We start from the raw sequence: 72,089 nt of genomic DNA, 5'->3' as shown, positions 1-72,089 counted from the left end.
TATCCGATTGGCTAAGGTACAGGCAGGGAATAGGCAAAAGGCGTCATTAGTGGGAAAGACAAAAACTATCATACATTTAGGATTAAATTACGGTAAAAGCAGCGCTCCAAAGTGTGCCGTAAAACAAACAATACCTTACAATGATGGGGTGCAAAGAACTGAACTAAATAGTGTATGATAATGACATGTAGGTGTGTGACCAGGTGATCAGAATTCACGTGATTGGGATCTGGAGAGTGAATTCAGGTGATCTACATGTTTGAGAGTGAGTTGGAAACAGACGTTACGATAGCCTGTATTGCAGCCCCTGAGTGCCATAGAGAATAAGCTAAGTTCAGATTCGTGACCATTATGATTTTAGCTACCAATACTTGAAAATTGGATGTTTATAGCAGTTCAAAAGATATTACCCGCGCAATGTTTTTTGGGGGGCTTCACGGGCCGCATATTAAACATAAACCACGTCGCTGCGAGCTGCTAAATCCGATAATGCGAATGACAACACTGATTTTTATTGAGATGCCTGCCGATTTAAGAAGGTACAGTTCCACTGGGCAGCTGTAGCCTATTCACACTCAGTGTCGCCGGCATAGCTAGTAATGTGGCCAGTTATTAAGTAGAATAGCATCCTACACAAGAAATAACTAATATTGGTAGTTATCTAGATGTCACTGTGATATAGTCTACTCAATGGGGAGAGCATGAACTGCAAAACACTGGGACACAGTGTCCTCCTTAAAGGTGTCTGCATGCTTCCCTGCCCAAACAGTTTGGCTGAGTTCGTGCATATAAACTCAGCAGAAAAAAAGTCCCTTTTTCAGGACCCTGTCTTTCAAAGATAATTAGAAAAAAATCCAAATAACTTCACAGATCTTCATTATAAAGGGGTTAAACACTGTTTCACGTGCTTGTTCAATGAACCATAAACAATTAAATGAATATGCACCTGTGGAACGGTCGTTAAGACACTAACAGCTTACATGCGGAAGGCAATTAAGGTCACAGTTATGAAAACTTAGGACACTAAAGAGGCTTTTCTACTGACTCTGAAAAAGAACAAAATAAAGATGCCCAGGATCCCTGCTCATCTGCGTGAACGTGCCTTAGGCATGCTGCAAGGAGGCATGACTGCAGATGTGGCCAGGGCAATAAATTGCAATGTCCGTACAGTGAGACGCCTAAGACAGCGCTACAGGGAGACAGGACGGACAGCTGATCATCCTCGCAGTGGCAGACCACATGTAACAACATCTGAACATCACACCTGCGGGACAGGTACAGGATGGAAACAACTGCCCGAGTTATACCAGCAATTCACAATCCCTCCATCAGTGCTCAGACTGTCCGCAATAGGCTGAGAGAGGCCGGCAATAACGGCAATAACGTCGCCAATGGGCGACCCACCGTCGCTGAGCCAGACAGGACTGGCAAAAAGTGCTCTTCACTGACTAGTTGCGGTTTTGTCTCACCAGGGGTGATGATCGGATTTGCGTTCATCATCGAAGGAATGTGCGTTACACCGAGGCCTGTACTCTGGAGCGGGATCTATTTGGAGGTGGGGAGTCCGTCATGGTCTGGGGTGGTGTGTCACAGCATCATCGGACTGAGCTTGTTGTCATTGCAGGCAATCTCAACACTGTGTGTTACAGGGAAGACATCCTCCCTCATGTGGTACCCTTCCTGCAGGCTCATCCTGACATGACCCTCCAGCATAACAATTCCACCAGCCATACTGCTCGTTCTGTGCATGATTTCCTGCAAGACAGGAATGCCAGTGTTCTGCCATGGCCAACGAAGAGCCCGGATCTCAATCCCATTGAGCACGTCTGGGACCTGTTGGATCAGAGGGTGAGGGCTAGGGCCATTCCCCCCAGAAATGTCTGGGAACTTGTAGGTGTCTTGTTGGAAGAGTGGGGTAACATCTCACTGCAAGAACAAGCATGAGGAGATGCACTGCAGTACTTAATGCAGTTGGTGGCCACACCAGATACTGACTGTTTGTTCAGGGACACATTATTCCCTTTCTGTTAGTCACATGTCTGTGGAACTTGTTCAGTTTATGTCTCAGTTGTTGAATCTTGTTATGTTCATACAAGTATTTACACATGTTAAGTTTGCTGAAAATAAACACAGTTGACAGTGAGAGGACGTTTATTTTTTTTGCTGAGTTTAGTATGACAACATTTTGTGACATTTTGCGATGTTTTTGTATGTTTTGGACATCGGCAAGAGTTTTTTCGACTGTTCAGGCAACCCATAACATTTTCTGGACGCAAGCCGAAGTCTAAGCCCCTTCATCGAAGATTGGTCAACAGGGATTCTTCAATAAAGTCTTTGTTGTCATTCAATGAGAGATGACTTGTTTTCATGCACATTTTTTCATTGAGAAATACAGCACCAACATCTTAGTTAGATGTAAAATTGCTTGATTAAGATCTCCTCGGCAAAAACGTAAAAACTCAGAAATCTGTCATAAATTAAATTAGATTAATTCAGACTATTTTGAGGAAGTGAATACTGGCTACGGTGTCTCAAAATGGACAAACAGTAATATTGCAGCTGTTTCTCGTTTGTTTTTTTGGCTAGCCGAGTTTGGTCTGGCGCCATTCCGTACATTTAGCTGTCACAACCCTGTGTGATTCGGTTCTAGCTAACTAATGCAGTGTTGTATTAGTTAGCTAGGGTTTTAAGTAGGTGTATCTATCTGTCTTATTTGTATTTGTTCAATGCCACAATTGATTTCATAAACTGTATTGGCTACATGTTGTAGGTTTGAATCAAACCAAGATGATAAGCCCTGAAGATGGGGCAAAGTGCATGACAAGCAGACCCAGAGAAAGCCAGCTGTTTGTTCTTAACCCCTACATTGTCCCGTTATTCCAAGAGCTGACTGAGTTTGAATGAAGACCTCGTGTGAGGTAAGTACACACATACACGACACCAGCTTGATATGTCCCTTGTCCCCTGTCTTTTTACCTACAGAGTAACAGCCCTCTCTGTCTCTCATTCTACTCTTTATTTTTCTATGCTTGTCCTTAGAAGTGAGAAGATCTGACAAATAAGAACTGATGATGATTGTTACTGAGCCCCATAAGGGACGCCTGATGCTGACTTCTCTCTCCTGGATGCTCTCCTGCCAAAACTGTCCCGTTGCGTGTTTCATCGCCTCTGAACCCCCTTACCTTGAATAGAGTTGCCCCTGATCATACATCTAGGAATCACACGTTTTAACTCCATCTCCCTCTCTCTCTTTGTCTCCCTATTTCTCGGGACCAGACGATAGAATATGCATATAATTTACAGATTAAGATAGAAAACACTCTAAAGTTTCTAAAACGGTCACAATATTGTTGTTACGGCTTTGCGGCGTTACGGCGTTGTTACGGTTGAAGGAGAGTCAGACCAAAATGCAGCGTTGTTAGTTTGATACATCTTTAATAAAGAAAAAAACACAAACAATACAAAAAAACAACAAACGGAATGTGAAAACCTATACAGCCTATCTGGTGAACACAGAGACAGGAACAATCACCCACGAAATACTCAAAGAATATGGCTGCCTAAATATGGTTCCCAATCAGAGACAACGATAATCACCTGACTCTGATTGAGAACTGCCTCAGGCAGCCATAGACTATGCTAGACACCCCACAAAAACACCATGACAAAAACGCACCACAATAACCCATGTCACACCCTGGCCTGACCAAATAAATGAAGACAAACATACATTACTTCGACCAGGGCGTGACAATTGTCTGTGAGTATAACAGAACTGATATTGCAGGCGAAACCCTGAGAAAAATCAAACCATGAAGTGGCCTCTATTTTGAAAACTCCATGTTCCATAGCGTCCCATTGCTCCATTTAAAGGGATATCAACCAGATTCCTTTTCCCATCGCTTCCTCAAGGTGCCAACAGTCTTCAGACATAGTTTCATGCTTTTATAAAAATGAGCCAGAACGATAACATTGTGTCAAGTGGTCACATGAGTTTTGCTTGCGCAATAGAATTTGCCCAGCTATTGTTCTTCCCTCTCCTACAGTGAAAGACATTTGCGGTTGATATATTATCGATTATATATTTTAAAAACAACCTGAGGATTGATTATAAAAAACGTTTGACATGTTTCTGTGGACATTATGGATATTATTTGGAATTTTCGTCTGCCTTGTCGTGACCACTCTTTCCTGTGGATTTCTGAACATAATGCGACAAACAAACGGAGGTATTTGGATATAAAAATAATCTTTATGGAACAAAAGGATCATTTGTTGTGTAATTGGGAGTCTTGTGAGTGAAAACATCCGACGATCATCAAAGGTAAACGATTAATTTGATTGCTTTTCTGATTTTCGTGACCTATCTACTTAATGCTTAGTGTACATAATGTTTTGTTATGCTATCGATAAACTTACACAAACGCTTGGAATACTTTCGCTGTAAAGCATAATTTTAAAATCTGAGATGACAGGTGGATTAACAAAAGGCTAAACTGTGTTTTGCACTTGTGATTTCATGAATATTAATATTTTTTTGTAATATTATTTGACTGTGGCGCTATGCTATTCAGCAGTTGCTAATGACAATTATCCCGCTTAAGGGATGGGTAGCGTCAAGAAGTTAACCTCTTAGAGCTACCCCCCTACTTTTTTCAATTTCCGCCTGAAGACATACGCAAATCTAACTGACTGTAGCTCAGGCACAGAACCAAGGATATGCATATTCTTGGTACCATTTGAAAGAAAACACTCTGAAGGTTGTGTAAATGTGAATTAAATGTAGGATATAACACAATAGATAATACAATGACAAAAACCATACGTTTTTTATTTTTATTGTTGTATCATCATCTTTAAAATGAACAAGATAAAACAAACATTCAGATAGGATGATGGGGACCATTTCAGTGAAAAACATAAAGGGCAACAAAAAGTTTATATACATGCTACATGACATTTATCATGAAGTCACCCAGGTGTCCCACACAAGTAGCCCAAATGTACCCAAGTGGCCAAATTGGTAAAGGTATACATGCCAAAATTACAAAATAACATGGGTAACTATTTACACACTTTCAATATTTGGAAGACCCTCAGTCCTCTATCAAATCAAATTTATTTATATAGCCCTTCGTACATCAGCTAATATCTCAAAGTGCTGTACAGAAACCCAGCCTAAAACCCCAAACAGCAAGCAATGCAGGTGTAGAAGCACGGTGGCTAGGAAAAACTCCCTAGAGAGGAACCAGGCTATGAGGGGTGGCCAGTCCTCTTCTGGCTGTGCCGGGTGGAGATTATAACAGAACATGGCCGAGATTTTCAAACGTTCATAGATGACCAGCAGGATCAAATAATAATAATCACAGTAGTTGTAGAGGTTGCAACAGGATAGCACCTCAAGAGTAAATATGAACAGTTTAGGGTTCCATAGCCGCAGGCAGAACAGTTGAAACTGGAACAGCAGCAAGGCCAGGTGGACTGGGGACAGCAAGGAGTCATCATGCCAGGTAGTCCTGACGCATGGTCCTAGGGCTCAGGTCCTCCGAGAGAGAGAAAGAGAGAATTAGAGAGAGCATACTTAAATTCACACAGGACACCGGATAAGACAGAAGAAGTACTCTAGATATAACAAACTGACCCTATCCCCCGACACATAAACTACTGCAGCATAAATACTGGAGGCTGAGACAGGAGGGGTCAGGAGACACTGTGGCCCCATCCGATGAGACCCCGGACAGGGCCAAACAGGAAGGATATAACCCCAACCACTTTGCCAAAGCTCTACACAATATTGTGCTGCTGATGCCAGGTGCCATAGCAGTCTCTTTCTGCTGTAAAGTGAGAATCAACAGGTATAATAAACAGATATAGAGTACAGGGAACATAATGTTGAATATATTATTATAGACCTGCTAGATCTACTGTCTCTTTTATATTATGACATTTCAGCTAGATCTACTGTCTCTATTATATTATGACAGACCAGCTACATCTACTGTCTTTATTATATTTACAACAGACCAGCTGTATCTACTGTCTCCATTTCACGTCGGCCATTGTTGTGGGCCTGCCCTCCCCTCAATAGGCTCAAATAGGCTATTTCATGTGGGTTTGGGTGGGGCGGCAGACACACGCATCTCACATTTCATTACATTACATTTTTATATATTGCTTCTAAAATAAAAAAAATCACAAATAATATTTTATATTATTAATTTCAAACAAGGACATTAGCATGAGAAGAATTTACCAGTCCAAAATATGTCTTCTCCGTTCAAAAAATATTCCTCCACTTGGGAATCGCTAAATGAATCGTCCTACAACAATCTCTGTCTCACTTTTCCGATCAATTTCTCATAAAATTGTGTGTACACCTGTATATCTAGACTTCGATTTAGCTTTCCCTGACTTAGTCGCCATACTAATTGAATCTGCACGTTTACCAAACAATGCTGTGCGTAATATGCGTAGCTCCTTCCGGTATAAAACTTCAATAGCGAATGACTCTCTTTACGCCTGAGTTTACTACATGGGTTGGGTCTTCCAACACATAACCATTGCATATTGTCGTTTACCTCAGCTCATTGGCTATCTACCCAGCTAGATTTCAAGACGATCAGTGGTCATTGGGTTAAAATACAGTCAATCAACGAAACAGTGGTCATATCATTGGTGCACAGTGATGTCATTACTTGTTGTCTTCAAATAGGTTTCTTTCAGTCAATGCGTCCCGCCAAATGGCCCATCAGGTTTGGTTGTGTTACAAACAAACCAGTTGATTGCAATGAAATGACTGGAAAAGTCACGTTTTGTATGGGTATTTACCCTCGAATGTGTCGTTGAAAATTAAATGAGACGGAATTCACGCCACAAGCGGTTCACAAAATGTTTTGTGTTAGGCTATAAAAATGGATTTTATCAAACAAAAGATCATTCATTGTGTAACGATGAGCATTGGGATTGCAAACAGACGAAGATCGTCAAAGGTAAACGATATATTTTAATGCAGTTTGTGATTCTGTTAGCCTGTGCTGGTTGAAATAAATAAAAAATATGGGTCTCTATCCTCAGATAATCGCATTGTATTATTTCGCAGTAAATCCTTTTTAAAATCTGACAACGCAGTTGGATTAGCAAGATTCTAGGCTTCGATTCTAGGCTTTTTTTATTTTCAGAAATGTTTAATATGACTATTTATGTAGCGATCACCGTATGTTGTGGAATTTCAGCCCGCTACCGGGTTCCGTGCGCAGAGAGGTTAATGTTATTCAAATCAAATTAGACACTTTTAAACTTCTCATATTAACCTGGATGAAGCAACATCTCAAGTTAATTAAAGTTTAATACCCAGATAGCCTACCCAGGTAGGATTAATCATTGGCATTGATCAATTAAGTTAAACCAGTTAAACCACTGTTCCTAGGCTGTCATTGAAAATAAGAATTTGTTCTTTACTGACTTGCCTAGTTAAATAAAGGTAAATAAAATAAAAAGAATGTCTCTTGTTGTCAATTGGATACGTTGTAGTAACAATGTTGCGTGATAGACGGTATACTCTGTCTGTTCCTTCCGAACCCTCGTTTGCAGCTGCTGTTGCTAACTCAACGGCTAGGAGGTATCACTTCTGTAGTGAATAAGAGTTCAAAGTTTATACCATTCACAACCAAAGCTCACGCTGATGTTAGCTTCGTTCTGTAGTTATTATCTGAACCATTCTGACATCGGACCGTCGTCCTCACATCCTGTTCCAATACTGAATGAACACTTATTTTAACTTAATATAATACATCAATAACATCAATTTAGCCTCAAATAAATAATGAAACATGTTCAATTTGGTTTAAATAATGCAAAAACAAAGTGTTGGAGAAGAAAGTAAAAGTGAAATATGTGCCATGTAAGAGAGCTAACGTTTAAGTTCCTTGCTCAGAACATGAGAACATATGAAAGCTAGTGGTTCCTTTTAACAGGAGTCTTCAATATTCCCAGGTAAGAAGTTTTAGGTTGTAGATATTATAGGAATTATAGGACTATTTTTCTCTATACCATTTGTATTTCATATACCTTTGACTATTGGATGTTCTTATAGGCACTATAGTATTGCCAGTGTAACAGTATAGCTTCCATCCCTCTCCTCGCTCCTACCTGGGCTCGAACCAGGAACACATCGACAACAGCCACCCTCGAAGCAGCGACAACCACTCCAAGTCTCAGAGCGAGTGATGTTTGAAACGCTATTAGTGCGAACACCGCTAACTAGCTAGCCATTTCACATCAGTTACATCAGCCTAATCTCGGGAGTTGATAGGCTCAAAGTCATAAACAGCTGCTGGCAAACGCACAAAAGTGCTGTTTAAATGAATGCTTACGAGCCTGCTGCTGCCTTACCACCACTCAGTCAGACTGCTCTATCAAATCATAGACTTAGTTATAACATGATAACACACAGAAATACGAGCCTTTAGGTCATTAATATGGCCGATTCTGGAAACTATCATCTCAAAAACAAGACATTTATTCTTTCAGTGAAATACGAACCGTTACGTATTTTATCAAACGGGTGGCATTCATAAGTCTAAAAATTCCTGTTACATTGCACAACCTTCAATGTTATGTCATAATTACGTAAAATTCTGGCAAAATAGGGCGGCCCAAACTGTTGCAAATACACTGACTCTGCGTGCAAGAGAAGTGACACAATTTCACCTGGTTAATATTGCCTGCTAACCTGGATTTCTTTTAGCTAAATATGCAGTTTTAAGAAGATATACTTCTGTGTATTGATTTTAAGAAAGGCATTGATGTTTATGGTTAGGTACACATTGGAGCAACTATACGCACCGCATCGATTATATGCAACGCAGGACACGCTAGATAAACTGGTAATAAACTAGTAATATCATCAACCATGTGTAGTTAACTTGTGATTATGATTGATTGATTGATTGTTTTTTATAAGATAAGTTTAATGCTAGCTAGCAACTTACCTTGGCTTACTGGATTCTCGTAACAGGCAGTCTCCTCGTGGAGTGCAATGTAATCAGGTGGTTAGAGTGATGGACTCTGTCAAAATCTGTCATTCTGCCCCTGAACGAGGCAGTTAACCCACCGTTCCTAGGCTGTCATTGAAAATAAGAATGTGTTCTTAACTGACTTGCCTAGTTAAATAAAGTTTAAGTAAAGGTGTAACATTTTTTTTTTAATTGGCCAAATTAGTGTCCAAAAATACAGATTTCCGATTGTTATGAAAACTTGTAATCGGCCATTCTGATTAATCGGTCGACCTCTAGTTCAAATCCGTGCTCTGGCTGGGCCACTCAAGGACATTCAGAGACTTGTCCCGAAGCCACTCCTGCATTGTCTTGGCTGTGTGCTTAGGGTCGTTGTCCTGTTGGAAGGTGAACCTTCACCCCAGTCTGAGGTCCTGATCGCTCTGGAGCAGGTTTTTTCTTGGGGACCTTCAATGCTGCAGACATTTTTTGCTACCCTTCCCCAGATCTGTTCCTCAGCAAAATCCTGTCTCGGAGCTCTTCGGACAATTCCTTCGACCTCATGGCTTGATTTTTTCTCTGACATGCACTGTCAACTGATTAGGTATCCCACTTTTCCTTTCCCTTTCATCTGTGGGACCTTATAATGACAGGTGTGTGCCTTTCCAAATCATGTTCAGTCAATTGAATTTTCCACAGGTGGACTCCAATCAAGGATGATCAATGGAAACAGGATGCACCTGAGCTCAATTTTGAGTCTCATAGCAAAGGGTCTGCATACTTATGTAAATAAGGTTTCTCTGTTTTTTAGTTTGAATAAATTTGCTAACGTTTCAAAAACCTGTTTTTTCTTTGTCATTATGGGGCAATGTGTAGATTACTGATGAATTATTTGTATTTTATCCATTTTATAATAAGGTTGTAACGTAACAAAATGTGGAAAAAGTCAAGGGGTTTGAATACTTTCCGAAGGCACTGTAGAAGCAGTAAAGAAATCTGAGATAGGAACAAAACATCTTTGAGTCCTAAGACATATTTATCAGGAAAAACACCTACATCTTTACTATCCTCAGTTCACTGTTTTCACGTGTTGAGTTGATCATTATCAGGAGATGTAAGGGTCTGTTTAACCTGGGCACACTGTTTGCTGGGTTGAGTTTTTCTGCCCTCCCAGACACCATCCCTCTCAGAGCTCAGAGGTTGGATCTGAGAGGACGCTGTTGCCACGGCACCCAGGGCCGTCAGCATCAGCAAGAGAGTCACCTTCATCCTGGTTTACAGATACAGAAACAGTAAATGGCTAAATAACAATTAGCATATGATTCAGTTGTCTGGGGACCAGGCCCCAGGCAAATTAATCAGGTAAGAACTAAATTTCACTCTAATTATTGTGCGTTTCCATAAGTGGAAAAAATTATGACCTGGTGAATACTTACTGAACATCACACAAAAATCAAGTGTTTAAATAAATCATCAAAAAATGTAATAATCAAGCTCCTGGCTACGTTTCAATGCTCCAGTCACTGTATGAAGAGTATTTTATACAGAAATGTGTTGTTGACATATATACACATTTAATGTATTTTATTTAATAATGATTATATTATAATGTATTTTTTGACTACATAGTTACTGGTATTGAAGTAATGGGTATGAAAGTCATTCATTTGGTGGAATGAGTTTGACTCTACTTCATGAACATGAACGACTGGTGCAGTGGTCTAAGGCACTGCATCTCAGTGCTTAGAGGTGTCACTACAGACACCCTGGTTTGAATCCAGGCTGTCACAAATGGCTGTGATTAGGAGTTCCATAGGGTGGTGCTCGTTTGGCTGGTGTAGGCTGTCAGTGTAAATAAGAATTTGTTCTAAACTGCCTTGCCTAGTTAAATAAAGGCTTAAAAATATATATATTATGAAGGGTGTGTATACTGTATGTGTACAAAACATGCAAAAATAAGTTAGGATTTTAATTTTTTATTTATTTTACCTTTATTTAACCAGGCAAGTCAGTTAAGAACATATTCTTATTTTCAATGACGGCCTGGGAACAGTGGGTTAACTGCCTGTTCAGGGGCAGAACAACAGATTTGTACCTTGTCAGCTCGGGGGTTTGAACTCGCAACCTTCCGGTTACTAGTCCAACGCTCTAACCACTAGGCTACGCTGCCGTGATACCCATTGTTGATAGATATCATTTTTTAAAATTTGTTTAAGCTAGTTCCTCTTTAGGTATTGATGGTCACACACATCTCATCTTGTCAAACCACTTGATCTGGATATCCTGTCCGAGTTTGACATGTTGCCACGAATTGTCCCAAGGGGGTACTGAATCATTCGTGAGGGACTGTTGCCTTGTTTGAAATTCAATCAGGCTTCAAAGTAGCGGAACTCCCCCCATTTACAAACAAACCAAAATAAAATCACAACCAAGTCAAAACAAAGTTAAACAGCTCATAGTTTGGGTCCAGATGACTTTTTTTTTCGGGAGCTAATGCTGGGGGCAATAGTTTCACACACACACTCTTGGGTATTGAAGGGATTTGTATTCTCGACCACCACTCATGCATGTCATCCATGCTATGAAAAACAACAATCTTACGTATTTTACGCAAAATGTTGCGTTTCGAGGGCCCAGGTGGGAGGAAGTATCGTGGTGGGGAAGTTCCTGACAGCAGCAGGAGGGAATGGAGGGGAGTGTATCAGATGAAATATCATGACAATTTTAATTCAAGACGGCCCAATAAAAAATATTTATTAGGTGAGGACGTTTAACGGAAGCACGAGGAATGCATGCTATTCCTTACTCGTGTCTATGCGCTGACTTTGTCGACAGTGTGAAATATGCCTTGTCGCATCCACAATATAAGTATATTAGCTAAAATACTAAGTCAGTCAATAATGTTAACAAGCTAACGTTAGCGAGCCTCACTTTCGTTGCACATGAATCATTATACGAATAGACAATTTACACGTAGTTGCATTCAAAGCTACAATGTCCATTAGCTGTCTTAGACAAAATAATTGTATGCATCTATGCTCTCGGTGTATTTAATTAGAATTAGTCAACCAGCCAGCTAGTTCGCCAGCTACTTTGCTAAGCTGTCACTGTCAAGTTCGGTAGCTACGCTAGTTGCACGCGTGGGATAGCAAGCCATTGCATCTATCACTCAGTTTACTAGATATAAAAGAACCACGTGAAATATTTGTTAATCTATTTAGATATTTTTCCAATGTATAAACTTGTCCTCGTGGACGTGTTTGTTTGCCATCAGGTTAATGTACCTAGCCACCTGTGCTTATTTAGCATTTAGAAAGCTAGCTAACGCAACAGCCAGTTTTTATCATGCGCTCGCCAGCTAACGTTAACTAGCTAACTCGTTTCACTAAAAGGCAAAGGTCTCCTTGGAGCCTAACGTAGAAACTATTCAAATATTAAGACGTATAACTAGCTGGCTAGTCATTATTTCCCTGACCTGATCTCGTCGCAGTTTGGAATGTGTTGGTTGATGTTTCGAAATTAAATTCGTTAGCAAGTTGCTGGTGGTGAGAAATTATGTTCTAGGTTCTCAGCCATATTTCTGCACAATGAATGATGTGCTATGTATACATTTATATGGACTTTTATGTGGACTGGTAATGATAGCCTATTCATTGATACAAATGTCCCCCAGTCAGATTGCCACAATATGGCTAACTGGGGTTGTGGCATAACACCCACATTTCATAATCTGTGATATGTTACAGTATTTCCCCTAGTGGGGACAGAGACAACATTTTACAGTTTTAAAGCTAGTTTCCTGCAATTCTACACATTTTGCCATGGCTTATGCCATGTTCTTATTCTATCTGAGTGACTCAAACATAACCAAATCAATTGGGGCCCCGTTCCTTCAAATTCTGGGGAATTTTAGATTCTCCTTGATGATCTAGTTTTGATTTTGGCGATTGTTAGTGCTCAAAGATGATTTAATAAAACACAAGTCCATTATCTTTTCTACATCATATCTGGTTTTAGTCATTTACGTTTACACTGAAAACGTTTTACCATCCCCATTTTATTTTCTGAAAGTATACAGTACCAGTCAAAAGTTTGGACACACCTACTCATTCATGGGTTTTATTTTATTTGTACTATTTTCTACATTGTAGAATAATAGTGAAGGCATCAAACCTATGAAATAACACATATGGAATCATGTAGTAACCAAAAAAGTGTTAAACAAATCAAAATATATGGCACCACAACACACCTGCCAAGAGGCTGCCCACCAAAACTCACGGGCCAGGCAAGGAGGGCATTAATCAGAGGCAACAAAGAGACCAAAGATAACCCTGAAGGATCTGCAAAGCTCCACAGCGGAGATTGGAGTATGTGTTTATAGGACCACTTTAAGCTGTACACTCCACAGAGCTGGGCTTTATGGAAGAGTGGCCAGAAAAAAAGCCATTGCTTAAAGAAAAATATAAGCAAACACATTTGGTGTTCGCCAAAAGGCATGTGGGAGACTCCACAAACGAGAACACCATCCCCACAGTGAAGTATGGTGATGGCAGCATCATGCTATGGGGATGTTTTTCATCAGCAAGGACTGGGAAACTTGAAGGAATGATGGATGGTACTAAATACAAGGAAATTCTTGAGGGAAACCTGTTTCAGTCTTCCAGAGATTATAGACTGGAACGGCGGTTCACCTTCCAGCAGGACAATGGACAACCCTTAGCATACTGCTAAAGCAACACTTGAGTGGTTTAAGGGAAAACATTTAAATATCTTGGAATGGCCTAATTGAAGCCCATACCACAATCCAATTGAGAATCTGTGGTATGACTTAAAACCTCTTAGCGTCCCCTGAGACGTCTGCGTCCCACCCAGCCATCTGGAAATGCAAATGCGCTACGCTAAATGCTAATAGCACTCGTTAAAACTGGTCCTTCTGTAGCTCAGTTGGTAGAGCATGGCGCTTGTAACGCCAGGGTAGTGGGTTCGATCCCCGGGACCACCCATACGTAGAATGTATGCACACATGACTGTAAGTCGCTTTGGATAAAAGCGTCTGATAAATGGCATATATTATTATTATTATTATTATTATTATTATTATATTATAACTCAAACATTCATTAAAACACACATGCAGGGTACTGAATTAAAGCTACACTCGTTGTGAATCCAGCCAACAAGTCAGATTTTTAAAATGCTTTTCGGCGAAAGCATGAGAAGCTATTATCTGATAGCATGCAACACCCCGAAATTACCTGAAGGGGACGTAAACAAAATAATTAGCATAGCCGGCGCTACACAAAACGCAGAAATAAAATATAAAACATTCATTACCTTTGACGAGCTTCTTTGTTGGCACTCCTATATGTCCCATAAACATCACTATTGGGTCTTTTTTTTCTCCGATTAAATCGGTCCATATATACCCAAAATATCAATCTATGAAAAGTGTGTGATCCGGAAAAAAATAGCGTTTTAAAACGCAACGATATTTTTTTTAATTAAAAAAGTTGACGATAAACTTTCACAAAACACTTCGAAATACTTTTGTAATCCAACTTTAGGTATTAGTAAAAGTTAATAATCTATCAAATTGATCACGGGGCGATGTGTATTCAATAGCTCCACGTCTTCAAATCATAGTCGAAAATCTCTCTTCCAAAACATCCTGTCGGAGACCGGAAGGAATGGGATCTCTCTTACTCGTTTGACCAAGAAACAACTCCCAGGCAATTGACAAGACTGGCGACATCGTGTGGAAGCTGTAGGACTTGCAATCTCAGCCCCATATAATTGGCTGTCCCATAGACATGCAAGTGGCGCATTGATATTTTTTCCAGTTTTCGGTGATCAGTTTTTCTTGCGCTTTTCGATGAAACACACGTTCTGTTATAGTCACAGCCGTGATTTAACCAGTTTTAGAAACGTCAGGGTGTTTTCTATCCACACATACTAATCATATGCATATACTATATTCCTGGCATAAGTAGCAGGATGCTGAAATGTTGAGCGATTTTTAACAGAATGTTCGAAAAATTAAGGGGTAAGCTTAAGAGGAGATTGCTGTACACCAGCTGAACCCATCCAACTTGAGGCAGCTGGAGCAGTTTTGCCTTGGAAGAATGGGCAAAAATCTAAGTGGCTCGATGTGCCAATCTTATAGAGACATACCCCAAGAGACTTGCAGCTGTAATTGCTGCAAAAGGTGGCTCGACAAAGTATTGACTTTGAGGGGGTAAATAGTTACGCGCAAGTTTTCTGTTTTTTTGTCTTATTTCTTGTTTGTTTCACAATGCAACAATATTTTGTATCTTCACAGTGGTAGGCATATTGTGTAAATCAAATGATATAACAAAAAATGTATTTTAATTCATGGTTGTAAGGGGGTAAATAATTTCGCAAACTATTGCAAATCACCAGTAAAGTACCATCACACCTCCTCGTCCATGCTTCACGGTGGGAACCACACAAGCGGAGATCATCCGTTCACCTACTCTACGCCTCACAAAGACACAGCGGTTGGAACCAAAAATATGTTTCTTGGCCCAAGCAAGTCTCTTCATATTGGTGTTCTTTAATCAAATCAAACTTTATTTGTCACATGCGCTGGAACCACAGGTGTAGACCTTGGGGGTGGCCCGTCAGGAAGTCCAGTGCTCTCGTGCATGTTTCAGTGTTGCTTTCCTGAAAGCAAGAATAAAAAGGCATTTAGCTCGTCGGGTCGGCTCGCGTCTGGGTTTCCCTTTGTAGTCCGTAATAGTTTTCAAGCCCTTCCACATCCGACGAGCGTCAGAGTCGGTGTAGTAAGATTCACGCTTAATCCTTTATTGACGCTTTGCTTGTTTGATGGTTCGTCTGAGGGGATAGCAGGATTTCTTATAAGGGTCTGGATTAGTCTCCCACTCCTTGAAAGTGGCAGCTCTAGGCTTTAGCTCCATGCGGATGTTGCCTGTAATCCATGGATTCTGGTTGGGATATGTACGTGCGGTCACTGTGGGGATGACATCGTCGATGCACTTTCTGATGAAGCCGATGACTGAGGTGGTGTACTCCTCAATGCCATTGGATGAATCCCGGAACATTTTCCAGTCTGTGCTAGCACAACAGTCATGTAGTGTAGCATCCGCATCATCTGATCACTTCCGTATTGAGCGAGTCACTTGTGCTTCCTTCTTTAGTTTTGGCTTTTAAGCAGGAATCAGGATGATAGAATTATGGTCAGATTTGCCAAATGGAGGGTGGGGGAGAACTTTGTATGCATGTCTGTGGGTGGAGTAAAGGTGGTCTCTGATATTTTTTCTTTCTCTTGTTGCACGTGACATGCTGGTAAAAAATTGGTAAAACTGATTTTAGGTTGCCTTCATTAAAGTCCATGGCCACTAGGAGCGCCGCTTCTGGGTGAGCATTTTCTTCTTTGCTTGTGGCCTTATAGTGTCTGTTGAGAGTGGTCTTAGTGCCAGCTTCGTTCTGTGGTGGTTAATAGATTTATTTTAAGTATTCGTAGGTCATCTATTTTACTTTCCAATGATTGCACGTTAGCATGAAGAACGGATGGTAGTGGGAGTTCACTTGCTCTCCTACGGATTCTCAGAAGGCAGCCCAATCTGCGGGCCCTTTTCCTGCGTCTTGTTCTTCAAGCAAATTACGAGGATCTGGGCCTGTTCCAGTGAAAGCAGTATATCCTTCTCGTCGGACTCGTTAAAGGAAAAAGTTTCGCTGTTCTCTGATGCCTAGAAGTTATTTTCGGTTATAAGAGATGGTTGCAGCAACATTATGTAAAAAAAATAAGTTAAACAAAATGCAAGAAAACGAACAAAATAGAACAATTGGTTGGGAGAATGTAAAACATCAGCCATGTTCTTCGGCGCCATCTTCTATAGCAGTGGTTTCTTTGCAGCAATTAGACTATGAAGGCCTGATTCACGGAGTCTCCTCTAAACAGTTGATGTTGAGATGTGTCTGTTACTTGAACTCTGTGAAGCTTGTATTTGGGCTGCAATCTGAGGTTCAGTTAACTCTAATAAACGTATCCTCTGCAGCAGAGGTAACTCTGGGTCTTCCTTTCCTGTTGTGGTCCTCATGAGAGCCAGTGTCATCATAGCTCTTGATGGTTTTTGCGACTGCACTTGAAGAAACTTTCAAAGTTCTTGATATATTCCGGATTAACTGGCCCTCTTGTCTCTTGGACTGTTGTTTCTCTTTGCTTATTTGAGCTGTTCTTGCTATAGTATGGACTTGGTGTAACGATCTGAGTGTAGTGGGTGAGGAGTCAGGCGCAGGAAGCAGAGAGTTCAGGTGAGTGCTATTTTAATGTACAGAGAAACGGCGAACATAAGCCAACCCTCACGAAAACACAGTGCGTAAAGAACAAACAAATGCCACAAACAGGGGGACTTAAACTGTCCAGGGAAAACCCACAAAATGGGAAAACACAAAACCCATAGACGTGTACACCAAACAGACGGTCACAATAATTAATCCCGCACAAGGAACCAGGTGGGCCGGCTGACTAATAAAGCCTACTGCTAACTACCTAACTCAAAACAGGTGCATTCAATAAACACATAAGGAAGGGGAGTAAATAATCAGTGGCAGCTAGTAGGCCGGCGACGAGCGCCGAGCGCCACCCGAACGGGAAGGGGTCCGTGACACTTGGTCTTTTACCAAATAGGGCTATCTTCTGTATACCAACCTTATCACACCACAACTGATTGGCTCAAACACATTAAGGAAAGAAAAACACACCTGTTAATTGAAATGCATTCCAGGTGACTACCTCATGAAGCTGGTTGAGAGAATGCCAAGAGTGTGCAAAGCTCTCAAGGCAAAGGGTGGCTACTTTGAAGAATCTCAACTATATAATATATTTTGATTTGTTGAGCACTATTTTGGATACTACATGATTCCATATGTGTTATTTCATAGTTATGATGTCTTCACTATTATTCTACAATGTAGAAAATAGTAAAAATAAAGAAAAACCCTTGAATGAGTAGGTGTCCAAAATTTTGACTGGTACTGTATATTTTTTACTCATATTTTTAGAGTGGCGGCAACAATTTAGCAGCAGCAGCCCGCCTGGGTTATGTGGTAAAGTTAATTTGCCCATCTCAATTTAACTAGTTTATTCCATCTGTTTTACACACACACCATATACCCAGCCCTGCTCAGTTTCATTATTAGCCCATTTTTCTGAATGTGTATTGTATGTGCATGCGTGTGCATGGGTTTTGAAGTGGAGAGGGTTGTAAAAACCATTTTGCCTACATGTGTTTAGCAAATGTTTCTTCACACAAAATAGTTCTGTCACTTCCCCCAAATGTGAGTGGCAGCAGAGTAAACAGGAATAAATGATTGATGTAGCCTACTTTTAATGATCCGTTCCAAATGGCCCCCTATTGTCTATGTAGTGCACTATGTAGGGAATAGGGTGCCATTTCAGACACTCACAGACTGTCCAACCCCCACACCCCCTTTCTTTCTGGGTCACAGTAGTCAGCCGAGGGTGACTAAGGGCTTGTTCTAGAGCAGGGGTGTCAAACTCATTTCGCATCGTGGGCCACATACGGCCTAGGGAGATGTCAAGTGGGCCGGACCATTAAAATTATACCATACTCTGCTATAAATAACCAAAATATCATGTCTTTCCTTTGTTTTGGTGTAAAGAAGCACAAGAACATTAGGAAAATATTGAAATTTAATGAACTATCCTTTTACAAAACATTTCATGAAACACCTCATATTTCCTTAGACAAATGTGCAATTTACTTTTATCATTCACAAATATGCATTGCAACTGATCCCACTGATTGTACAAAGGCACAAAACTTTAATTGGTACTGAAAAATATAGTAATGCACTTTAAGATTAAATGAGACTTTTAAAGAAAGGAATTTTTAAACCACTTACACATACGCATATAAAATCTAAATGTAATCCCTGCGTACGCCTTACAAACTAAGGAGAGTGATTTTAAATGTGTAATGAAGAAAGTGTTCGCCTGTCCTGTAAATCTGTAAACTTCATACATGAAACATACATACACATACAATACATACTGAAAATGTATGGAGTTGTATGAACAGTAGAATTCCATCACACAACTTTTGTTTTGAAGCTGCTGACTAACATTAAAGTGCACATTTTTAAATCACCACAGTAAGGATTCATCTTCACAGAGCTGTATTCTTTCAATGCAAACAGTATCTAAGGCAGCATTTTAAAGGTGTTAGTCTAGTCTGGACTTGTATTTGTACCTGAAACTTGGCATCTTTTGGCCTGTACAAGTGCATCAACACCAGGTGTCATGTCCTGACTAGCTGTCACTTTCAGAATGTCATTTAAGTGCTTGTTTGTGAGCCTTGAACGCATTTTTGTATTATTGATATTCATCACTGAGAAAATTTGTTCACAAAGGTAGGTTGTCCCAAACATGCACAAAATTTTAGCAGCCAGGGCTGTTAATTTGGGGTACCCTGGTAGTAGATACTGATAAAATCTGTCCAGACCTACAGAGGCAAATTTGCCCTTCAAATCTGCATCACACTGCAAATCAATTATCTCTAGCTGAATTTCGACCGGCAGATCAGAAGCTTTAACTGTGAAAGGTGAGCGAAAAACTGAAAATTCTGTCTCAAGTTCACCAAATACCTGAAAACGTTTCTCAAACTCCCGCAGTAGTCCTGCAATTTTGTCTTTGTACCGTTTCATGTCCGCATCAGGTCTGGTCACACACACATCTCTCAGACAGGGGAAATGAGCAGGGTTGCCATTTGCCAGTTGCATCTCCCACAAAGTCAGCTTCAACTTAAATGCATGTATGTTGTCAGAAAACTGTGTGACAACTTTTTGCGGCCTTGCAACATTTTGTTCAGATTGTTCAAGTGTTCAGTAATATCAACCAGAATGCAAGGTCCCGTAGCCATTCCTGAGATTGTAATTCCAACACCGGTTTTCCTTTTTCTCCATGAACTGTCCATGTAGATCAAAGAAATGCCTCAGCACAGCGCCTCGGCTTAACCATCTCACTTCAGTGTGGTATGGCAGGCTGTGGGTAATGTTGCTGTCGCTGAGAAGTTTGTCAAACTGACGATGGTTCAGACCTCTGGACCGGATGAAATTTACAGTGCGAACAACCACCTCCATGACGTGGTCCATTTTCAGCGACTTGCAACACAATGCCTCCTGGTGCAAAATACAGTGAAATGTCCAGAAACTATCTCCTCCATTAAGGGCTTGTACTTTGTCTTTGAACTTTGTCGCGACACCTGCTTTCTTTCCGACCATGGATGGCGCGCCGTCTGTTTTCCAACTCTGTCCAATGCAGAGGACAGAGCCGAAAACTGTTGTGGTGTCCATCATTGGCACCAACTCAAGAAACTCTTCAGTAACAGTCAATGTCTCATCAACTCCTCGAATAAATATGGCCAGTTGGGCCACGTCTGTGATGTCAGTTCTCGTCAATTGCCACGGAAAATGCAATAAATGACTTGACTCTCTGTTTCAATTGACTGTCTAAATCTGCCGATAGTTCGAAATCCTCTCTGCTATAGTATTCCTCGTCAGGCTAATATTGGCAAAAGCTTGTCAATGTTCTCGGGACATACAAGTTCAGCCGCCTTCATCATGCATCGTTTAACAAAGTCTACGATGCTTTAGCAATTAGGTATGGCTTTTACCGCTGCTTCACTGACTTCTCGGCTCTGGATGAAAGTGACTGCTGTTTCCTCAGACCCGCCAAATGGTTAATCTTATCTCTTCTCAGTTGTCCTTGCAAGCCGTCTATTTTTCGCTGTGATGAGTCTCGTAGTGGCGATTATATTCCTTTTGTTGCAAACACACCAAGCACAAAGGTTTTCCGTGCATCTCTGTAAATAAATAGGACGTGGTCCATTTTTCTTTGAAAATTCTACACCTCTTATCTACTTTTCTCCGTTTGGATAACAACATTTTGGCTAATGAGGGTGTAGTGGAGAGGTAGAGACATTAACAAGAGTATTAACAACGTCGTAACAAGTAGCAGATGGCGCATTGATACCGTCTGCTGTTTTCAGTCTGTCTCAGTGATGCGGCTTGTCTTCTACTCTGATGGAAAGAGTGCGCCCCTTAGCGGATAATCCATGAATTGCAGCGAATTAAAAATATTAATTCCATGTCTTTTATGCATTTTTTCCACTTTCAAATTACTGCGGGCCTGTAAATGTTTGACACCCCTGTTCTAGAGGGTCCCTAAGGGCTTGTTCTAGATTAGATGAATGAAGCCCCATTTTAACCTGTTAGTTGATTGCATCCCCACTCCTCAGGTTGTTGGTCTACGGAACACAGCGCTCGCGTCCTAAATTGCACCCTATTCACTATATATAGTGCACTACTTTTGACCAGAGCCTTGGGCACAGCCTTTCTGGGCTGTCTCGTGAGGAACTGCAGTATAGGGAATGCATTTTTTCAGTGATTGCTATATCATTACTGCCTACCAGACCAGTCAGACTGTTGCGCTCTTCCCCAGACAGATCTTTGACTTGGAAAGAGCAATGAGAACAGGGGAAAGTTGAGGCATGTCAGCAGCATGCATTTCATTTGAGGCACGGCCTAGATGTACATAATCTGTTGGATTTGTTTTATTTACATATGCGTGTATGTGCTCTTTCTCTTCATGGAGTCAGAGACTGCATCCCACCCCATACGTTCCTTATATAGTGTACTACTTTTGACCTTGGCCCATATATGGGTTGGTTGTTTAGCAACAAAAACAACGCGCGTGCAAACATGGGACAAAACAGATGAGGTTGACAACATGTAAACTATATATTGTCTCCAATGTTTATTGAACACATACATTTGCACAATGACCACTTGTCTCTCAAATACATCATTACAGTTGTTGGTTAGCTAGCGAATCTTTGCCATATTAGCATTGACATGAAATCAGTCAAAACGGGATAAAACAAGCTGATACTACAAGCCACTTACGATTCCCCACATGGTAGTTTCTTGTCATTCTTCCTAGCATTGCAGAATCACAACAACAGGCTGACTTCTGTCCCATGGAAGCGTGCACATTGTTTTCGTGACGTTGTCAGCCAACCCATCTATAGGGGCTTTGATTGAAAGTATAGGGAATAGTGTGTCATTCAGAACGTAGACAGAGAACGAGAGAGCCAACAGCTTTTAACCAGCAGCAAATGTGAGCGCTCTATAAAAACGAGGACTTGTGCTGGCTAAGCTGAAATGACTTCTGGGATTGGTTGCAGCTGTGTTCTACAGCAGTGGTCAGGGCAGGCGTGTGTTCTTGATTTTAGGGTGGCAAAAATGTGTTGAAAAGCCAGTTGTCATCCAGAAATTAGACCCCCCCCCCCAACCAGGTGCGCTCCCTTCTCCACTCCACTCCACACCAGCCCTCTCTCATTCCCTCCAAGCAAGATGTCTGCGTTCTCATTTGTTTTCCCCCTGTCTGCGATTGCGGTTTAGGAAGGAAGAATCTTCAGCTCCTCAAGCACTGTCATTAAAGCCTTTCAACTGTGTAGAGGTAAAATTGGTTTTTACCATAAGCCTAACGTGTTATAGCTAGCATGGTTGGCCAGAATCTAGGACACCAGTTTTATTTGCTTCGGTGTAATAGGCCTATTCATGGATTTGATGTCGGGGGGTTGTGTATTGCTCTGTACTGCTCCTCTAGTTAAGATGTGGGGGAGTATGATGAGCTGATTGATGAGCGTTGATCATGAAGCCCAGAGTAAGTGCAGCCTGGTCCATCACAGAGTCTATGACCCTACCTGTAAGTATATACTTGTGTGAATAATAATATCATGTTTTTATTGATCTTGTCAATAATATTAGTAGTGATTGTATTATTAGTAACATCCAGCCTGCATGATGCCTGTTTTTTTGTGAACCAGTAAGTTGTAGAGGAAGAGAATGAGGAAATGAGATAAAGATAAAGTGGACGAGTGGAGGACTGTACCCCCATTATCCCCCAGTCCTTAAGCAACATGTCAGGACTCCAGCTGGTCACCCCCGCCTCCAATCCCATGGGGCCTTTCTTTGGTCTCCCATGGCAACAGGAGGCCATCCACGACAACATCTACACGCCTAGGAAATATCAGGTGAGGAAGGAGGAATTCCAATTGACAATGGAGCTCAACTGACGTGTTTAAACTGACACTTGACTATGCACTAGGAAAAAGATTGCAGTGCGTTGTACATAGACATTGGTATCACTTTCCCCATTGATCTAATATCTGATAATGACTATAGACTAACCTATGGAATAAAGATGGATACCCGCACGCAAATTAAATGTTTTTTGTGCAACACTTCGACTGGCCTGACAGAAGGGCTAACTCAAAGTGACACAACGACTAGGTTCCAGTTTAATACCGCTCACCGTATGACCACAGTACATAGTCGCCATCACACTCAGGCCAGGTCCATCTCCAGTGAGACTCCTGCGCAGGTGTACTAATAACAGAGTGATAGCACTGTAATAACAGAAATATAGGGATACTTAAAACATGATTTTAACAATCTCCCACTTTTCTTTAAAGACAAATAAAACATCAAGTATTATTTAAGTTCCTCATCACAAATGAGTGGGTGACAACGTTTTTATTTGTGTTACTCAAGCTGCCACTTTCCATTACTGAGTGCCTTTAGGAGCACAAGACCGGATGCTACCTTTTCAGTCAGATAGTCAGCAAGCTTATCCTTTGTGGCCGACCAGGAAAACAGCTTTGAGGTGGGGAATCACAGTTGTAGCATTTACATTACATTTAAGTCATTTAGCAGACGCTCTTATCCAGAGCGACTTACAAATAGGTGCATTCACCTTATGACATCCAGTGGAACAGTCACTTTACAATAGTGCATCTAAATCTTAAAAGGGGGGGGGGGGGTGAGAAGGATTACTTATCCTATCCTAGGTATTCCTTAAAGAGGTGGGGTTTCAGGTGTCTCCGGAAGGTGGTGATTGACTCCGCTGTCCTGGCGTCGTGAGGGAGTTTGTTCCACCATTGGGGGGCCAGAGCAGCGAACAGTTTTGACTGGGCTGAGCGGGAACTGTACTTCCTCAGTGGTAGGGAGGCGAGCAGGCCAGAGGTGGATGAACGCAGTGCCCACAGTGCTGTGGCTCACAGCAGAAGTCTGTGAGCCACCCCAGATGAAGTCGTTAACATGACAGGCAAGTACTCCAGTCACATTGCAGTCTTGATCAAGCCAATAGAAGACTGCATGATTTACTTGTGACATTTGTCTACCTGTACTCAGCATTGTTGCCTTGACTTTGTTGTACCAGTAGAGTGATGCACCTGCCAGGCCATAAACATACTTTTTTAGTTTCCAGTGTTACTTTGCTCTTAGCTTCAGGCGGAAGTCGGTTGTGAATGTCCCTTGACAGCTCTGTTTCCTGCAAAAATGCAGATTTGATGTCTATGGAATGAAGTTTCCATTTTTTCTGGCAGATCTGAGTGACTCTGAGGCACATGTCTGTGAGTCTTTTGAGAGTTATTTAGCAGCCAGCTCCTCAAAAGGGTACACACCCACTTTATTGAGACACATTTTTGTTCAATGTCTACGACTTCCTCAAACACTCATTTTTTCCTCCAATTACTGGGCTCATCTAGTTTAGCTGAGTCAAATGACATGTCCTTTGTTTCAAGTACGTCATTCTGTTTTTCTCGATTTACTATTGGTTCAATTCTGATATTTTCTACAAGTGACAGGTCAGCTGACCCTGTTGTACCAAGAAGTGTACCTGGTACTGCAAGTTGTACCAGTTCTGGTGTTTTCCTTTGGCTTTTCCTGTTCGTCCAATGACTGTTGCTGTGTGTCTAATACTACTTTCTCTGTCCATGTAAATGTCCAGTTTTCACATTGGAACAACCATGTTTTCTAACACGTGGCTGTTGTTGAACGTTTTTCTCATTTGAACCATCAACAGTATTACCTGTGTCATGGTTGAAGGTCTATGCTCCATTTTATGTGTCAGTTTCAGTGCCCTGACAATGGTGCCTCAGTGCTTCACAAATATCACTACACCATCTTGGTCAATGACTACTCCCGGTCCTTTCCATCCTTCCACAGTCAACTCGTTTGTAGTACACTTTGTTTCCAGTCTCGTACTTGTCATTTGTGGGTCGAAGCTGTTTAACCCTGCGAATTCTCTCTGAACACTCAGCTTCAGTGAACGCTTTTCTCGCTGCATGTAGTGCTGAAAGGTGCTGTCCCCACCCATGCCCTCACACTGGTCCCTTCTAGTGCTGGTGACTTGTCAACCAGTATAGAGGGAAGATTAGGGTTCTGACCCAACACTAGTTGCTATGGGCTGTAACTATAAACATTGTGCATTGAGTTTTTTGCCATCAAAGCCTAATCTAGGGCTGTTTTCTAATCACATCTATTATCATGCTTCAATTTCAGCATGATCTCTGTGTTTGATTATGTCTCTCCAGAAGTCCATTGCTTCATGGACTGCATGCAGCAGTTCACTTCACTTCCATTTTAATTTCTCAGCCAGTTCTCTTATTTCATTATTATTGAATTCTCCTCCATTGTCACTGTACAATTTCTTAGGCGGACCATGCATACTTATCCAGGAATTAATGAAGTGCTTGACGATTTCACTGGGTTTCAATGTTTCCAGCACTGAAGCGTGTGAAGTGGTCGATATGTGAAGGTACCACACACTTGGTCCTAACTCATGTAGATCAACAGCCACTGTTTCATTACTTGGAAGCCAGTATTTGGAAGCCAGTGGCAAACCAATAGTTGGTCTGGGCTTAGGTTTCCTGTATTTCTGGCATGTCTCACAACTGTTAACTATCTGCGGTAGAAAGGAAATGCTCTCATCATCATTATTCCCAGAACTGCTGAGTAATTTCTGAAGTCTGTCAACTGTTGCATGTCCAAACTGTTTGTGAAGTTGTAGCAATACTTTGTGTTTGTCCTCTGTGGTCATACTCTCTTGACTGTCAGAATCTCCATGCGCTCTGTGTCCGTCAGAATCAAATATTTACATGGACTCTGTGTGATATTTTTGTCTAAAATGTTTACACAATAGTGGCCTAAGGTAGTAGGTTCAAGGGTCACTGGTTGTTTAAACATCACTGCCTTGTCATGTTTTATGTCTAGTACAGCCCCTGTCTTCTTGAGGGAGGCTTTGCTTAATAGTAAGGGGATATCTGTAGGGACCACATGTTTTTCAATGTGACACTTAGTCTGACCTATTTTTGCTGGCACCTTGACCCTCTCGGTAGAATGGACGACTCTCCCATCTCCAAATTTGAGAGTTCTGTTGCTTGATGTGTCAACCATATTTAGTTCACTGACATAGCTATCAAGCCATTTTGCACCACACACTGTGCGTGTTCATGCAGTAACAATCACAGCAGATCCTAAGGATTCAACTACACAGATCTCAGAAGCAGACTTGTATGAAAACAGTGCAATGTTACACTGCTCCATCTGTGTTTACGTTTTCCTCTGTTAGTTTAACCTGTTCATTTTTATGAGGACAGTCTTTAATCCCATGCTAAGTGCTTTGCCAAATAGCACATTTTGATCTCCTTCCATTCCTGTCCAGTGGATTTGTGCTGGGCAAAGGTGCCCTCGTCTGGTTGTCTTGAGAACGTGACTTCTCTGCTGCTCAGTGTAATATGCTGCGTCACTCACTTGCATTCCATCTGTTATTGGCGCGACAGACGTCTTTTCACCAAAAATATTTGTGACTTCATTGACGCTAAAGTCAGCTCAGTACAAGCAGTCAAATCCAACTGTTTCTCCCTACCATCCAGACAGGCAGTATCTAGCAACTTGAAAGCTAACATCTGAGAGAACCAATTCGTCCTTGCACATCCTATTGTACCTCTGTTTAAATCAATTATGTAGTTTGTCATTGCAACCGAATGTCTCTGGTAACACTGTCAAGGTTTGAATATGCCTCATAGGCACAGTCTTTCTCTTCTTTAAGAAACACAGAATCCAGTACTCTGATCAAAGTTCTCATACCGTCATCCTTGTTCAAATCCTCCAGGGATATTTCCAGTGCTGTATCTCTCGCTCTTCCCTCGAGCGATAATACCGCAAGTGTTTGCTTTTTCTCGTCCAGATTAGTAACCCATGTCCAGATTCCAAGTTCATTTTTCCAACTATCATATGACCTCTTCTCGTCAGTGGCACAATGTAGTTATTAGCCATCTTCTGCTACCAGTGTTAACTCAAAATGGCACAACAACTAGGTTCCGGTTTAACAATGTCCACCGTATTACAACAGTACATAGTCGCCATCACACTCAGCACTGTAATAACAGAAACAACCGTAATTTAGCAGGAAGACCTTCGGGTCTAAATGTTGTTAAATAAACTGTGGGAACATTCGTCAGTGTGTGGTTATCTATCTTTATTTTTTTGTATTTTTTTTGATACCAGTTATTGAATGTGCTTGCACAACAGTTTAATCTAATGACTGTAACCTTCTCTTCCCTGCCAGGTTGAACTTTTTGAAGCAGCTCTTGACCATAATACTATTGTCTGTTTAAATACTGGCTCAGGGAAGACCTTTATTGCAGTACTCTTAACTAAAGAGCTTTCCCACCAAATCCGGGGAGACTTCGCCAAACATGGGAAGAGGACAGTTACAAAGAAATCCACTATTCGGTTCATCCAAAAGTTTCACACTTCTCCTAAAGGTATGATTGAGACCATGAGATTTCTCTGTTTTCCCCTCTTTTCTTGAATGATAAATAAAACATTGTCTGTGATTCAGCAAGCAGCTAGTGTTAGGACCCACTCTGATCTCCAGGTTGGAGAATACACCAGCGTGGAGAAGACCTCCTCATGGTCTGGGGAAAAGTGGAGCCAAGAAATGATCGAAAATCAGGTGGGGTTCAATGAACACAGATCTGGAAAATACCAATTGCTAGCAATTTTGTCATATAATTACAATTGCCAGAATAATGTACCAATTGTTACCAATTACTTTCATGATAAATACCATTGGTAATATCATTACTAAAGTTTTCCCCTCTCAATTTCAACAGCCACTGAATTCCCGGTGTCATTTCCATGAGGACTGGAAAGTTATCATTCTGTGGATGAACCCAATCAATGTCACGACACTGTAATCTATTATTCAAGGCAATATGCCATCCCTCCACCCTACCCTCCACTCATTCTCTCCATCATTTCTGTTCTTCTAGGTGCTCGTTATGACTTGCCATATCTTCCTGCATGTGCTGAAGAATGGAGTGTTGCCACTATCGAAACTCAACCTGGTGGTGTTTGATGAGTGTCACCTGGCAATCACAGACCATACCTACCGGGAGATAATGAAGGTACAATTACAGTCTACTCTACGTAGTTATGCATTCAAGCTTCCTTCCCTGTATGGCGGGAGCCAAAGCATTATGGAGATTGGAGTTTAGTCATTATATTATTCACCATTGGAAATTAGGAAAAGTGTTGTCAGTCAGCCTTCCTTATTGATCCCCGTTGCAGGCTGTTCAATGTTTTAGCATTTTTTGTCCTTGTATCTGTTTCTGCTATGTGAGTTTCACACAGTTTCAGTTATGTGAGGTCTGTCTATCTCTGTTTCAGCTATGTGAGAGCTGTCTCTACTGTATCTTTGTTTTCATTTATGTGAAGGCTCTCAATCTCTGTTTCATTAATGTGAGGGTTCTCTCCTCTCTTTCAGTAATGTGTGATCTGTCTCTTGCAATCTATGTTTCAGCTATGTGAAGGCTCTCTGTGCAGCCGTGTTGGCTGCACAGGTTTTCCTCAGGTTTTCGCCTGCAATATCAGTTCTGTTGTACTCACAGACAATATGTTGACAGTTTTGGAAACATTAGAGTGTTTTCTGACAATTATATGCATATTCTAGATTCTGGGCCTGAGAAATAGTTTCATTAGGGTATGTTTTTCATCCAAACATCAAAATACTGCCCCCTACACTCAACAGGTTAAGCAACTCCTAGTAGGAGTGCTTATCTAGGAGCAGGTCCCCAACTGTCCACAATCGTATTATTTAGGATCGAAAAGGGAAAACAACTGTGTATGTCTCAGATATGCTTCCCAGCCCAGAGAATTGTTGCTGGACTGTGGACCCTACCTGGACAAGAGTGGCCTCTCTGAGTGTCTGCTGAGCGAGCTGGATGAGGCTCTCCACTTCCTCAACGACTGCAACCTATCTGTGCCTCGAGAGGACAGAGACCCCACCTTCATAACCAAACTGGTCTGACCTTATATACATATCCAAGCTTGTATCCCAAATGGCACCATATTCCCTATATTTGTGCACGACTTTTATTCAGAGCCCTACAGCCTAGCCTATACATCTGAGAATTGTAATTGTCTGCTTTGTCTTTAATGTCACTTGTCTGCTTTGCTGCACAAGTTGTCATTGTTAAAGAGAATGTGTTCTCAGTTACTTACCTGGTTAAATAAAGGCTAAATAAAGAAATGTCTCCCTGCTCTTCCCCAGGTGCTGAGGGACTGCCGGGCAGTGCTGCTGGTGCTGGGGCCGTGGTGTGCCGACAAGGTGGCTGGTATCATGGTGAGGGAGCTACAGAAGTACATCAAAAACGAACAGGAAGTGATCAAATCAACAGGAAGTTCCTGCTCTTCACTGACAACATCCTGAGAACAATTTATTTATATAGCCCTTACGACAGGAACAGTTGTCACCAAGTGCTTTACGGAACTCAACTAAATACGAATCACAACATGCACACATGGGATAGTTAGCTACATACAGTTGAAGTCAAAAGTTTTACATACACTTAGGTTGGAGTCATTAAAACTCGCTTTTCAACCACTCCATCCTTGGGAGCAATTTCCAAATGCCTGAAGGTACCACGTTCATCTGTACAAACAATAGTACTTAAGTATAAACACCATGGGACCATGCAGCCGTCATACCGCTCAGGAAGGAGACGCGTTCTGTCTCCTAGAGAGGAATGTACGTTGGTGCAAAAAGTGCAAATCAATTCCAGAACAACAGCAAAGGACCTTGTGAAGATGCCGGAGGAAACAGGTACAAAAGTATCTATATCCACAGTAAAATGAGTCCTATATCGACATAACCTGAAAGGCCGCTCAGCAAGGAAGAAGCCACTGCTCCAAAACAGCCATCAAAAAGCCAGACTACGGTTTGCAACAGCACATGGGGACAAAGATTGTACTTTTTGGAGAAATGTCCTCTCGTCTGATGAAACAAAAATAGAACTGTTTGGCCATAATGACCATCGTTATGTTTGGAGGAAAAATGGGGAGGCTTGCAAGCCGAAGAATACCATCCCAACCGTGAAGCATGGGGGTGGCAGCATCTTGTTGTGCGGGTGCTTTGCTGCAGGAGGGACTGGTGCACTTCAGAAAATAGATGGCATCATGAGGAATAAAAATTATGTGGATGCATTGAAGCAACATCTCAAGACTTCAGTCAGGAAGTTAAAGCTTGGACGCAAATGTGTCTTCCAAATGGACAATGACCCCAGGCATACTTCCAAAGTACAAAATACTGTCAAAATGGCTTAACGACAACAAAGTCAAGATATTGGAGTGGCCATCACAAAGCCCTGACCTCAATCACATAGAACATATTTGGGCAGAACTGAAAAAGCGTGTGCGAGCAAGGAGGCCTACAAACCTGGCTCAGTTACACCAGCTCTGTCAGGAGGAATGGGCCAATATTCACCCAACGTATGGTGGGAAGCTTATGGAAGGCTACCTGAAATGTTTGACTCAAGTTTAACAATTTAAAAGCAATGCTACCAAATCCTAATTGGGTGTATGTCAACTTTTGAATGTGATGAAAGAAATACAAGCTGAAATAAATGATTCTCTACTATTATTCTGACATTTCACATCCTTAAAATAAGGTGGTGATCCTGACTGACCTAAGACAGGGAATTTTTACTAGGATTAAATGTCAGGAATTGTAAAAAACTGAGTTTAAATGTTTTTGTCTAAGGTGTATGTAAAACTTCTAACTTCAACTGTATATAGGGAATAGGGTGCCATTTGGGACTCAGCCTAAGTTATCTTCCTGTGTTTGCTGATTCTGGTTTCACCATAATCCACTCGATTATGTTCAATTGATTGGTGTGTCTGTTTGGGGAACACTGGTTTTCAGAGCCTGTCCACAAGGGCCATCCTTGAATGATATGTGAGGTCATTGGTGAATGCTGCTTAATTGTGGAAATCAAGTTTTGATGTCAAGGGGATTTTGACGTGTACGTTTGAGAAAAGGAAAATGGGAACCCTGATGAGAAATGTTTTTCTACTATTATTGTGACAACCCTAATACTGACAACTGTAGATCTTCTCTTGATCTCACCAGATTCTGAGGAATAAGTGTTCCAAGGCAGCAGGGGTCGGTGAGTTTGAGGTGGAACAGGAGCTGGATGATGACAACATCCTGCCTCCCTACGTGCTCCGCTCTGAGGACGGAGGGCACCGCGTCACCATCACAACACGGCCATCGGACACATCAACAGGTAAGAGGAAATGGGGACTGCTTTGCTTCCTTGAAAAATCTAAAAAGAGTTCTAAAAAGGGTGCTTTGTGGCAACAAGACTAAATACACAATGAGAACCAAATAAGTTGTCTCAAAATACTATAATTATAAGCAGGCGTTGTTGCTAAATTGGATTTGAAGATTACATTTTTGTTGGTTCTTGTTTTCATTTTGCTGTTGGTGGTCTGGCGTGCTAATGTCCCTCTCCCCAATGGCTGCCCCAGATACTGTGCCCGTCTTCCCAGTGACCCGTTTACCCACCTGGCACCCAAGTGTAAGACCAAGGAGCTTCAGGATGTGCGCTACAGTCAACCCTCTACCTGCCCATCAACTCCCCTCTACGGGTGCCCGTTATAGGTTTGCATCCCAAATGGCACCCTATTCCCTATATATTCCATCTCTGATCAAATGTAGTGTATTATACAGGGAAAAAGGTGCCTTTTGAGACACATAATTATACAGTGCTTCCAGGTGCTCAAAGGGCTGTAGTAGGCTACATAGTAAGCAGGAAATTCACCTCATCCACCAGCATTGTTTAGCACCCACTGTTTCTATTTGGGACATCAATATTCACCTAATGGTGTGTATAATGGATGTATTTGAGACAAATGTAAACTTTGTTTTGTCACTGCAGGGGCCGACAATGAACTGTGCAAGACAGGCAGAGAAAGCAGTAGCACTGCTTTGTTGTGAAAAGCTTCACAAAAAAGGTAAATAAAATGCAGCTTGGTAGATTGGTAGAATATTATTCTTGTAGTGCTCACTGCTAGCCTGGGTACCAGTCTGTTTAGCTAACATTCTACTACTTGTACTCTGTGTCATTATGCCAAAGTTTATGCCATGTTTAGGATGACCGGAGTGGAATGATAGCTAAACAGACTGGTACCTAGACTAGCTCACTGCAGCTAGTCCCAGATTGTATCTCTCCCTCCCTCCCCATCTCTCTTTCTGTCTTCCTCCGTCAAATCTCCCTCTCTCTTCAAGCTTGTGGGGAATGTAATTGAATTTGATGGGGTGGGGGGTTCTCTGTGTGGTGGGAGAAGAGGGGAACCTGGTATTAACTGCTGTGACATATTTAACTTCATTTTGCCAAAGAGAAATAGTAGATAAATCTCTCTCTCCCTCCCTCTCCCAGGTGAGTTAGATGACCACTTGATGCCTGTGGGGAAGGAGACAGTGAAGTATGAGGAGGAGCTGGATCTCCATGACGAGGAGGAGACCAGTGTTCCATTTACATTTACATTTAAGTCATTTAGCAGACGCTCTTATCCAGAGCGACTTACAAATTGGCAGGCCAGGATCCACCAAGAGGAGGCAGTGCTACCCTAAAGCTGTGAGTACTCATCACTGATGCATCCCAAATGGAACCCTATTCTCAATACACTGAACACCTTCCTAATATTGAGTTGTACCCCTTTTTGCCCTCAGAACAGCCTAAATTCATCGGGCATGGACTCTACAAGGTGTCAAATGTGTTCCACAGGGATGCTGGCACATGTTGACTCCAGTGCTTCCCACAGTTGTGTCAAGTTGGCTGGATGTCCTTTGGGTGGTGAACCATTCTGTATCACAACCGGCCGTGATTGGGAGCCCCATAGGACGGTGCTCAATTGGCCGAGCGTCGTCTGGGTTTGGCCTTGCAAAAGTATTCATCCCCCTTGGCATTTTCCTATTTTGTTGCATTACAACCTGTAATTTAAATCGATTTTTATTTGCATTTCATGTAATGGACATACATAAAATAGTCCAACTTGGTGAAGTGAAATGAAAAAAAGTACATATTTAAAACAATTAAAAATAATTAAAAACTGAAAAGTGGTGCGTGCAGATCTATTCACCCCCTTTGCTATGAAGCCCCTAAATAAGATCTGGTGCAACCAATTACCTTCAGAAGTCACATAATTAGTTAAATATATAGACCTGTTCTGAAAGGCCCCAGAGTCTGCAACACCGTTAGGCAAGGGGCACCACCAAGCAAGTGCCACTATCAAGACCAAGGAGCTCTCCAAACAAGTCAGGGACAAAGTTGTGGAGAAGTACAGATCAGGGTTGGGTTATAAAAAAACATCAGAAACTTTGAACATCCACGGAGCACCATTAAATCCATTATTAAAAAATGGAAAGAATATGGCACCACAACAAACCTGCCAAGAGAGGGCCGACCCACCAAAACTCACGGACCAGGCAAGGAGGGGATTAATCAGAGAGGCAACAAAGATAACCCTGAAGGAGCTGCAAAAGCTCCACAACGGAGATTGGAGTATCTGTCCATATGACCACTTTAAGCTGTACACTCCACTGAGCTGGGCTTTACGGAAGAGTGTCCAGAAAGAAATAAGCAAACACATTTAGTGTTCGCCAAAAGGCAAGTGGGAGAGTCACCAAACATATGTAAGAAGGTAGTCTGGTCAGATGAGACCAAAATGTAGCTTTTTGGCCATAAAGGAAAACGCTGTCTGGTGCAAACCCAACACCTCAACGCCCAGAGAACAACATCCCATGGTGGTGGCAGCATCATGCTGTGGGGATGTTTTTCATCGGCAAGGACTGGGAAACTGATCAGAATTGAAGGAATGATGGATGGCGCTAAATACAAGAAAATTCTTGAGGGAAACCTGTTTCAGTCTTCCAGAGATTTGAGACTGGGACAGAGGTTCACCTTCCAGCAGGACAATGACCCTAAGCATACTGCTAAAGCAACACTCGAGTGGTTTAAGGGGAAACATTTAAATACCTTGGAATGGCCTAATTGAAGCCCATACCACAATCCAATTGATAATCTGTGGTATGACTTAAAGATTGTTGTACACCAGCGGAACCCATCCAACTTGAAGCAGCTGGAGCAGTTTTGCCTTGAAGAATGGGCAAAAATCGCAGTGGCTCGATGTGCCAATCTTATAGAGACATACCCCAAGAGACTTGCAGCTGTAATTGCTGCAAAAGGTGGCTCGACAAAGTATTGACTTTGGAGGGGATGAATAGTTATCGACCTCCAGAAGGCAGGGTTCACCCTAAGTGCTATCCAGCTGGACCTGATCACCAGATTACACCAGTACATCTTCTCTCACATCCTCCGCCTGGACAAACCTGCTTTGGAGTTCAAACCCACGCAGGCCGACTCAGCCTACTGCGTTCTACTTCTCAATGTTGGTGAGTTAGTCTGCTGTGTGCTACCGCTCAATGTTGGTGACATGTACACTCAGCCTACTGTTAAATACACACAGTCTGCCTCTCAGTGTTGGTGAGTGAGAGCCCAACGTTGCACACGTACTGTAGGCCTTACTCCATTAGTAAGCCTATGGGGTGAGTACCAAATGGCACTCTATTCCCTTTTATAGTGCACTCATTTTGAGCAGGCCACATAGGGATGCGTACTGTGTCAAATAGAGTTGGGCAGTATACACATGTTCATACTCTGATTAACGGTATTACCAGTAGTGCACACAAGGGGCGAAATTTATTTTAAAATGTGAAAAAAGCCCATAAAACGTAATTTGCCAGAATGCTAACAAAATTCTAGCAAGTACTAAGGAATCCCCATAGCAGATGCTCGGTAAGTGCTCTCTAGCGAATGCAAATACTTCTGAGACAGACAGCTCAGCTCATAAAGTTACGCAAGTATCTCAAAATGCAGTTTGCAGCACACACAAAATAAATCTTAGACAGGAGGGATCTTAATCCGGGAGGGAATTGTCTCTGCTGCTGCAAGAAGCTTGATCACACAAGCTAACGTCAACCACTTGGCTAATGTTAAGCAAGTTAGCAAAACACATCTGGAGAGAATTTATTTGCCACATCTTAGATAGCTACCTTAATAATTCTAAGATCTATAGCTGGCAAACATTATTATTGAAATTCATAGAAGTGCAAATTGATCACCTCACTTAAGTTACGCCGCAGGAGTCATTCATCTCTCGATGCTCCCATTTTGCTCATTGTGATCCTAAACAAACAAAGGGGACTGTCTCAAGCAGCTGTTTTGGGAAATTATTACTGGTAAGGTTCATAATGAAAGATAATCTAACAGGCAAAATTATTAATGCGATCTGCTTTATACATTACCTAGTGCACAAGTTGACTGCAGGTATTTACAGTTGAAGTCGGGAGTTTACATATACCTTAGACAAATACATTTAAACTCAGTATTTCACAATTCCTGACATTTAATCCTAGTAAAAATTCCCTGTTTTAGGTCAGTTAGGATCACCACTTTATTTTAAGAATGTGAAATGTCAAGAGTAATAGTAGAGAGAATGATTTATTTCAGCTTTTATTTTTTTCATCACATTTCCATTGGGTCAAGTTTACATACACTCAATTAGTATTTGGTAGCATTGCCTTGAAATTGTTTAACTTGGGACAAACATTTCGGGTAGCCTTCCACAATTTTGGCCCATTCCTCCTGACAGAGCTGGTGTAACTGAGTCAGGTTTGTATAGCCTCCTTGCTCGCACAAGCTTTTTCAGTTCTGCCCACAAATTTTCTATGGGATTGAGGTCAGGGCTGTGTGATGGCCACTCCAACACATTGACTTTGTTGTCCTTAAGCCATTTTGCCACAACTTTGGAAGTATGCTTGGGGTCATTTTCCATTTGGAAGACCCATTCACAACCAAGATTTAACTTCCTGACGGACGTCTTGAGATGTTGCTTCAATATATCCACATATTTTTAATTCCTCATGATGCCATCTATTTTGTGAAGTGCACCAGTTCCTCCTGCAGCAAAGCACCCCCACAACATGATGCTGGCACCCCCGTGCTTCACGGTTGGGATGGTATTCTTCGGCTTGTAAGATGTTCTTCGGCCCCTTTTTCCACCAAACGTAATGATGGTCATTATGGCCAAACAGTTCTATTTTGGTTTCATCAGACATTTCTCCAAAAAGTATGATCTTTGTCCCCATGTGCAGTTGGAAACCGTAGTCTGTTTTTTTGATGGCGGTTTTGGAGCAGTGGATTCTTCTTTGCTGAGTTGCCTTTCAGGTTATGTTGATATAGGACTCGGTTTACTGTGGATATAGATATTTTGTAACTGTTTCCTCCAGCGTCTTCACAAGGTTCTTTGCTGTTATTTTGGGATTGATTTGCACTTTTTGCACCAAAGTACGTTCACCTCTAGGAGACAGAACGCGTCTCCTTCCTGAGCGGTATGACGGCTCCATGGTCCCATGGTGTTTATACTTGCGTACTGTCGTGTCTTTACTATCATTAAATTGAAGACTTATAGTTTTTATCAAATATTCTCTGTAATTTGTATTACGCGATCAACTGATTAATCATCTAACTGTAATTAACTAGGAAGTCGGGCACCAAGGAAAAATATTCAGATTACAAGGTTATAATTTCCTAATATAACCTTTCAGATATTTTCATATCGGATCCATAGTGTTCTGATTAATTAATTATTTTACCTCACGTTTGTGTCATTCCAAACGTCGTAAATTGTTGGATATCTGCATGAACCCAGTCTTCACTATGAGTCATCCATACATCAATTGTCTTAAATCATTTATGTATTACTAACTAAGTAATTCACAGAAATGCACGAACAAACAAACAAGGTAAATGTGGTTACAAGAAATTATATGGGGAATGTGCTAAACCGGCATTGCGGCTTGTTAGACAAAAGGGGAAGTGGGGGTCAACTGAGATGAGACACTACAAAGTTGATAATGATAACATTTGAAATGCTAATCCTTTGCACATGAAAGCTCAGTCATTCGGGAACAATTGTAATCAATATATATATTTACGCTCAATTTGTCGTCGGGATCTTTGTTGAAAAGTTTGTTTCTGTTGGAGAGTTTTGTCCCCCCCCCTCTCTCTCTCTCTCTCTCTCGGTTAGAGTGGATAGTTCAGAGGGACATTCATTCGTTTGTTATGGAATGGACGTTTTGGCGGTTGTTGTTCTTCGCGTTCAATGATACCGAATTCCTAGCTGCAGACTAGTAATTAATATCAAAGCCTTGTTCTTATTCTGTCGGTATCGATAGTCTAAGAGTTTAACCACGTGGTATGGTTAAAAGATTCAGCAATGGTCTACAACCTTCGTCCTCTCCTAATGGAGAAAAACATGGTCTGGTGATAATTTCTCAAAGTTGGGTTTTATTCGGAATTGCAGAAAAGGGCTGTCCCAGGATGCTTGACCCTAATTGGGCTCAGGGGCGGTCCTCTGATTTAGTTAACTCCAATTCCCTTTTTGAGTTTTCCTTCATTCAACAGTCCAAAATCACATTGTACAATTGTATAAACAGTATGATACTCACTCATTCATCTTATACAACAATTAGATGTAAACCTCATATCTGAGGCTGTTATATAAACAGCGTTATGGTAATGTGGCCACACCGTCTCCCATGAGCTTCCCCAAGTTGTAACAAACGGACCAGTTCGTAGCTGGATTCTTCACCGATCTTTTATACTTTCTCCGGAACATGAAATGTGTTCGTACCTCAAGTTCTGTGAGGTGGAAGAAATTCCTTTGTTCTCTATGAAAATTTACTCTGCCTCTTATACTGTGTGACCATGTGGCAGGGTCTTCTCCTCAGGAATTTACTACCTCTCTCTGACCACAGCAGCTTAGTTGAAGGAGGGAAGGGGGAGGTAGGGAGAGGGGGATGGGGCTTGCTATACCCAAAGAGGGCAACATCATGACAGTACTATTGTTTGTACAGATGAACATGGTACCTTCAGGCATTTGGAAATGGCTCCCAAGGATGAACCAGACTTATCGATGTCTACAATTTTTTTTCTGAGGTCTTGGCTGATTTCTTTTGATTTTCCCATGATGTCAAGCAAAGAGGCACGGAGTTTGAAGGTAGGCCTTGAAATACATCCACAGGTACACCTCAAATTGACTCAAATGATGTCAATTAGCCTATCAGAAGCTTCTAAAGCCATGACATAATTTTCTGAAATTTTCCATGTCAACTTAGTATATTTAATCTTCTGACCCACTGGAATTGTGATACAGTGAATTATAACTGAAATAATCTGTCTATAAACAATTGTTGGAAAAAGTACTTGTGTCATGCACAAAGTAGATGTCCTAACAGACTTGCCACAACTATAGTTTGTTAACAAGAAACTTGTGTAGTGGTTGAAAAACGAGTTTAAATGACTCCAACATAAGTGTATGTAAACTTCTGACTTTTATAAAAAAGCGGTATTGTAAAATCATACTGAGGGTATAAATACCCTGAGAAATGCTGTAAATACGGTATACCACCCAACCCTAGTGTCAAATCAGTTAATTTCCAATGTCTGAAAGTATTCATTCACCATGTAAACTTCCATTGTTTACATTTTCTCTTCTTCCAGTTGAGGATTCCATCACTCTAGATTTGGACTTTAAATTCATGGAGGACATAGAGAAGTCTGAGGCTCGTACTGGCATTCCTACTACCCTGTACACCAAGCAGAACCCCTTCACCTTCAAACTGGAAGACTACCAAGACGCTGTCATCATTCCACGGTACGCTGCTTGCTTCGCTACATACCCCTCCCTGACTGAGGAGCCAAATACTCCCTATATATAGTGCACTTCTTTTGACCAGGGTCCATAGGAAAGAGACTTGATTTAAACAGCATACAATTCATTTGATATGAGCCATAAGATTATACACTGAACAAAAATATCAATGCAACATGTAAAGTGTTGGTCCCATGTTTCATGAGCTGAAATAAAAGATCCCAGAAATGTTCCATACGCACAAAAAACTTTTCTCGTTCAACCGGTATTAGGAATGTGTCCTTCATGTTTTTTCAGTGTATATCTTCACTGTTCCATTTATGCCAACCCTTGACCTCTAATCCCTGTCTCTCGCTCTCTCAGGTATCGTAACTTTGACCAGCCTCACCGTTTCTACGTGGCTGACGTTTACACAGACCTCACACCACTTAGCAAGTTCCCGTCACCGGAGTATGAGACTTTTGCTGAGTACTACAAAACCAAGTACAACCTGGACCTATCCAATGTAAACCAGCCACTATTGGATGTCGACCACACCTCCTCACAGTGAGAAAGAGGAGAGGTGGAAGGAGGGAGAGAGAGGAAGATGTATCCTATTCAACTCTCCATCATCATAAGGATGCCCTTATGAGGTCTCACAGTCCTCCATGGATGGTGGGGGGGAGCACCATCAAAATAAAAAGACATGGGAAGAACACTTCATCTGTACCTTTACACCCATGAAGGTTACTGTGTCTGAACTACTGTGTAACTCATCCAGTTCTGACCTCTGCCTGCAGACTGTACCTGTTAACCCCTCGCCACCTGAACCAGAAGGGGAAAGCACTGCCCCTCAGCAGTGCAGAGAAGAGAAGAGGAAGGCCAAGTGGGAGAGTCTACAGAACAAACAGGTAATCAAGTCTACATACAAAGCCATGGATCTACCTTCCACCATATTTAGAGATGAACCAATGGCTGAAGACTAACTCTGAAGATGGTCTAAAACAGGGATCCCCAACTGGCGGGTCCGTGGGCCGAATTTGGCCCGCTGGTGATTGTATTTGGCCCGCCATGTTTTCTGAGCAAATAAACATTTTTTTTCTCCTTTTTTAATTGTTGCAAGTAAAAGACTGTAAAAACATCAGCAAATCAGCTGCAAGTGAGTAACATTTTGGAAATCTGTTCTAAGTATTCCCACGCATAATATATGATTGTATACAAATGTATGCAAGGTTTCAAATTATTATGTTTTTGCCAAAAAATATATCCAGAGGAGATGGCTGCCGTTTTATGTGCTCCTAACCAATTGTGCTAATTGTGTGTATTTTTTTGCGTTATTTGTAACTTATTTTGTACATAATGTTTCTGCCACTGTCTTTTATGACCGAAAAGAGCTTCTGGATGTCAGGACAGTGATTATTCACCTCGTACTGGATAAAGATTTTTCTTTAACGACATGAAGGATTTACTTCAGACACAGGACAATGCCCAAATCCCATTCGCATGAAGAAGAGACAGAGATATTGGGGACTTACAGTACCAGTCAAAAGTTTGGACACATCTACTCATTCAAGGGTTTTGCTTTATTTTTGCTATTTTCTACATTGTAGAATAGTAGTGAAGAATAACACATATGGAATAACACATATGGAATCATGTTGTAACCAAAAAAGGTTGTTAAACAAATCAAAATACATTTTATATTTTTATTCAAAGTAGCCACCCATCTTTGCACACTCTTGGCATTCTCTCAACCAGCTTCACCTGGAATGCTTTTCCAACAATCTTGAATGAGTTCCCGCATATGCTGAGCACTTGTTGGCTGCTTTTCCTTCACTCTGCGGTCCAACTCGTCCCAAACCATCTCAATTGGGTTGAGGTCGGGTGCTTGTGGAGGCCACGTCATCTGATTCAGCACTCCATCACATTCCTTCTTGGTTAAATAGCCCTTACACAGCCTGGAGATGTGTTGGGTCATTGTCCTGTTGAAAAACAAATGATAGTCTGCTAAGCGCACACCAGATGGGATGGCGTATCGCTGCAGCATGCTGTGGTAGCCATGCTGGTTAAGTGTGCATTGAATTCTGAAAAAATCCCAGACAGTGTCATCAGCAAAGCACCATCACACCGCCTCCTCCATGCTTCACGGTGGGAACCACACATGCGTAGATCTTCCGTTCACCTACTCTGTGTCTTACAAAGGCAAATTTGGACTCATCAGACCAAAGGACCGATTTCCACTGGTCTAATGTCCATTGCTTGGGTTTTTTGCCCCAAGCAATATTCTTCTTCTTATTGGTGTCCTTCAGTAGTGGTTTCTTTGCAGCAGTTCGACCATGAAGGCCTGATTCGCGCAGGCTCCTCTGAACATTTGATGTTGAGATGTGTCTGTTACTTGAACTCTGAATTATTTATTTGGGCTGCAATTTCTGAGGCTAACTCTAATGAATGTATCTTCTGCAGCAGAGGTAACTCTGGGTCTTCTTTCCTGTGTTTTTGCCATTATATGGACTTGGTCTTTTACCAAATAGGGTTATCTTCTGTGTACCACTCCTACCTTGTCACAACACAACTGATTGGCTCAAATTCATTAAGAAGGATATCTGTTAATTGAAATGCATTCCAGGTGACTACCTCATGAAGGTGGTTGAGAGAATGCCAAGAGTGTGGAAAGCTATCATCAAGGCAATGGTTGGCTACTTTGAAAAAACTCAAATATAAAATATATTTTTATTTGTTTAACACGTTTTTGGTTATTACATGATTCCATGTGTTATTTCATAGTTTTGATCTCTTTACTATTATTCTACAATGTAGAAAATAGTCAAAATAAAGAAAAACCCTTGAATGAGTAGGTGTGTCCAAACTTTTGACTGGTACTCTAGGCGAGTTGGTAATCCGCATCTTCCATCAGTCCTATTAGCCAATGTGCAATCATTGGATAATAAAATGAATGAGCTCCAATCAAGACTAACCTACGAACGGGACTTTCAAAAACTGTAATATCTTTATGTTTCACCGAGTTGTGGCTGAATGACGACATGGTCAAGCTGGTTTGGTTTTCTGTGCATTGGCAAGATAGAACAGCTGCCTCCGGTAAGACAAGGGGTTGCGGGTTGTGTCTATTTGTAAATAACAGCTGGTGCAGGAAATCTAAAATTAAGGAAGTCTCAAGGTTTTGAATTGCCTCAGGTAAAATATCTCAAAAGCTGCATACCACACTATTTACCAAGAGAGTTTTCATCTATATTTTTTGTAGCTATTTACCACCACAAACCTTTGCTAAGACCGCACTCAACGAGCTGTATAAGGCCATAAGGAAACAAGAAAATGCTCATCCAGAGGCGGCGCTCCTAGTGGCCGGGGACTTTAATGCAGGGAAACTTAAATCTGTTTACCTAATTTCTACAAGCATGTCATATGTGCAAAACTCTAGACCACCTTTACTCCACATGCAGAGATGCCTAGAAAGCTCTCCCTCGCCCTCCATTTGGTAAATTTGACCATAACTATATCCTCCTGATTCTTGCTTACAAGAGAACTCTAAAGATGGAAGCACCAGTGACTCGCACAATACGGAAGTGGTCAGATGACGCAGATGCTAAGCTGCAAGACTATTTTGCTAGCACAGACTGAAATATGTTCCGGGATTCATCCAATGACATTGAGGAGTACACCACATCAGTCACTGGCTCCATCAATAAGTGCATCGATGACGACATCCCCACAGTAACCATACGTACATATCCCAACCAGAAGCCATGGATTACAGGCAACATCCGCACTGAGCTAAAGAGTAGTGCTGCCGCTTTCAAGGAGCAGGATTCTAACCCAAACACTTCTAAGAAATCCTGCCATGCCCTTCGACAAACCATCAAACTGGCGAAGCGTCAATACAGGACTAAGATTGAATCGTACTACACCGACTCCGACGCTCGTCGGATTTTGTAAACTATTACGGACTACAAAGGGAAGCACAACCGCAAGCTGCACAGTGACACAAGCCTACCAGACAAGCTAAATTACTTCTATGCTCACTTCAAGGCAAGCAACACTGAAGCATGCATGAGAGCACCAGCTGTTCTGGACGACTGTGTGTTCACGCTCTCCGTAGCCGATGTGAACAAGACCTTTTAAACAAGTTTACATTCACAAGGCCGCAGGGCTAGATGATTGCCAGGACGTGTATTCTGAGTATGCGCTGACCAACTTGCAAGTGTTTTCACTAATATTTTCAACCTGTCCCTGACAGAGTCTGTAGTACCAACATTTTTCAAGCAGACCACCATAGTCCCTGTGCCCAACAACACCAAGGTAACCTACCTAAATGAGTACCGACTCATAGCATTCACTTCGGTAGCCATGAAGTGCTTTGAAAGGCTGGTCATGGCTCACACCAACACCATTATCCCAGAAACCCTGGACCTACTCCAATTTGCATACCGCCCCAACAGATCCACAGATGACGCAATCTCTATTGTACTCCACACTGCCCTTTCCCACCTGGACAAAAGGAACACCTATATGAGAATGCTATTCATTGACTACAGCTCAGCATTCAAAACCATAGTGCCCTCAAAGCTTATCACTAAGGTACGGACCTTGTGACTAAACACTTCCCTTTGCAACTGGATCCTGGACTTCTTGACAGGCAGCCCCCAGGAGGTAAGGGTAGGTAACAACACATCTGCCATGCTGATCCTCAACACGGGGGCCCCTCCTGTACTCCCTGTTCACCAACGACTGCATGGCCAAGCACGACTCCAACACCATCATTAAGTTTTCCTACAACACAGCAGTGGTAGGCCTTATCACCGACAACGATGAGACACTGTCAGAGAGCTGGCAGTGTGGTGCCAGGATAAAAACCTCTCCCTCGACGTGATCAAGACAAAGGAGATGATCGTGGACTACAGGAAAAGGAGGGCCGTGCATGTCCCCAGTCTCATCGACGGGGCTGTAGTGGAGTAGGTTGAGAGCTTCAAGTTCCTTGGTGTCCATATCACCAACAAACTATCATGATCCAAACACACCAAGACAGTTGTGAGAGGTCACAACAACACGTGCCCAATTCCCCCACAAGAGCCAGATTTGGCATGTGTCCTCAGATCTTCAAAGTTCTACAGCTGCACCATTGAGAGCATCCAGACAGAAGGTAGTATGTATGGCCCACAACATCACTGGGGTCAAGCTTCCTGCCGTCCAGGACCTCTAGACCAGGCGGTGTCAGAGGAAGGCCCTAAAAATTGCCAAAGACTCCAGCCATCCTAGTCATAAACTGTTCTCTCTGCTACCGCACGGCAAGCAGTACCGGAGCGCCAAGTCCAGGTCCAAAAGGCTTCTTAATAGTTTCTACCCCCAAGCCATAAGTCTCCTGAACAGCTAATCAAATGGCTACCCGGACTATTTGCATTGACCCCACCCATACCCCCACCCCCATTTTTACACTGCTGCTACTCTGTTTATTATCTATGCATAGTCACTTTACCTCTACGTACATGTACATAATACCTTAATTACCTCGACTAACCGGTGCCCCCGCACATTGACTATGTACCGGTACCCCCTTTATATAACTTCACCACTGTTATTGTATTGTTGTTCTTTAATTATTTATTTTTTCTCTTTTCTTTTCTTTTTTATTGTATTTAATTTTTCTTTAAACAGCATTGTTGGTTAAGTGCTTGTAAGTAAGCATTTCACTGTTGTATTCGGCGTATGTGACAAATAATATTTGATTTGATCCCTGGTCTAGAATCTAGATTAGAGTATTTTGGAGAACCATCTTCTCCTACTTCTAGAAAGATGTTTCCTCCCCTCCACAACTTGGTCCCAGAGCTGTGTGCCATCCACCTCATCCCAGTATCTACTTTATTTCTGGCCCTAGCCTACAAACATCTGGAAGGATGTCGAATTTTCTTTCGCTTTTTCCTCCCCTTACCTCTGCCCTTCCAGACTCTGGTCCCAGAGCTGTGTGCCATCCACCCCATCCCAGCCTCTCTGTGGTGGAAGGCTGTGTGTCTCCCCAGCATACTGTACCGCCTCCACTGCCTCCTCACAGCTGAGGAGCTGAGGGCCCAGACAGCCAGCGACACTGGAGTTGGAGCCCAGACCCTGCCCCCTGACTTCAGGTACATCTGATACATTTTGCTTTGATGACATTTTGAAAAACTATCCCTTTTAATAATTAATGACAGCCAGTCATTTACTCTCCATCACTAAATACTGCCCCTATATCTCACTCTGTCTTTATAGGTATCCAATCCTGGACTTTGGATGGAAGAAGTCCATCAACAGCAAGTCTTTCATCTGTCCGCGTGATGAGGAAGAGTATGATGATGATGAGGAGGAAGAGGATAGCGGTGATGAGAACTGTAAACATCACGACCAGACTGCAGCCCCTGACCCTGCTGTTGCTCAGCAACCCTGTAGTGACTGTCATGTCTCCTCCCAGCCTGAGAGGGGTGATGTCAGCAAACACCCAGAAGCTGACAGGCCAGAGGAGGAGGAGCCCCAGCAGCCAGACTCTGCCTCCTGCACCAATACCCTCACTAATGGCACTGCTGCCGTCGCCAAAGACGACAGTGACTACGGCGACCACACACACCTTCATGACGGATGTGATAACTCCCGTTTCCTCCCGGCTGACCCTGGTTCTCCACTGGAGAGTGAAGAAGTATCAATAACAATGACAACACAAACCACTACCTCAGTTCTTCCTGTGCAGCTCTCTCCAAGCACGAGAACCAGAATCTAACCCCAACACGGCCCTGGACCCAGTCTCAGCTTCAGCACCCTCTTCCCCGAACCCAGCCTCAGCCCTGGACCCAGCCTCGACCCCCACAGCCTAGCGATGAATGTAAACCAGGGGGGACCACAGAGCTCCGTGAGGGCAATGGACACCACGTGAATCAAGCTACCTCAGACTCCTGCAGCCCAGCAACAGTGACGTGGCCCAAAGGCACCGCTCCCACCACAACCACAGCACTTTTACCTGACTACTCAAAGACCCAGGAGACCAGTTCCACAGGGGGGCACACACCTGGCCCCTGCCCCAAGACCCTGGGGCCCAACCCGGGGCTTATCCTTCAGGTAGGGATGGGTTCAACACAAGTTTTTCAGAGTCAGTTCTTTGGTCAATTAATTGATTACCTAATTGAAGTTTTGATTGTTTTAACTAATGAGTATGTCCAGCAATTCAAAATATCAGTTAAATGTGTTTTCGATGTTCGATTCCCACATTTTTGAATCAATTCGGATGCTCTGAATAGACTAACTGATTAATGTAACTGATCCCCTACCTTCAGGCCCCGAACAAAAAATGTATTACTTAAAAAAAAATGAAAAAGGCAAGCACTCACTTTTAAGTTTCTATTGAATCCTTTTTTTTCTTTTTCTTAAAAAAAAAAAACATTTCTGCAGGCCCTGACCCTATCCAACGCCAGCGATGGCTTCAGTCTGGAGATGCTGGGAGACTCGTTCTTGAAGCACGCCATCACCACCTACCTGTTCTGTACTTACGAGGGACGACTCTCCTACATGAGGAGCAAGAAGGTGAGTCTGGCAGCAGGTTAGGGGGAATGGAGTTTGCCCTGCATCCCAAATGGCACCCTTTACAGTGCACTACTTTTGACCATGGCTCGCATATCGTCAAAAGTAGTGCAAGCAGGAATAGGGAATAGGGTTGAATGTCTGAATGGAATGTTTGTCAATGGAATGCTTTGTGTTTGCCTATTTGCTGTAAGAGAGTTTGTTTTTTAGTTATTGACACATATGCCCATAATTTTGTCATGTTTCATGTATTTCAAGAAATGTATTCTGTCTTAACAGGTGAGCAACTGTAACTAGTACCATCTGGGGAAGAAGAAAGGTCTTCCAAGCAGGATGGTAGTGTCCATATTTGATCCGCCGGTCAACTGGCTGCCCCCTGGCTACGTGGTCAACCAGGACAAGAGCAGTGAAGACGAATGGGATGAGGTACGTGATGCTCTGTTATTCATGAGACCACCAGAGGGCAGGCTTTCACCTTACTGGTATACTTCAACTGATAGTGTTTCCTCCATATGATACCGAAGGAGATTGTCAATAAATGCACATAGGTAAGCTTTATAAAGAGTACATGAATGATCTCTTGTTATAGTAGCTTTCTCTCTCTTAGTGAACATGTAGACATTCTTATACATTATCCAAGTGAATGCTAAATATAAAATGAAATAAATGTAGCATGAATTAGTATGACAGCAGGGTAGTAAACGGTACAGGGTAACAAGGGGTTGTAAGGGAAACTTGGGTATAGCTGGAGACTCTTCCTGGGCTGTTCGGGAGGTGTGTGTGTCTGAGGTATATGAGGTCAACCACAGTGTTGAATTTTGTTAGGCTGGCAAGTCTGCATTTACTTGCGAGAGAGAAAGTGGAGAGTGTATGCGTAACACTGTGTGGTGTGTGTGCATAATGTGCTCGGGGCAATGTAATTTTCATTGTCAAGGCCTGGCTGTATTCTGACAAAATTAGATGTCAGTGCCATTAGCATTTAATTAATATGCATTAGAGAATTTCCCACACGGTCAACTTTATGGGTTATTAATTATTATTAATGTAACATTCAGGACGCAGCTTGTCAGATATCGAATTGCATTAGGCCTATGAGTCATTGAGTTGGATAGGCCTGCCTCCCCTCTCACATTCAAAGCCCTCTTAGCTGACCTAATGCTGTGGTGAGAGTGAAACTCTGAGACTATAATCTGTGTAAATCCCACTGTGGGGCTTGACCACGGCTTCAGGAGTCAACTACAGGCCTGGAGGCACCACTGGATTAAAGAGACGTTGGGACATTAATACAATCCACATAGTAATCCATCCACTTTTTCTGTCTCCCATTCTCGCTATTATTCTAACCTCTTCCTTTCGTTGTTTCCATCTCGCCATCCTCGCACTTACTCCCTTATCTTTCACTCCTCTCTCCCGCCTTCCTTCCTCACTCCTTCTTTCAGACCAAAGAGGACCCCCTGGACAACGGTAGTGCTGGAAAGGAGTTCTGTGAGGATGAGGTGCAGCTCGAGGAGGAGTTGCTGGAGGAGGATGAAGATCTGATGTCTAAAGAAGTCAACATCGAGGACGACCTGGAGTACTTCCAGGTAGGGAGGAGTTCAGCACAAGGCATCTGTCCCAAATGGCACCCTATTCCCTATATAGTGCACTACTTGTGACCAGGGCCCATATGGCTCTGGTCAAAGAAGTGCACTACTATAGGGAATAGGGTGCCATTTGGGACATAGTTACGTTTTTCAGAATTGATTAGGCAAGGTGATGATGGTTAGTGGTGATTAATCAAAGTTAAAAAACATTTTTTTTACTAATAAATCAAATAAAATGTATTTATATAGCCCTTCGTACATCAGCTGATATCTCAAAGTGCTGTACAGAAACTCAGTCTAAAACCCCAAACAGCAAGCAATGCAGGTGTAGAAGCACGGTGGCTAGAAAAAACCTAGGAAGAAACCTAGAGAGGAACCAGGCTATGTGGGGTGGCCAGTCCTCTTCTGGCTGTGCCGGGTGAAGATTACAACAGAACATGGGCAAGATGTTCAAATGTTCATAAATGACCAGCATGGTCGAATAATAATAAGGCAGAACAGTTGAAACTGGAGGTGTGGGGTGAGGGCTGCTCAGATGTTCCTCTGCTACCTGGGACTCAAGGTATATACACCACATACACCACCTCTATCTAGAATGAACTTTCATGTCCCCAAGGAGTAAATTGTCTTATACACACAGTACTGCTGGATACAAAATATACACTACATTACACACTCTACATAATACAAGCATTCCATGTGACCCTTGCCATACACATTCTCATATTGCCACATAAATACATACATACACTACATTAACAAAAGTATGTGGACACCTACTCGACGAAAATCTCATTCCAAAATCATGGGCATTAATATGGAGTCCCCCCTTTGCTGCTATAATGGCCTCCACTCTTCTGGGCAAGGCTTTCCACTAGCTGTTGGAACATTGCTGCGGGGACTTGCTTCCATTCAGCCACAAGAGCATTAGTGAGGTCGGGCACTGATGTTGGGCGATTAGACCTGGCTCGCAGTCTGCATTCCAATTCATCCTAAAGGTGTTCTGTGGGGTTAAGGTCAGGGCTATGTGCAGGCCAGTCAAGTTCTTCCACACCCGCTAACGACAAACCATTTCTGTATTGACCTCGCAATGTGCACGGGGGCATTGTCATACTGAAACAGGAAAGGGCCTTCCCCAAACTGTTGCCACAAAGTTGGAAGCACAGAATTGTCTAGAATGTCATTGTATGCTGTAGTGTTAAAATGTCCCCTTCAGCGGAACTAAGGGGCCTAGCCTGAACCATTAAAAACATCCCCAGACGATGCATTCGGGCAGGTAGCTTTCTCCTGGCATCCGCCAAACCCAGATTCTGCCAGATAGTGAAGCGTAATTCATCACTCCAGAGAATGTGTATCCACTGCTCCAGAGTCCAATGGCGGCGAGCTTTACACCACTCTAGCCGATGCTTGGCATTGCACATGGTGATCTTAGGCTTCTGTGCAGCTGCTTGGCCATGGAAACCAATTTCATGAAGCTGAGGCAGTTTGGAACTTGGTAGTGATTTGAAGGGGTGTTCACATACTTTTGTTTATGTAGTGGACTTATGTGTGTATATACAGTGCCTTGCGAAAGTATTCGGCCCCCTTGAACTTTGCGACCTTTTGCCACATTTCAGGCTTCAAACATAAAGATGTAAAACTGTATTTTTTTGTGAAGAATCAACAACAAGTGGGACACAATCATAAAGTGGAATGACATTTATTGAATATTTCAATATTACAAATCAAAAACTAAAAAATTGGGCGTGCAAAATGATTCAGCCCCCTTAAGTTAATACTTTGTAGCGCCACCTTCAGCTGTAAGTCACTTGGGGTTTGTCTCTATCAGTTTTGCTCATCGAGAGACTGAAATTTTTTCCCATTCCTCCTTGCAAAACAGCTCGAGCTCAGTCAGGTTGGATGGAGAGCATTTGTGAACAGCAGTTTTCAGTTCTTTCCACAGATTCTCGATTGGATTCAGGTCTGGACTTTGACTTGGCCATTCTAACACCTGGATATGTTTATTTTTGAACCATTCCATTGTAGATTTTGCTTTATGTTTTGGATCATGGTCTTGTTGGAAGACAAATCTCCGTCCCAGTCTCAGGTCTTTTGCAGATTCCATCAGAATGGTCCAGTATTTGGCTCCATCCATCTTCCCATCAATTTTAACCATCTTCCCTGTCCCTGCTGAAGAAAAGCAGGCCCAAACCATGATGCTGCCGCCACCATGTTTGACAGTGGGGATGGTGTGTTCAGGGTGATGAGCTGTGTTGCTTTTACGCCAAACATAATGTTTTGCATTTTTGCCAAAAAGTTCAATTTTGGTTTCATCTGACCAGAGCACCTTCTTCCACATGTTTGTTGTGTCTCTCAGGTGGCTTGTGGCAAACTTTAAACAACACTTTTTATGGATATCTTTAAGAAATGGCTTTCTTCTTGCCACTCTTCCATAAAGGCCAGATTTGTGCAATATACGACTGATTGTTGTCCTATGGACAGAGTCTCCCACCTCAGCTGTAGATCTCTGCAGTTCATCCAGAGTGATCATGGGCCTCTTGGCTGCATTTCTGGTCAGTCTTCTCCTTGTATGAGCTGAAAGTTTGGAGGGACGGCCAGGTCTTGGTAGATTTGCAGTGGTCTGATACTCCTTCCATTTCAATATTATCGCTTGCACAGTGCTCCTTGGGATGTTTAAAGCTTGGGAAATGTTTTTGTATCCAAATCCGGCTTTTAACTTCTTCACAACAGTATCTCGGACCTGCCTGGTGTGTTCCTTGTTCTTCGTGATGCTCCCTGCGCTTTTAACGGACCTCTGAGACTATCACAGTGCAGGTGCATCTATACGGAGACTTGATTACACACAGGTGGATTGTATTTATCATCATTAGTCATTTAGGTCAACATTGGATCATTCAGAGATCCTCACTGAACTTCTGGAGAGAGTTTGCTGCACTGAAAGTAAAGGGGCTGAATAATTTTGCATGCCCAATTTTTCAGTTTTTGATTTGTTAAAAAAGTTTGAAATATCCAATAAATGTCGTTCCACTTCATGATTGTGTCCCACTTGTTGTTGATTCTTCACAAAAAAATACAGTTTTATATCTTTATGTTTGAAGCCTGAAATGTGGCAAAAGGTTGCAAAGTTCAAGGGAGCCGAATATACTGTATTTTGGTTTCATCTGACCATATGACATTCTCCCAATCTTCTTCTTAAAAAGCTACAAAACATTGTAACGTCATTATTTCATAACGCGTTTAATGTAAAAAATATATATATATTGAAATCGAAAACCGTGATAATTTTTCAATGATTGTGATTTTATATTTCAATAACAATGTCAACGGATCAAAACAGGTATTACCAGTGGAGAGGAAGTTCTTCCACTGCAATACAAATACTTTTGGGCAGCTGATGCAAGCACACAATTTTTCTTCTGGAAAATTACCCTTTGTAGTTCAATAATAAAATCTTTCTCTATCAATATATCAAGCAGGTGTTACCGGTGGAGAGTCGGACTCTGAGGGAGGAGGGCGGAGTCACAGAGGCAGCGAACATTGACGTCCAATATGGCTGGCGATCCTGCCCCCGCTGCATGTTCGACCATCCGGACGCAGACGCACCCTCAACCACCTCATCTCCGGCTTTGAGAACTTTGAGAGGAAAATCAGCTACACCTTCCAGAACAAGGCCTACCTGCTGCAGGCGTTCACACACGCCTTCTACCATTATAATACCATTACAGGTTAGAAATATCACAATATTAGGTGAGGACCTAATAACACAGGGTGAGGGCCTGTAGTACCACAGCAACCCAATTGCAATACGATCATACCTGAGGGGCTGTGATATCACAACAATACCATTAGCTGAACCATTGTAAAGAAGCAGGAAAAACCCTTTAAATAGTTGATTCTTGCTTGCCTTTGTCTGCTCAGTGATAAGCTTATTTTGTGTCGGCTTAATATCACTTCTTCCTGCTCTCTTTCTCGTCCCCGCTCTCTCTCTGTCCCAGATTGTTACCAGCGGCTGGAGTTTCTTGGCGATGCAATTTTAGACTACCTCATAACGAATAACCTTTATGAAGACCCTCGCCAACACTCTCACGGCGTGCTCACAGACCTGCGCTCGGCACTCGTCAACAATACCATCTTCGCCTCCCTGGCCGTCCAGTACCACTACCACAAGTACTTCATGGCTGTGTCGCCCGAGCTGTTCCACGTCATCGACGACTTTGTGCAATTCCAGCTGGAGAAGAAGGAGATGCAAGGCATGGACTCTGAGGTGTGTTTACGGTTAGGTGGTCCATCTCCGGGATTTTGAAGTTGGATTATATCTCAAATGGCACCCTATTCCCTATATAGAGCCCATTAGGGCTCTGGTCAAAAGTGGTGCACTATATAGGGAATAGGGTGCCATTTCAGATGCAGCTTTTGTGAAGAAGTTGTTTGTTGTGGTGTATTTATTGGTGCTTTCTGGATGAGAAACAAAAGTTGCATGTGTTTGTTTGTCATAGTGCAATGTACATCTGTTGTATTTCTCTTGTTCTACTGTTCGGAATGTCCGGCCATTCCCAATTTTCCCAGCACACCCCAGTGTATATGTTGACCGAGAACTTTTTGCAGGGACAAAAATAGCTTTTGGCCTTGTTGATAATTACTAACATTTAAATGTGTTTTGTGGGACATAATCATGTTTTTTCTGCCCCTAATGCTAATTATTAACAGCCCAAAACATGGGCTGTCAGTTCTTTATGAATCTGTTTTATATTTTGTTGAGTTTTGAGTATTGGAAAGAGAGTTGGATTGGAGAGAGAGCAGTTGGATTTAATTTATTTTGAAATGCCTATCTTGGCAGTGAATCTGGTCTCGTTTGAGCAGTGCTGGTTTTATGCCTAAGGGACAACATTGGATACAGTAAGAGGAAAAACAAATTCAGGAACATTGGTAAATATTTCTCCTTAATAAGCACAACTGGACGACGGGGTCTCCAGAGTGTGCAAGGGTACAGCAGACTACATTTTTGGGATTTAATACAGTAACAACTTGAATACAGTTCAATACCTGTATAACTTGTATTCAATACTTCTAATAAACTATTGACGCTTGCCGATTATACATTTTCAAACTTCTATCGATGTAGGCCTATACGTAAAATGAGGTGTGTAATAGATATTTTTCTCAGATGACATTTTCAAAGGAAAATGCTAAATTCACTCTATAGCTAACGTTTACTTTTTTCTAAGCGCATTTGTTACTGGATGGATAGGATATGAAATAGGGGACAGTGCTCAGTCAGAGTTATTAGAAAGAGGCTACACTATAGCACAGACAATCATTTTTTTCCTTTAATCCACTCGAGACAAAATCTTTCTTTTTTTCACCCTAATAAAAACAACTTGTACTTCATCTCTGTTATTCCACCCTTTCTTTCAGCTGCGGCGGTCAGAGGAAGACGAGGCGAAAGAGGAGGACATTGAGGTCCCCAAGGCAATGGGAGACATCTTTGAGTCGCTTGCCGGAGCAATTTACATGGATAGCAGGATGTCACTGGAGACTGTGTGGCAAGTGTATTATCCAATGATGAGGCCACTTATAGGTAAGGAGGAGAGAAACGGAGAGAGGGAAACTTCGACCACGTTTTAGATTTCCTCTTTTCTGATTGTTTGATAGTTCATGCAGGGAGGCTTTTAGTTCCACTGATTTGCAAAATGTAAAAGTTCTCATATTTGTCTGTCCCAGCGATACATCATATTGAGGAGGTAAAAAGATGAGGGTTCGTGTTATAACACTTTTCTTTTCCCTTGCAGAGAAATTCTCAGCTAATGTCCCTCGCTCTCTGGTGCGGGAGCTGTTGGAGATGGAGCCAGAGACGGCCAAGTTCAGGTAAGAAGTTTTTTTTACACTATTCATTTAATGGTTTTAGCTTACATACTTGATTGCAATTAATGTAATCTTTCCCATTATTTTCTATCCCCTCACCCTCATATAGATCCTAAAATTAGAAATGCATTGTTTTATACAATATGTTACCATATTTCATCTGTTTCTAGAATTAAAGTTTTTCTGGTTGTGTTGCTAGGAGGCCATTGTCCCTCTAGTGTCCTTTATGTAATTCTTTGCCCTCCCCTTCAGCCCTGCAGAGAGGACGTACGACGGGAAGGTCCGTGTGATGGTGGAGGTCGTAGGCAAGGGCAAGTTTAAAGGCGTGGGCCGCAGCTACCGGATCGCCAAGTCTGCCGCAGCGTGCCAGGCTCTGCGCATCCTCAAAGCCAACCAACCTCAGGTCCCGAAAAACTGAGTGTCACACGCTAACTAGCTAGCTACTGACACTAGCAACTGACACTAGCTACCTACAACTGTTACTAGCCGGTAGCCACTGATGCTAGCTACTGACGCTAACCAGTAGTTGCCGGTGCTCGCGATTGGTGCTAGTTACCAATACAGTGCAACATTAGCCCTGTATCTCCAGCGCACAACAGCGCAGCCAGGGAACGTTCTGTAGAGACCTGGGGAAGTCCCAACACAACAAGAGAGCTGATCTGGTCGTAACGGATTTTACGTTGGATGTTTTTTTGCGCAAACACAATCTTTACTTTCCTTCTCTGCTTTGTGTAAATCACAAGAGTGCTTTATTAACATATAGCAAAGTGTTAAAAAGAAGAAGGAAAAGGTCATGTGTCGCTATGTTTATTTCTTTTTTTTATTTTTATGTTTGCTTTGTGTCAGTGAGATATGAGGCTTATGCTTATTATGAGTAGTTTTAGATGGTTCAAATCAAACGTGTAAATCAAAAACCGCTAAACTCCTCAGTCTGTGCACTAGTGCCAGTTTTAAAGTGTTTTTTAAAACGCAGAGGCCAGACCACCGACGAAATAGACCATTGGGACCCACCTCTGTCTGAACTCTCTTGAAATGGTATTCTTAGGATGCGTCTCAAATGGCACGCTTTCCCCTATATATGACCCTATGGGCCCTGGTCAAAAGTAGTGCACTATATAGGGAATAGGGTACCATTAGGAATGCAGTTTCAGTCATTATTGCACTTATTCCATTACTCTCTGTTGTGTTTAGAATTGTGTGGTCGGATGGACATAAATACTATACGTAACAATATCTATAAATTTACGATGAAATATAAATATTATTTGCCTTACATACTAAGGCCCTTCCTCGTATCCTGAAAAAAAAATGATAGAAAGTCAACATACCCAGTTACTGTAATTTAAAAATAGATTTTAAACAGCATTTGAGGATGCATGTTAGTGTAGCTTATGTATTAATAACCATGGCAAGTAGATGGCTTATATAAACATTATAAATCTATCAATATATGTAAAGTGAAAGAAATTATATGTTTACTATGACATAAGTTGGAACTTTGGTTTCAAGTATGTCTTTTGATACTAAGATTGATAATGTTCCTTTTGATGGTCATTTTTTTTAGCATTTAGTTCTGTCTCTCTATTGGCTGAGTTGTTTAGCTTTTGAAAATATTATGAAAAAGAACACATATCAGGTAATAGGTAATATGCTGCAGATTTTGTATGAATTGGATACTTCTGTAAGGCACAGAGCACCTTTTAAGTAGTCTTTAGGACACACAGACAACTTTGTTCTTCAACAGAATTGCGGTTCACACATCCCTTCACGTACCAAAGCTTATGCAGATGTGGCGCTACAGGGTTGCACATGTGAGTTCCTAGGGATATGGATACCAGCCTTTTTGTTGTATTCTTTAGTTCAAACACATTGTGACTACATAGCTTCGTAGACTAAATGCTTTTATTTTCTCACAATAATGTCATTAGGCCCTCTTCACTTGAATACCTCAGTTGACTGCATGCAAAAAAAAAAATGCTGCCATGATTTTTTTTCTCTTCATTTTAAGCTTGAATTTTTCATCCTTTTTGCACTGTACCTACAATACCTCTTTATTTGACCTTTGAAATCTGTCAGTTGGGTTGATTGACCTGTTTTAGCAGCCGTCAAGCTGTCGAGGTTTTGCTTCGTTGTTGTCATTGTTTTTCCCATCTCCCCTCTTTTGATTTAATGCTTGAAGATTTGGTGGGGTTAAACCAGAGGGTATTCTCATTCTGCACATGCATAGGCCTAAAGTAATGTGTTTAGTCTCTGTTGAGCATCAATCCTCTTCAAATGATAAAGAAATTCATTAGCAATGATCCGAGGAGTGTTCCATCTGTACTGTAGCTTGTTGAGGTAAGCCGATTGCACTCTCTCTCTCACCTTGTGTGCCCAGCCAAGTCTTACTGTAGGTTGAAGACTCTTAAGATTCTAGATTTTAATATTTCAGATCCTAAGATTCTAGATTCTAAGATAATTTCTCACTCTACTCTCAACTCACTTGAAAATGGCATTCCTCACAGCTGTTTCATTCCTTAAACGGTTACACCCGTGTTGTCCTAAAACAGTGGGTGTGCAACAAATGTAATTAAGCTCTTTCAAATTATTAACTTAGTAGTGCCCAAAGTGAATGAATGAATTAGGAGGTTTGTGGTGCATTTTATGGTGTTGTATTTCATATATATATCATGTATGCTTTCGACGCTTTCTGTCAGTATGGCAAATGTATGGCTAAGTCATAAAATCCTACCGTAGGTATACTACCTCAGAAGACACTGCACTCTGATCATTGCCAGTCACAATGTCTTGTTTAAATATATATATCAATACAAATGAACTGTTTTTTCTGGACACAACTGCAATTTGACAAATATCTATTGCAGGGACATATATACTGTAGCCTTTTAACTGTGATATATGTACGTTGAAAAATGAAATCTATCTATATACATATAGACATGTATATACTCACGTAATTCTTTGCAAAGAGGCAACAGTCCCACATAGTTACTTGTATCTATTTGATGATGTATATTTTTGACAGCCGAATAGCGCAAACTAAAACAGTGCCTTTCGACTTTCCTGACTAATCAAGTGAATTCTGCAACTCTTGCCTCTCGAAGGCAACCTTGCCTACAGTAGCTGCAACGAGCCTAGTCCTGTTTGTTCATAGTGGGTATGTGTGTATGCATGCAATACTATTACTTAACCTGGTGGCATACAATGGAATTTGGTTTCTGAACTTTGGAATACCCGTGTAAATATGCTACATTTATACATTATTGATAACAGCATTCAAAAGTTGCGTGTGTATGTGACTAGAAGGAAGGCTTAACTAAACTACAGTGGTGTATATTATATTATAACTTTATTATATATATTCATATTTTGACAGTTTGTTTTATAACATATAATTTGACATCAGATGCCATCGTATAGAGTGCAATCTGGATTTACGCTTTCAAGCAGCAGTTGTGTGACCCCGTTAAGCATTCGTTAAGTAGTGAAATTTGGTCTAAAGTGTACATTGGTTCCAAGGAGGGGGACTTCATCATAATAAGCATCAAGTATCGGACTGGAGATTGGAGCTTCAGGCACTACCAGGCACACTGTCTCTCTCCAACACTCAGTCAGTCTAAAGAACTGCAGCTAATGTAACATTCATCTATATAAGTTTTGGTTCTGTGTTCTGGAATTTCAATGCGTGCGTGCACACACACAAATGTTTTATTTGGGGGCCATGACTTTAAAATAATATGACATCACTCACATGGTGCCACACCCATTGTCTTTTTTTCACTGATGAATATGCACAATTAAGAAATTATCATTCAAGCCAGATGTTGCAGCAATAATCAATTTCCAACCTGAGTGTTGTATTAGTAAAGGTGTTTGATGGGAGTGTAGTTATAAGGTAGTCCTCAATCTTTTGCAGACTGACAACTGATAATTGTTTTTTGTTTGCTTTTTGTACATGTAGCACAATTTAGCATTGCACTTTGGGCGCCATACTTTACTTCATGTCAGAGAAAGAGTCAACGTGTTTTTATGATGCTGCCGTTATTTGAAGAGGAGGAACTACTTGTGGTTTAGACTTTGCTGCTGTTTTGATTGCTGGTATTTTGCAATTGTATTTAAAGGGTCAAACAGACATATGACTGCCAATGTGTACATGGCACCTCTGCCCAGAGTGTCAGCAGATAAGCTTTTGTTGTTCACCTATAACTGTTTTATCTCTGATTTGCTTTGTTTAAATACTCCAGGCCACAAGGTGACAGTAGCTAGTTTGGCTTGTGCCTGCTGTAGCTAATGTAAGCTAACGCGCAAGCTGCGCTAATGTTGCTTGCTCGCTGGAATTTGTAGTAAGCCCATGTTCATACTAAACAGATGGCCACAACTAGATAACTAGCAACATTATATTTGAATCACACTGGATATGTTTTTGAAGCATCTTACTAGATCGTTAGCTTGGTTAAGCATTTAGTGCATTGTGCTGCACTTACCACCCCATTCGTTTCATATGAAATGTGTGTGACTGCCAAGCTCAGTTAGCAAGCTAACATTAGCAAGCTAACATTAGCAAGCTAACAATAGCAAGCTAACGATCAGGTGCACATTATCAAACTGAACCTAAAAAAAATAAATTCAAGCACAAAACTCCTTAGCTAGGTGAGGAAGATGTAAAGACTTGCTCTAGAATTTGATTTATTTATATTTATTTATTAGTTTCAACAACCGTGACGAAAGAGGTGATTACATCAGAAAAATCCCCTATTTTTTCTGTACAAATAACTTCCGTCAGTTGCTCCACGTGGGGGTAGTACTCTCTGATTGACTCGAGGGTCAAGTTGTCGGCCACTGACGAGCATTGTGGTTCTACAATTAAAAACGACAGGTTTGTCTGTACCAGGTCGGGACACAGCAGGGGCGTCTTTTGTTCTAGCAAGAGAGGGAACAGCCTCCTACGGCACTAGTGCCTATCGGCAATCAGATTTCTCTGTGTGTCTGTACCATAAGAAGCGATGGAGGGGAAAGATACGATGTGCCTACAGCAGGATACCATCTGATGAATACACTAGTAAAGAATTAAAAGATCTCTGCGATAGGACGGGGGCTAAAATGTATGTGTTGTATATGCATCGATGTCCTGCCTTCAATGTTATTCTTTGATTATTGAATTGTAATGCAACCCACAAACTGCCATGTCCTCCAATAGGCATGACTTGAATTATGTTTAGTCAACTATTTCCCCCCTTTGAGTTAACTAGTTCCACATGAGTAGTGCAAGTCCAGTAGAGTGATGCCCCCCTTTATTTTGTGTATTGTACTATTATGATTTCAATCAACAACAAGCTTTTCCCAGCCCCTATACATTTGTAAACAAGCTCTTCTACATTGGACATGGAGTAAAATAATTGAATAATCAGATGCGCTCTTTACAGCGGCAAGTTGCTCTAGCGGATGGGGAGTCTTGACAGAGAGTGACTTTTGGGAATGAACTTGTGAGAATGTAATTGTCACCAAACAGCGGAACACCAGCAGAATATAACAGAATGGAATGGAACAGATTTGACGATGTATTGATTTCAGTATGGGGAAATATGGGCCATCACAACTTGCAGCGGAATTTTAAGGGACATTGGAAATAATACCAACTTCTCACTCATATTTACAATAAAGATGGTCGTTCATTCTGGTATATCACTCTGGGTATGTTATTATGAGTCTCCCCTGCTTTTATTGTGCCGCTTTCAATGTTTGGTGTGCAATTTCATATACTTGAGTTTAGTATTCTTCTGTGATTTCATGTGCCAGATTTCCAAAGAGGAGAATTGAAATCAGATAGTCATCTAGTTTCACCCATAAACACTTGGGAGGAGACATGTCCAGGCCGAGATGACCAAGAGTGACCTCAACATTCCCCGAACTGATTGATATGCAGGACATTTGTCAACAGCCTATGTTCCTTTATAGGAGCAACGGGCTTGGGTCAGTTTCACGATTATGATTACAAACTACACTCTATGAAATCTATGTTTACCTTCTCGTCCAGCGGTCAGTCCAGTATTTAATAGTAAGGCTTACTGTGTGTCTAAGTGGGGTTTACCGTGTTGCTGTGTGTGTAAGTGGGTTTCGCTGTGCGTGTGTGTTAGTGGGCGCTGGTGGTGACCTCAGTACTCCGGCCCAGCTTTGTGAACCGCACTACCCACCCTTTATGGCCACTGAGAGGCTTCAGTCGAGCCCTTCTCTCAAACCACCCACCCCACCCCCCTCTCCCATTTTATCACATCAAGGCCTATGGAATAGATGGTATTAAGTATATGTTTGTCTGAGTGTACTTTTACACTCTCTCCGGGCTCTTTACGGGGTTGTGTGTTCAGTTTTTGTGCTTACACATGGCCCTGATTGCCAAGCTGAAGGAAGAAATAGCGGTTTATCCTGCTTGTTGGGGAGAGAAATGACCTCATGTACTCTCAGCTGTACAAGCATCTCACCAGGCATTTTGATAAAAAATGTTTTATTGCACCACCACAGCATAGTCCAAGATACACATCTTACGTTTACTCTCAGAATTGTCTCTATTATTTTTAACTGCGTGGTTAAAGCTTTGGAGTTACTCTCTCTCCACAATTAATAATTTTGCTTAACATCAGATCAAATCAAGAGTTTAAGGGTTGCCCTAAGAATATGGTTATTGACGAGACAGATCTCCCATTTCTGAGGCATAATATTGTATGTACGCTTCTAAGCCACCATTTCCTGTGTCTATCCCATTGAGGGTCCTTTATTTGAGGCAAGATGCAATAATGCCGGACAGAATCCAGACCTCATTCACCTAACCTTGATGATCTGTGTTGACAGCAGATTAAAGAGAAAAAAACGGGATTTCAAATAACTCAGAATTCAACCTGCAAAAAATGCATTTACCAATCTCTGATTGCCCCTTTAATAGGCTCTTTATCCTGTCCGCCCTCTAACCCGCCGGCCCTCCTCTATCTTTCCATCTCTTTCCGACTGTCTGTATGATACACGACCTGCTTGATGTGCTGATGTCTGAGACCGGTTGAGGGCCCAGGCACCTGAGGTGCCTGATGCTATTTATGACTGACTATAACCTTGGAGGGGAAGGGAAGCGAGGGGCCACAGGGGTTGTGTCCCAAATGACACCCTATTCCCTATTAAGTGTACTACCATAAGGCTACGGTCAGAAGTAGTGCACTGTAATAGGGAATATAGAGAATAGGGAAAAGGGTGCCATTTGCGACACAAACACTGATCTACATTAGTCTGAACGGTAGAGGGAAATAAATGATAATATTCCTCTTTTGTTGGAGTGCACAGGGAGGCTCATCAGATATGTTTTGGGGTCCTGGAGCACAGCTTTTTGTTCTCTTTATATGGCTAACGTCCATACTTGTCCTTTTTGGAGTGTATACAGTGCCTTCAGAAAGTATTCACACCCCTTGACTTTCTCCACATTTTGTTGTGAATTTTAAAATTGGCCTGCTCACAATACCCCATAATGTCAAGTGTTTTTTGAATTCTTTACAAATTAGAAGCTGAAATGTCTTGAGTCAATAAGTGTTCAACCCCTTTGTTATGGAAAGCCTAAAGTTCAGGAGCACTAATGTGCTTAACAAGGCACATAATAAGTTGCATGGACTCACTCTGTGTGCAATAATAGTGTTTAACATGTTTTTTAATGAGTACCTCATCTCTGTACACCACACATACAATTTTCTGTGAAGTTCCTCAGTCGAGCAGTGAATTTCAAACACAGATTCAACCACAATGACCAGATTTTCCAAGGCATCGCAAAGAAGGGCACGTACAGTCGAAGTTGTAAGTTTACATACACCTTAGCCAAATACATTTAAACTCCGTTTTTCACAATTCCTGACATTTAATCCAAGTACAAACTCCCTGTTTTAGGTCAGGTAGGATCACCACTTTATTTTAAGAATGTGAAATGTCAGAATGATAGTAGAGAGAATTATTTATTTCAGCTTTCATTTCTTTCATCACATTCCCAGTGGGTCAGAGGTTTACATACACTCAATTAGTATTTGGAAGCATTGCCTTTAAATTGTTTAACTTGGGTCAAATGTTTCGGGTAGCCTTCCACAAGCTCCCCACAATAAGTTGGGTGAATTTTGGCCCGTTCCTCCTGACAGAGCTGGTGTAACGGAGTCAGATTTGTAGGCCTCTTTGCTCGCACACACTTTTTCAGTTCTCCCCACAAATTTTCTATGGGGATTGAGGTCAGGGCTTTGTGATGGCCACTCCAATACCTTGACTTTGTTGTCCCTAAGCCTTTTTGCCACAACTTTGGAAGTATGGTTATTGTCCATTTGCGACCAAGCTTTAACTTCCTGACTGATGTCTTAAGAAGTTGCTTCAATATATCCACATAATTTTCATTCCATTTACATTTACATTTAAGTCATTTAGCAGACGCTCTTATCCAGAGCGACTTACAAATTGGTGCATTCACCTTATGACATCCAGTAGAACAGTCACTTTACAATAGTGCATCTAAATCTTAAAGGGGGGGTGAGAAGGATTACTTATCCTATCCTAGGTATTCCTTAAAGAGGTGGGGTTTCAGGTGTCTCCGGAAGGTGGTGATTGACATTCCTCATGAAGCCATCTATTTTGTGAAGTGCACCAGTCCCTCCTGCAGCAAAGCACCCCCACAACATGATTCTGCCACCCCCGTCCTTCACGGTTGGGATGGTGTTCTTTGGCTTGCAAGCCTCCCCATTTTTCCTTCAAACGTAACGATGGTCATTATGGTCAAACAGTTCTATTTTTGTTTCATCAGACCAGAGGACATTTCTCCAAAAAGTTTGATCTTTGTCCCCATGTGCTGTTGCAAACCGTAGTCTGGCTTTTTTGTTATGGCAGTTTTGGAGCAGCGGCTTCTTCCTTGCTGAGCGGCCTTTCAGGTTACATCGATATAGGACTCGTTTTACTGTGGATATACAGTGCCTTGCGAAAGTATTCGGCCCCGTTGAACTTTGCAACCTATTGCCACATTTCAGGCTTCAAACATAAAGATATAAAACTGTATTTTTTTGTGACGAATCAACAACAAGTGGATGTAAACTTCTGACCCATTGGAATTGTGATACACTGAGTTATAGGTGAAATAATCTGTCTGTAAACAATTGATGGGAAAATTACTTGTGTCATGCACAAAGTAGATGACCTAACCGACTTGCCAAAACTATAGTTTGTGAATAAACAAGAAATGTGTGTAGTGGATGAAAAAATAGTTTTAATGACTCCAATCTAAGTGTATGTAAAACTTTTGACTTCAACTGTATTGGTAGATAGGTAAAAATAAAAAAAGCAGACATTGAATATCCATTTGAGCATAGTGAAATGATTACTTACACTTTGGATGGTGTATCAATACACCTAGTCACTGCAAAGATACAGGCGTCCTTCCTAACTCCGTTGCCAGTCAGGAAGGAAAACACGCAGGGATTTCACCATGAAGCCAATGGTGACTTCAAAACAGTTACAGAGTTTAATGTCTGTGAGAGGAGAAAACTAAGGATGTATCAACAACATTGTAGTTACTCCACAATACTGACCTAAATGACAGAGTGAAAAGAAGGAAGCCTGTACAGAGAAATATTACATAACATGCATCCTGTTTGCAATAGGGCACTAAAGTCAATCTGCAAGAAACGTGGCAAAGAAATGAACTTTGTCGTGAATACAAAGCGTTTTTTTTGGCGAAAATCCAACACAACACGCTTTATATTTTCAAGCATGGTGGTGGCTGCGTCATGTTATGGGTATGCTTGTCATTTGCAAGGACTAGGGAGTTTTTTGGGATAAAAAGAAACAGAATAGAGCTAGGCAAAATCCTAGAGGAAAACCTGGTTCAGTCTGCTTTCCAATAGACATTGGGAGACAAATTCACCTTTCAGCAGGACAATAACCTAACACACAAGCCTAATATACACAGGAGTTGCTTACCAATATGACATTAAATGTTCCTGAGTGGCATAGTTTCACCTTAAATCAGATGGAAAATCTATAGCTTTCTAGCATTGATCAACAACTAACTTGGCAGAGCTTGAAGTATAAAAAAAATATAAAAAAATGCAAATATTGTACAATCCAGGTGTGCAAATCCTTACCCAGAAAGATGCACAGCTATAATCGCTGCCAAAGTTGATTCTAACGTATGGACTCAGGGGTGTGAATACTTATGTAAATGAGATATTTCTATATTTAATTTGATACATTTGCAAAGATTTTTTTTTAAATGTGGGTGAGAATTTATTTGATTTGATCCATTTTGAATTTAGACTTCATCACAACAAAATGTGGGGTCAAGGGGTATGAATACTTTCTGAAGGCACTGTATATAGTTTTTTTTTGTGTCATAAGTTGTGTCCCAAAAGGCACCTCATTCCCAATATAGTGCACTACTTTTGACCTTTTGACCTACTGGTCAAAAGTAGTAAGTACGCTAAATGGGGAATAGTGTGTCATTCAGGATGCACAATAGACTTCATTTTTATATGGAATGCAAATTCTAGAAGGCCCTGTGCTGTTATCTACTCTGTGGTCATATTCGATGGCAGTGTGATTTGTTGAAGGGGCTGAGTGTGGGAATGAGAGGGTTATAGTGACTTATTACCTGTGTTGACAATGTGCAGGCTCGCGCCGCGTCATCTGACCCATTTATACTGCACGCTGTAAAAACAAAGAGATGACGAATAAATATGCAAGAGGGGGGAGGAGGAGTGCATTGTTTCCCCATTCACTTCTTTGCCAAAAGCTTGCTCTGACCTCTGCAACGTGGGTCCCTTGATAGTGCTAAACTGTCTGTCACTCAGCAAACGCGCTTGCACAACTTGCCCTCCTGACCCCGGCATCTTGTTTTTCTCTTCTCCTTAAAGGCTGGGGTTGTGCTGCGACAACCCAAATTGAGCGTAGAAGGCATTCTGAATGTCAGAACCCCTCCAACACAAACACACACACATGAATACACACACACACACAAACACTGTACACAGATACATTGAATAGATACAAACACAGACATGTCAGCCTTGCTCATTATTCTGTCTTCATTCCCCTATCTTTTGTGGATAGGGTAAACAGTAAATTGTAGTCTGACAATTACAATACACAGCCCAGCAAAAGGTTATTAATGCCTAGGCTTACTGATGGCCCTTCAGCTGTACAGCGAGTCTGGCCTTCCTCACTGCTAACCACATCCAGACCTGTATGTTTCTCTCTCCGAGTGTGTGTGTCTGCAGGTTTGTGTGTTTGCGTGCAGATGTGTGTGCGTGTGTGTGTGTGTGTGTGTGTGTAAATATGTGTGTGTGTGCTGTGTACACACAGTCCAGGGGGCAGGCAGAGATCAGCCGATCAACAGTGCTGTCAACCCACCATCTGTCCGTGATTGGATCATTGATAAACTATACCATCTCAGCCTGTCAATCAGCGACACATACATGTCTCTGTTTGTTGTCCTATAATAGCAGTATTATCATTTGACAACCTCATGTTGAGTTACACATGAGATTGGAGGACAGATCAGCAACTTCAAACTTTGCTGTTATAACCTCCAACTGGAAATATGAGACACGCTATATTAGAGTAATTGTTGTGTTTGTGCACATAATGTGTATTTCAAAAGTAAATAACTGGAGGAGACATTTTTTTGAACAGCATCATTATGTGTTGTCTTCTGTTGCTAGAATGAAAAATATATATATGAGATGTCATTAGCAGGGCTTCAGGGGCAGCTATGTATCTGGGGGAAGAGGCTTTTCCTACAGAATTTGAAGCCAGCAAATAAAATCGACCTACTTACTACGGTTGTGTCCCAAATGACACCCTATTCTATATAGTGCACTACTTTTGACTAGGGGCCTAATGGAGTGCTTGTGTGATTTAAGCAGCCTCGTTGTGGCTGTGGATGACTGTGTCACTGTAAGGGAGGGAGGGAAGGAGGTTTGTGAATGTAGTCTGCATCTGAATGGGAAGTCCCATAGGGGATTATCTCCATTGGCCACAGTGATAATGGGGCGTTAGAACTAACAGTCACTTAGCCCTGCATGCTGCCTCGCCACTGTAAGGTCCCATTAGGAAGTGACTTGTTAGCAGCATAATACTGACTGGTGCTGCTGTGGGCTTTTGGCTTTGTATTTCACAGGCCAGGGTGGAGGGATGGATGGGTTGCTTTATGGAAATCACACTCCTCTCATATGCATGGCAAGATGAGGGTTTTTAAAGTATGTGTGTGGATGGGTAGACGGGGTGTTTGTGTGTGTGTGCACTTTTGTGTGTGTGTTTGTGAGGATCTTTACACTTGGTGTTAAAAAATACTAGGTGTTGCAGTGTGTGTCTAGTTTTAAATGAGTAGGTGGAGACCGGGGTGAATAACAGATTAGATTAAACTGGGACTAGGTTAGCACTTTATTTGCCCATGTCATTCAGTCGACATTCATACCAGTTATAGACTGGCGATATTGTCTATATGAATGCAGCTGCCACTGTATTGCCGCCATTGGACACCGTTGACTTTATTACAGGCGATGGGTTCAGTACACATCACTGCATTCTGCATCAGAAAGTAGGCTGGCCCTTTTTTAAGGCAATTCAAGGACCTTTTTGAGGATCTTTTTACTGAAGAATGTGTTTGTTTTCTATGATTGTGTTTTGCTTTTCATGGATTGATTTGTATATTGATGTGTGTATATATAGGTGTTTACCGGGCTCATTTGTAAAAGAGACCTTGGTCTCAGCAGGACAAAAAAAAGTAAGCATGTTGTCAATCAAGTAATTTTCCGACAATTGTTTACAGACAGATTATTTCACTTATAATTCACTGTATCACAATTTAGTGGGTCAGAAGTTTACATACACTAAGTTGAATGTGCCTTTAAACAGCTTGGAAAATTCCAGAAAATTATGTCATGACTTTAGAAGCTTCTGATAGGCTAATTGACATCATTTGAGTCAATTGGAGATATACCTGTGGATGTATTTCAAGGCCTACCTTCAAACTCGGTGCCTCTTTGCTTGACATCATGGGAAAATCAAAAGAAATCAGCCAAGACCTCAGAAAAATAATTTTAGACCTCCACAAGTCTGGTTCATCCTTAGGAGCAATTTCCAAACGCCTGAAGGTACCACGGTCATCTGTACAAACAATAGTATGCAACACCATTGGAACACGAAGCCGTTATACAGGTCAGGAAGGAGACGCGTTCTGTCTCCTAGAGATGAACGTAGTTTGGTGCGAAAAGTACAAATCAAACCCAGAACAACAGCAAAGGACCTTGTGAAGATGCTGGAGGAAACAGGTACAAAAGTATCTATAGCCACAGTAAAATGAGTCTTACATCTATATAACCTGAAACCATAACCATAACCTGCCGCTTATCAAGGAAGAAGCCACTGCTCCAAAACTGACATTTAAAAAAGCCAGACTACAGTTTGCAACTGCACATGGGGACAAAGATCATACTTTTTGGAGAAATGTCCTCTGGTCTGATGAAACCAAAATAGAACTGTTTGGCCATAATGACCATTGTTATGTTTGGAGGAAAAAGGGGGAGGCTTGCAAGCTGAAGAACACCATCCCAACCGTGAAGCACGGAGGTGGCAGCATCATGTTTTGGGGGTGCTTTGCTGCAGGAGGTACTTGTGCAATTCACAAAATAGATGGCATCATGAGGAAAGAAAATTATGTGGATATATTGAAGCAACTTCTCAAGACATCAGTCAGGAAGAAAAAGCTTGGTCGCAAATGGTTCTTCCAAATGGAAAATGACCCCAAGCATATTTCCAAAGTTGTGGCAAATGGCTTAAGGACAACAAAGTTAAGGTATTGGAGTGGCCATCACAAAGCCCTGACCTCAATCCTATAGAAATTTTGTGGGCAGAACTGAAAAAGCGTGTGCAAGCAAGGAGGCCTACAAACCTGACTCAATTACCCAGCTCTGTCACCCAACTTAATGTGGGATGCTTGTGGAAGGCTACCCAAAAAGTTTTTGTGGGGATTTTTACTTGGATTAAATGTCAGGAATTGAAAAATGACTTTATAGATACATTTCATTGATAGTGATGGCTATTTAACAGTCAGACCCAGGTTCAGACCCAAGATCCCAAGCTTAATGATGAGTTTGGAGGGTACTATGGTGTTGAAGGCTGAGCTATACAGTGGGGCAAAAAAGGATTTAGTCAGCCACCAATTGTGCAAGTTCTCCCACTTAAAAAGATGAGAGAGGCCTGTAATTGTCATTATAGGTACACTTCAACTATGACAGACAAAATGAGAAAAAAAATCCAGAAAATCACATTGTAGTATTTTTTTATGAATTTATTTGCAAATTATGGTGGGAAATAAGTATTTGGTTAATAACAAAAGTTTATCTCAATACTTTGTTATATACCCTTTGTTGGCAACGACAGAGGTCAAACGTTTTCTGTAAGTCGTCACAAGGTTTTCATACACTGTTGCTGGTATTTTGGCCCATTCCTCCATGCAGTTCTCCTCTAGAACAGTGATGTTTATGAACAGCATTCTTACATAGGTATTCCTCTTGTCCAGATAGTAAAGGGCAATCGCTATGGCGATTGTGGATCTTTTGGGGCGGTATGCAAATTGAAGTGGGTCTTGGGGGGCAAGTATGGTGGAGGTGATATGATCCTTAACCTCTTGGTCCTACCTGGCACGCAGGCGTCCCATCTAGAGCTCTGGAAATGCAAATGCGCTACGCTAAATGCTAATAGTATTAGTTAAAACTCAAACGTTCATTAAAATACACATGCAGGGTATTGAATTAAAGCTACACTCGTTGTGAATCCAGGCAACAAGTCAGATTTTTCTGGGCCGGCAGCCTTGTGAGGGTTAACACGCTTAAATGTATTACTCACGTTGGCCACGGAGAATGAGAGCCCACAGTCCTTGGGAGTGGGCTGCGTCGGTGGCATTGTGTTATCCTCAAAGCGGGCGAAGAAGGTGTTTAGCTTGTCCTGGAGCAAGACATTGGTGTCCGCGACATGGCTTGTTTTCCCTTTGTAATCTGTGATTGTCTGTAGACCTTGCCACACACGTCTCGTGTTTGAGCTATTGAATTGCGACTCCACTTTGTCTCTGTACTGATGATTTTCCTGTTTTATTGCCTCACGGAGGAAATAACTACACTGATTTTATTCAACCATATTCCCAGTCCCCTTGCTGTGGCTAAATGTGGTGGTTCGCGCTTTCTGTTTTGCGCAAATGCTGCCACCTATCCATGGTTTTTGGTTTGGGTAGGTTTTAATAGTCACCGTGGGAACAACGTCCCCTATACACTCCCTGATGAACTCAGTTACCGTGTCTGTGTATAAATCAATGTTATTCTCAGAGGCAACTCGGAACATATCACAGTACTCATGATTAAAACATTATTGGTCAGACCAGCGTTGAATAGACCTTAGCACGGTTACTTCCTGTTTGAGTTTCTGCCTAAAGGGAGGGAGGAGCAGAATAGAGTCGTGATCTGATTTGCTGAACGGAGGGTGGGGGAGGGCCTTGTAGCCCCTCGGAAGGGAGAGTAACAATGGTCAAGAGTTTTTGAAGCGCGAGTATTACAGGCAATGTGTTGATAGAACCTCCGTAGCATTATACTCAAATTTGCTCTGTTAAAAAATACCCAGCTCCAATGGATGTGGCCTCAGGATATGTGATTTCCAGTTTGCACAAAGTCCAGTGTAGTTCCTTGAGGGTAATATACACGGCTGTGACTTACATTTACATTACATTTAAGTCATTTAGCAGACCCTGAGAGCAACTTACAAATTGGTGCATTCACCTTATGACATCCAGTGGAACAGCCACTTTACAATAGTGCATCTAAATCTTTTAGGGGGGGAGAAGGATTACTTATCCTATCCTAGGTATTCCTTAAAGAGGTGGGGTTTCAGGTGTCTCCGGAAGGTGGTGATTGACTCCGCTGTCCTGGCGTCGTGAGGGAGTTCGTTCCACCATTGGGGGGCCAGAGCAGCGAACAGTTTTGACTGGGCTGAGCGGGAACTGTACTTCCTCAGTGGTAGGGAGGCGAGCAGGCCAGAGGTGGATGAACGCAGTGCCTATAACCAAAGATAATTTGCTTGGGAGGTGATACGGTCGGCATTTGATTATAGGGTATTCTAGGTCGGGTGAACAAAAGGACTTGAGTTCCTGTACGTTATCACAATCACACCATGAGTAGTTAATCATGAAACATATACCACCGCCTTTCTTCTTCCTAGAGAGTTCTTTATTCCTGTCTGCGCAATGTACTGAGAACCCAGCTGGCTGTATGGAAGGGGACAGTATGTGATTCCGTGAAACAGAGTATGTTATACACCCACCGTTACACACCCTTGATAAAGATGAACAAAAAATGTATAAAGTAAATAATACAAACACTGAGCTTTATGCTCCCAAAAATGTTAACATTATATTATTTTATACCAATACAATTTATCAGAGAGAAACATTTTCTTTACCAAGTAATTTAAAAAGATCTAAAAAAAGATTGGTGTCAAAATTATTGGCTCTCCTGTTTTTAATACTTCATGCACCCTCCCCTTGCGAGGACAACAGCACTTAACCTTTTTCTATAATGTTTTATGAGATTAGGCAACACATTGCAAGGGATCTTGGACCATTTATCTATACAGAATCCCTCCAGATCCTTGATATTCTGCTGTCTGTGTTCATGGACTGCCCTCAATTCAAACCACAGGTTTTCAATGGGGTTCAAGTCCGGAGACTGAGATGGCCATTGCAAAATGTTGATTTCGTGGTCAATTAACAATTTCTTTGTTGATCTTGATGTGTTCTTGAGGTCATCGTCTTGGTGGAAGATCCACTTGCGATCAAGTTTTTACCTTTTGATCCATCTTCCTCTGTGTGCGTGGGGACAATATACACGTGCATCCTCTACCAGGCATGTTTACCACTGTTCCAGTAGTTTTAAACGTCTTTATTGTTGCCCTAATAGTGGTGTTTTTTTTGTACCCATTGCCTGATTTATGAAAGTCAACAACCATTTGTCTCTTCATTTGTGAGTTCATTGCATAGTGATGGATAACAAAGGGATTTTACATGCGAGTTACCTCGATTTTATACCACAGTGAACCAGGAATCCATGGAAAGCCACAGTACAGTTCCAGTACAATGAGATTAACTCTCAAAAAGTTTCATGTTAATGGCTCGTTCCACCGATTCAGTGCCTTTTGAGAAGTGTAATTCGATAAAATTTTGACTTCACCTCATTTTAACATTCTGTCATAAAGAGAACATGTTCAACTTAATAAATAACACGTTCTGCCATCTCAAGAAGTTAAATAAAAAAATACTAAAGTAACAGGGTTGACCATAACAGGGTTGACTATTTCCTTTTAAATCAGCCAGAAATGGAAGCTTGTTGTGTGCAACAGGGAGAGAGGCAACTGAATGCAAGCTTCACAAAACATTTCATTAATAAAACATGTATAGCGTATCTATCTATGGATAACAGGGTTGATTGTGTTACGCTCGACCCACTCAGTTTTCCACCCAAAAATTGCCAAAAAGAGTAAAACCACCTCACCTGCATTTACACTTTGATTTTACTTTTAGATGTGCAATGTTTATCTTGCAAAAAAAGTTTTTTAAGGAATATATTTTTTTAAATACTTAAATTCACATAACTGGGTTGACCATAGAATGAGAGACAGACCAGTCACATGAAATAAATAATAATCTTGAAAATAACTAGGGCTTTATAATTTTAGGATTAAGTGTGTTGAATCCTTCCTAGAAGTGACAGAGGTTTGATGGAGGGACATGTCAAAAAGCTGCATTTTTGTCATTTTAGCAAACCTTTATTCATATAAAAAAATCTGATTTATTGAATTCTCCATGTGGTTTATTTTAAAAGACACATTTTCTACATAAAATATCAAAGGGATGTAAAATACACTCATTTCAGTGAATGACCCAAATGCAGATTATTATTTTTTAAATGTCATTTATAAGAATATTTGGGGGTGCCAATAATTTTAACACCTGTCTTTTAGAGTTGTTTTTCTTCTTGTTAAACAACATCTCTTTCTAGCAATTATATTGGTATGAGATAATATAATTTCCCATTTCTTTCCCAAT

At 41.6% G+C, this 72,089-nt stretch overlaps 1 pseudogene; it reads left to right on the top strand.

Annotated features, from left to right (window-relative positions):
* Nucleotides 1-21,959: 21,959 nt before the first annotated feature.
* Nucleotides 21,960-54,743, top strand: LOC118362201 (endoribonuclease Dicer-like; annotated as a pseudogene).
* The last annotated feature ends 17,346 nt before the right edge of the window (nucleotides 54,744-72,089 follow it).

Source organism: Oncorhynchus keta, chromosome 29 (assembly GCF_023373465.1).
Source record: "Oncorhynchus keta strain PuntledgeMale-10-30-2019 chromosome 29, Oket_V2, whole genome shotgun sequence".
Lineage (NCBI taxonomy): Eukaryota > Metazoa > Chordata > Actinopteri > Salmoniformes > Salmonidae > Oncorhynchus > Oncorhynchus keta.
Note: the sequence above shows the minus strand (reverse complement) of the source record. Positions and strands in the feature narration are given on the sequence as shown.